At 36.0% G+C, this 72,089-nt stretch overlaps 1 protein-coding gene across 1 annotated transcript; it reads left to right on the top strand.

Moving 5' to 3' along the window:
- The first annotated feature begins 51,718 nt into the window (after positions 1 to 51,718).
- LOC147394228 (auxin efflux carrier component 7-like) lies at positions 51,719 to 58,717 on the top strand. Its single transcript, XM_086454116.1, has 6 exons — positions 51,719 to 53,133; positions 53,229 to 53,529; positions 55,041 to 55,126; positions 56,245 to 56,402; positions 58,169 to 58,245; positions 58,351 to 58,717. The coding sequence occupies exons 1-6, from the start codon at positions 51,924 to 51,926 to the stop codon at positions 58,415 to 58,417; spliced, it is 1,899 nt and encodes a 632-aa protein (XP_086310242.1). The 5' UTR covers positions 51,719 to 51,923; the 3' UTR covers positions 58,418 to 58,717.
- The last annotated feature ends 13,372 nt before the right edge of the window (positions 58,718 to 72,089 follow it).

Below are 72,089 nucleotides of genomic sequence, written 5' to 3'. Positions count from 1 at the left end.
CAACCTCCAGCCCGGACTAATAACCAAACTCACCCAAGTCAACCTCGAACTTCTCATCAATTTACCAATCTAGGGATGACTCTTACCATGACTTTTTAGAAACTGTTAAAAAAAGGGCTTCTCACCCTGATTCACCCCGACCTTTACCAAATCCCCTGTCCGTCAGACACAATCTTAACCTGTTTTACGAATTTCATCAAAACTTTGGCTATCACACTGATCGATGTATCACTCTACGCCACGCCATTAAAAACCTTATTGCCATAATCCCTAATTTAGCATCACCAAATGTCACCACTAATCCACTACCTACTTATCAACCTCCACCAACCCTGAACATAGTTTCCCACATCCCATTATCGTTCGACCCCGTCTCTCTCATCCATCCAATCCAAGTCAAACTACCCAGCTACCTCGTTGTTGGAATAGCTTTCACTGACGAGGTCTTCACCACAAGCTATGAACCATTTAATCTAGCCTCAGATGAAGCGTATTGTTTATCCCCACCTCATTACAATAGCCTGGAAATTCACTAGTTACCTTTTAGCTCAAATGAACCTAGAAAGCCCTGTCTCTTTGACAAATGAAGATCCTTACTTGTTGACTGAAGATGATGAGTCTGTTTTCCTCTTTTGTGATGAAGTCAGGCATATGACTCGAGGAGGAAAAGTCTTTAAGCTGTTAGAACTCCGTGTTGAAAATCCTGTAGCCTTGGCGAGAAAAGAAAAAAAAAGATCCCATTAAAGAAAACATCGAAGAAGATGACTCCGTAATTAAGTAGCTGAAGAGATCTAGGGTCAATATTTCAGTTTGGACTTTACTTATGGCTTCTATTGCCCATAGGGAGGCCGTTCTCAAAGTACTAAATACAACCCAAGTCTCCCTTGATACTTCTCTACATCAGCTGGCTAGTATAGTAGGGGCAACTTATGTAGAAAACATTCTGTCTTTCTCAGACTCAGATCTCCTAAAAGAGGAAGCAAGCCATACTAAGCCGCTACACATTGCAGTCAACTGCAACATAATGAGATTACCTTAGGTTGTAATTGATAATGAAAGTACACAGAATGTTTACCTTTTGAAGATCGCTACTTGCCTTAGGTTTAAAGTTGAGGATCTTAAGCCAACTAATTAGGGTGTCAGGGCATATGATAACACCAAGAGAGACGTACTAGGAATTTTACATCTTCGATTATCCACAAGTATACCTGACTTCCCTGTTGAATTCCAAGTCATAGACATCCAGTCCTCTTTTAATTTTTTGTTAGGAAGGTCATGGCTATACCAGGTCAAAGCCATACCTTCCACATTACATCAGAAAGTAAAATTTATCAAAGATGGACTAGTAATTACTCTTCATAAGGATGTTAAGATTGTAGGGATTATAAATAGTATCAAAGCCAAGAGTGAACTGTTATTTGAGATTCAGCTAGAATAACAGGGGATAGAGCTCAGCGGGTTCAAATTTGAAAAGATATGCTTAGTCCAATGAGACTATACCATAAAAGAATATTTTCCTATTGAAAATACCTCTAATTGCTATATGGCTAATATGTTAAAAAACATGATGCTTTTTCTTAATATGGGCCTAGGTTGCAGGTAACAAGGTATTAAAAAAATATTAGTAATCAAAGAAGTCATCGGCACATTCGGGTTGGGATATGAACCTTCTAAGGAAGATTGGACCTGATATTGGAAGACGAAGCGAGACAAGGCAATTGCAAAAAGGCAAGCACGTACCACGGATCTGATTAAAATAAAACTTTATCATAAGACCCTTAATGGATACTTCGTGAAAGTAGGAAAGGATTTCTTCCATTATGGTTTCCCAAAGCCGTTTATTGATTTCATCACGGATACTCATCTGCCAGGATTTGAAATCTTATTTGGTATGGATTGGCCTTAAAAGGAAGTAAGCACATAAATTGAAGAAAGAGAAGCTGAAGACTGGCAAGTCAACATAGACTCCTTCAGTATCGATCAATTATTTATTGAAGATCACAGCATCTTAGTGGTGTCAGTTGGGAAGGGGATCCTGAATCCTCAATCTGTAATCAAACCCGCGATTGGGTTTCTTTCTAATTATCATGTAATAAGTCATGTGCTTCAAGTTGAGATTGGTTCTGTCAGTCCTGTTTAGTCAGATGTGTTTGATAAGCCTATTATTTCTACTGAGTCAAGTGAGTTAGTTATTTCTGCTAAGTCAAGTGAGTCTGTTAAGTCTGCAGTGAGTCCTGTTACCCCATCTCTTTTTAATGAAATGAAAGAAAATTTTGATTACCCTAAGCACAATAATAATTTAACTAATAATCAGGTTTCGGAGGGAGAATTTTTGATATAGAACCTCCCCCCCAAATAATCAAATTACTTGAACAAGAAAATGAACATCAGACTCAACCACTAATGGAAGAAGTAGAGGTTATCAACCTCGGAACAAAAGAAAATCCTCAAAAGATTCAGATTGGGGTAACTTATCTTTCGATGAACATAAAGGGATAGTAAATTTTCTCAAAAAATTTAAAGACGTGTTCGTGTGGTCTTACGAGGACATGCCGGGAATAAGTACAGATATTGTTCAACATCAAATTCTATTATATCCTGATACTCGACCAGTTAAGCAGAAATTTCGATATATGAAACCAGAATAGACTCTGAAAATCAAAGAGGAAGTTAAAAAGCAAATTAACACTGGATTTTTAAAAGTAGTTTAAAGCGCCCTCTATCCGCGGGGTGCGCGAATCCACTTTTGACCCTTGAGGTTTGGGAGTCGCCACCTAGTTGTTATGGTCTAGGAACCAAACTGACCCTAAAATGGATAAAAAAACTAATCTACTACAGAAAATCTGAATCCGGGGATCATGTTACGGGGTTGGAAGGTGTTAGGCACCAACCCCGCCCGGCCATTACCGGTCTCTACTTATCCCAAATAAATCTATATCTCTAATGACAAATCTAGATTAAAAAATAATGAAAAAAACTTACCTTCGATCTGCAAAAGTGCTATTCCCTCAAATCTGGTGAAAATAACTTCATATATCGTATTCCTTACTTCGTTTTATCTCCGAATCTAATTTCTGATTTCTGAGGTAGGTATCTTCTTCTTGGATTTGGATGCTTTGAATTTGTTGTGAATTTTTGGAGTATTTTTGAAAGATTTCTATGTACTTTTTAGGCTAAAATCGAAGTAGGGGTGTTAGGGAAGGAGTTGGGACTCCAAAATTAGGGTTTTGGGGAGGTTGTGGAGGCTTCTTCACCTACTTTTTCTAGGATTTTTTCTTTGATACGAAAATAGGGTGTGGAGGCTCCTATTTATAAAGTTTTTTAGGAGAATTAGGGTTTGATTAGGGTTTCAATTAAATTTTTAATTAGGATTTTGACTTTGGTCTTATGAGATGTACTTAGTCTTTAGGGTTTTAATTTAGGATTTCGACTTTTAGTCTTATGAGATTGATTTGATTAGTTTAAATTAAGGTTTTGACTTTAGTCTTATGAGATTGACTTGATTAGTTTAGATTAGGATTTTGATTTAGGGTTTTGACTTTAGTCTTATAGATTGACTTTAATATTTTGACTTTAGTTTTTCTTGGTTGGCTTTTAATATCTTGACTTTAGTCTTTCTTGGTTGGCTTTTAATATCTTGACTTTAATCTTACTTGATTGACTTTAATGTTTCAATTTATGTTATTTAATGATTTATTTATTAATTTCGAAATTTTTAATTACTAAAGTTGTAAAATTACTGTTTTGCCCTCGAAGAGGATTTTTTACGTTTTAAGTCGTTTTTCAATAGTCCAGGATGTTTTGGAATCAGTTTTTCATAAGAAATTCAATGGGAATGTCGGTTTTTTTCATTTATAAAATTTTTGTGTGAAATGATCGTGAATTTTATGAGGGATATTTTGGTAATTTGATAATTTTTAGTGATTTTTATCGTGAAACTTCTTTTTGGTCTGGAAAATGATGATTTCTATGTTCCTGGGGTCGTATTTTCCTAGCGTAGCGTGGTTTCTAAGTTTTGTTAGTTCGAGATGCCTCATCCGGATTTCTGAAACATATCTGGTAACAAAATAAAGCATTGGAATAAACATCCATCATTGGGAACCATTGCGATCGGGTTGACGAGTTGATTAATCAGGCGAGTGCAAAAATGGAGTGTCTACAGATGCCCCTCTTTGGTAGAGGGTTGAAGCAAACTAGATAGCAAATCTATTTCGGTAGATAGTGCGATATCCGAATGCCAAAGCTAGTGACAGTTCATTTTTGCAACCTGATTTGGTGGTTCGTCAGGGCGTCTAGATCCTTGAAGGTAAGTTCTCCCTGGACTAAAAATGTCAAATCCTCGAATTTTGAAAAATTCTCCTTGATTTATGCTAACATGCACGTGTGTGCAATGGTGTGATGCTCACGAAATAATCTATCGGATCATTGAGATTAATCCCTCATCGATAACAACAAATGTCAAGTCTTGGAGATCTTCTCTCGCTGACAATGATGATTCAAACTGAAATGTATATATGCAATGAAATCAATCATACGATATTTGAATTATGACAAGTTTGAAAAAATGAGATAATCATAACACAATCAGAATCAGGTGATGTAGGAACTTCATTAAATCATATCAAAATTCTTTATTTTTTTTAGAGTAAGAAAAAGTTTGAGTCTTGTTCATCGGACTCGCGTTAAGGTTGATAGGAACTTAAAAATCCTGTTAAAAATTGGAGTCTCATTTCTCGGACTCGAACTGAGATTTATAGGAACTTAAACAATCTTATTTCAAATGGTTGGAGTTTCGTTTTTCGGACTCGAACTGAGGTTTACAGGAACTTAAACAATCCCGTTAATTCATTCTATGATTTAAACGAAGCTGGGGTCTCGTTTCTCAGACTCTGGCTAAGGTTTATAGGAACTTAAAAAATCCTGTTAATTCACAGTTGGAGTCTCACTTGTCGGACTCGAACTTGTTGGAGCCACGTTTCTCGGGCTAAGGTTTGCAGGAACTTAAACAATCATGTTAACTCATTTTATGATTTAAAAACGGTTAGAGTTTCGTTTCTCGGACTCGAACTTGCTGGAGCCACGTTTCTCGGGCTTGGGTTCGCAGGAACTTAAACAATCCTATTAACTCATTTTATGATTCAAAGGAGCTGGAGTCTTGTTTCTCGGACTCGAACTCAATGGAGCCACGCTTCTCGGGCTTGGATCAATTAAAGATTCAGTATTATCGAACTCAACGATTAAGAAATTGATCTTTTATTGGCTTATCATGCATCTGGATTCATAATTATGATTGGGCTTCGCCGGACTTTTAAGCTTTTGAATAAGATTTTTCCTTTTGATCATGGGATCAAGAATGCAAATTTCAGAATCGAAGTTAATATAAAAAATGCCCCTAGTTTCAAGGTTGACTTACATCTGAAACTTGACTGTGAAACTGATGGGCTGGATTACATTTGAAAAGTATGAAAAAGGGACTACGGACTCCAATAAATGAAAGACAAAAGAATTGACATTCCTTTAAATTCAAGACTCTTGAGATTATCATATGTGCAATAAGGAAATGATTATTCTCTTTCGAATTTCTTTTTGAAAAATGCTTGAGTTGGACTTTGATAAATATTGAAATATAAGATCTTCCTTTTTAAAGTGGTCAATGAATCTACATTTCCCATTAGCAGACGTTACTAAAGATCTTGTAATGTTCAAGATAAAGGCTTCTGAGTTTCTTCAACTTCAACATTGTTTTGAAAATTTTTCTACATTCTCCAACTTCTGTGTAAACTTTTATTCTAAATTTTTTTTCTTGATGGGATCTTTCCTTCGATTTGATGATGCCCTAATTTTTGCCTAGATTGCCTCTTCAGGTTTTCAATCTAGCGGGCTTTGTTTTTTTTTTTTAAGATGCCTTGATTTTTGCCTAAATCGCCTTTTCAGGTTTTCAACCTAGCAGTCTTGTTTTTTTTTTTTTTTTGTTATGCCCTAACTTTTGCCTAAGTCGTCCTTTCGGATTTTCAATTTAGCGGGCTTATTTGTTTTTGATGATCTTGGATACTCAACTTGACAACCTTTGGTTCTCTGGACCTTAACCAAATCAATTAACATTCAGGAGGACTTAGTAGGTGGGCTTAGGATATGGTTTAGAAAGAAAATGTATAAAGCTCAACTTTCCAAAATGCCCCTAGTATGACATTCTATTTTTTAGACAACTCTCTTAAGTCTCTTTCTTTCTAATGGCCCTAGTTAGGCATTTTTGTCATCATTTTTTTATTCTTTTTTTTCAATGCCCCTAGTTTGGGTTTATTTTCTTTTCCTTCAATTCTTTTGATTCTCTTCTTCTAATACCCCTTTTTTGGTATTATTTTCTTTTACACATTTCAACAGGGGGTTTTCCCTTCCGATGACACTTTGCTTAAGAGAATGTATATTTTATTTTTTGTTGTGACCGGGCCTGAAATAACTTCTCAGGTTGCCTACGTACCCCAAATCATTTTTTTTCTTTTTGGGATCAGGTCAAAACGTAGTTCATACAAGATTTCCCTCCCAAGATTAGTTGGTATGGTTTAGAAAGAGAAAGACTATTGAATTTTTTTAGAGACTGCAAGGGGCTAAAGCGGGTCATTTTTCTTTCTTGGCAAGATAAGAGAATAGTTTGGCCAAAGAAGGCCTCCTTTAGTGAAAGTTACTTGATCTGGTCAAGGTTTTAGGAACTCAATGTCTTGATTACTTTGTCGAGCGAGATTTTCTTTTGAGAATAAACCGCTTTCAATCTTCTTTTGAGAATGAACTACTTTCAATTTTCTTTTGAGAATGAACTGCTTTTAATCTTCTTTTGTAAAATATGATTAAGTTTCCCGCATTCGATTGTTAACTTCTTCTATAACTCCGAGAAAATCTTTTATCCTTTATGAGGGATTCCTTCTTGCAAATCTTGGCATCTTTGTCGACGGTTTCAATTACATCATTCCTGATGATCTTTGGCTTTGATGTTCACTCTTGACAGTAAGTTCTGATCTATTTTGGTGCAATCCGAAAGGTAAGATAGTGTTCGCATTTACCATATCCTCATGAGATCATGCGAAAACACTACTGAATTTCTTAAATGAATTCATCATTTTCTCATGTTCTTTTAAGGATAATGTAGTACCAATATGCACTTCTTGAGTGTACTCTCCTATTCCAATATTTATCAAGTTCAATTAGTGAGCTCTGAGTCATTATTCATGTTAGATTTTATGTTCACATTATTATTGCACGCATGATAATCAAAAGCTTCTTTACTTTATTGGAATAAAAAGACATAGACCTACCAACTTGACTAAAAACTAAATCTTAACATAATGGAACTGACCGACTGAATTTAAAGACTAACGCAACTGACACTTAAGGAAAAAAAAATTGAAAATAGGGATATGATTCTGAATGGAAGGACACAACTCTAGGGTCTATGCCACTTTGGATATCTTCATGAGGGATGATTCAGGCTCGTCCGTTTTTATCATACCTTCATGTTCTGATTCAAGCTTGTTTGATGCTGAATAACCCATTACTTTCATATTGTCCTTGCTTTTCAGTTATATCATTGTCTCAGGGTAGATGAGCCCATTCTGACATGATAAAGATGCACTATCAAGACCAATAAAGCAGATAAAAGAAGCTGGGTCAACTGATTCAAGTTTGGACATGGATATTAGATTCAAAGTAGGAGGGGGTTGATTTTGAAAAGTAGGCAAAGGGTTAGTTTTAACATTAGGCGCGGTAGGAGGAGGTATGGTAACTTTCCCTTATTCGATAAGTCTTGGATAGCATGGTAGAGGGTAATGCACCTATCTAGAACATGGTCGGGCATTTGATGGAATTCACAGAATTGCCCATTGTCCAAGTTTGGAGGGAGAGGGTTAGGCAACGGCTTGGGTTGTAACGGTGTCAACAGTCCCCTTTTCATTAGTTTTTGGTAGGCAACACTAAGGGACATCCCGAGATTGGAGAATTGTCTCCTAGGCTTAGCTTGTGAGGATTGAGTGGCTTGAGGAGCTAGGGCAAAAGAGGTGTGGGCCACTTACAAGGAATTTGTACTAGGTTTGAAGTGTTTGGGTTTTGACTCAGATGAGTTGCCAAAAAGTCCCGAAGAGTAGGCATCCTCGACTTGGTTTCCGACTTCAAGAAGAGATTGAAATGTAGGCAAGTATTGAGGCATCAAGTACTTGGCATAATTGGGAGTAAGATTCCTGAGGATGATCTTAACTTGCTCTTTTTCTTGAGGTCGGTCCCATAACTGAGCGGCTTTAGCTCTCTATTCAGCAATGAATTCTGTAAAGGTTTCCCCGGACTTCTGCTTAGTTGTTTCTAGATCTCTTCTTATGAATTCAATGTCCGTTTTAAAGGAGTATCGACCAATGAACTCTTTCATCAATTCATGCCATGTTCTTACTCGAGATGAGTCTAGTGACATTAACCAGTGTAAGGCAGGACCTGTAAGGGTTCTCTGAAAAAGTTGGGCCATTTGTTCTTCACTCAGACCCTGCGACTGCATGATGCCGACATATATTTTCAAGTGAGTCCTAGGGCATCCAATCCCATCAAATTTATCAACATCTGGCATTGTGAACTTTTCTGGCAGACGGACTGTAGGAAATAATGTCATTGCCCCTAATCCAAGGATGAGATCGTCAGGATCCTTGATATTCTTCAATGCAGTTTCTACCTGAGTTATTCGATGAACTAATACAGGGTCAAAGGACACTTGATCATCTTCAAAATCTTCAACCAGATTAAATATAGCCTGAGGTTCTACAACTTTATCTTTTTTCTTTTCAGTCTTCAAGACCTCAATTTGTGTCTAGACAGAAGTAATAATCTGCGCTTGAAAGGAGTCCAAAATCTGACGGTGTGTTGCTTCATCCATTGTACTTGTTTCTTCTTGTGGAAAGTGTTGACTACTTGGGCTTGACAAAGGTACTCTGGTGAGACGACTCTTTTCACGGACCCAAAGTGGTACGGTTGGTTTAGAACGCCGAGAAGAAATTATTACCTAATTAGAAGTAAATCAGGATCAACTATTGACTCGGAAGGTTGGATTCTTAACCACATGATAAAAAGAAATTTGACATGATTTAGCCCAAGTCCGGTTGTAAACATTAAGTCCAAATGCATTATAAGTCTATAAAGACCACAAGGGTGAAAGAAGTTAATTACGGGTCTACCCCTGGTTGGGGTTGAACCTTGGGTCAGACTAACTAGTTTGACTTCTTGATTGCATCTTTTCGGTATGAGCTAGGTTGAATCTTTGAACCTAAAAACCAATTGGTCTAACCGATTTGATGTTGTTTAGTTAGATCCATTTGTCAATTGGGCCCACTGGTTTAATTGGTTCAAATTGATTGGAGCATTTTACCAGTTGGGTCGGACCGATATTGCGGGTTTAATTTGAACGGTGTGGATCGGCCCGCCCACTTACCTTTTGGTTAGATTAAATGGAGCAACCCGGGAATACCCACGATAAGTTCGAGTCGTGGCCTACAGGGAAGGTTTCTAGACTCTAAGCTTACTACGTGCAATGCATTTTATCTGGCCACCCTTACCCAAGCACACATATATACCTTTCGATACGTGACTTGGTTTGATATACCGCATAGGTGATAATCTAAAACCTCAATTCACTTCTTTGAAGTAAAAAACAGCCAGTTTGATCTCCAGTTGAGAGGTGACACACAATGCTGAGTAAGGGCCCACTTAAATACCTCTCGTCTAGAATAGATGTAGTCTATCCCCCTCGTACAGTAGGGTACAGCGGGGCAAGATCTCGCCTAGGCACCGATTTTGACCAAGAAGTGCAATTGATATACTTAGATTATTTTTTATACCTACGGGTACGAGTCAAGAGTTGTAGCTTTCATAAATGGTTTGGCATCCTACAAGGGGACCGACCACGTACTAGTACTACGTTGACAATCGGGACATGTGACTGTGTGGCTTACAATAGGTCAAAGGCACAGGTCGCTCCAGCCTAGGTGCATCAATATACTTCTCAGAATCACCTGATCAGACAGTATTGATGCCCCCAGTTTGATATACCCTAAAGTACGTGACTGGAGTTGTGATTTTCATGAATGACGTCGCATCTCCGAAAAGATCGGGCCACGCACTAGTGGCACGTTGGCTATATAAGACGTGTAAGTGGGTAAAACAGTAAACGTGCATGTGGTGTGTGCAACACATGGTGGGGTGTGCCCGGGGCCTTTTTCAAACACATGGGCCCATGGGCCAGATTATGTTATCACATATGGATATCAAATGAATATTGATCAAGAAAATAATACAAAACCCATCACATCGAAATTAAGATGAAAGCAAACACATCAAAAATATATCTGTCAAGATCATGGCAAATCAATTAATGAGAATGACATATAATAATTGATCAAACAAACATTGCAATAGGCATAATTTTTATAATTTTTAAGGTCCAATCAATGATCACTTTTGGGTGATCCAAAATAAATCGAGATTCCAATAGATGTCACATTGATGATAGAATGACAATGATTGAGATGAGCTCACTCTTAGGAACATTAATTGTGCTAACATTAGATAAATTCGGATTTTCTGTGAATTAGGAAAATATAATTCGAACTTGCATCGATGATATCTAAGGCTTCCGATAACGAAATCGAGTGAACTCAGGTTCTAAATTAATCTACTCGATGAGATCTACATTTTATTAAAGATGCCTAGACTTAATTCTTACTAGAATATTCTGTAAAACCGTTTTAACATTGCTGTCCCAACCTTCATTCAGAAACAATTCTAGATTTATAGATTGAATTTGCATCGATGATATCTAAGGCTTCCGATAATGAAATTGAGTGAACTCAGATTCTAAATTAATCTACTTGATGAGATCTACATTTTATTAAGAGGTTCCCAGACTTAATTCTCACTAGAATATTCTGTAAAAACGTTTTAATCTTACTGTCCCAACCTTCATTCAGCAACAATTCCAGATTTATAGATTGAACTTGCATCGATGATATCTAAGGCTTCCGATAACGAAATCGAGTAAACTCAGATTCTAAATTAATCTACTCGATGAGATCTATGTTTTATTAAAGGCTCCCAAACTTAATTCTCACTAAAATATTCTGTAAAAATATTTTAACATTGCTGTCACAACCTTCATCATTCCATCATTTTCATATGTCAATTTGAATCTTTCATTATTTAGGGGTCATCAAAAAAGTGATCCTTAATTGAAAAAAAAATACAATACCCAAAATCATATACAATCAAGTCACAAAAATAAATAAATAGAAAAAATAAATAAAATAAATCGAACTGAATAATAAAAAAAACTAGGTCATCTTGGCAATGCTCCCATACTTGGGGTTTTTCAAGTTTGATCCTCAATAGTCCCCAGTGGAGTCGCCACTGAAAGCGCCCTCCATTCGCGGGGGGTGTGCGGATCCACTTTTAACCCTTGAGGTTTGGGAGTCACCACCTAGTTGTTATGGTCTAGGAACCAAACTGACTCTAAAATGGATAAAAAAACTAATCTAATACAGAAAATCTGAATCCGGGGATCATCTTACGGGGTTGGAAGGTGTTAGACACCAACCCCGCCCGGCCATTGCCAGTCTCTACTTATCCCAAATAAATCTACATCGCTAATGACAAATCTAGATTAAAAAATAATGAAAAAAACTTACCTTCGATCTGCAAAAGTGCTATTCCCTCAGATCTGGTGAAAATAACTTCTTATATCGTATTCCTTACTTCGTTCTATCTCCGGATCTAATTTCTGATTTCTGAGGTTAGGTATCTTCTTTTTAAATTTAGATATTTTGAATTTTTTGTGGATTTTTGGAGTATTTTTGAAAGATTTCTATGTATTTTTTAGGCTAAAATCGAAGTAGGGGTGTTAGGGAAGGAGTTGGGACTCCAAAATTAGGATTTTGGGGAGGTTGTAGAGGCTTCTTCACCTACTTTTTCTAAGATTTTTTCTTTGATACGAAAATAGGGTGTGGAGACTCCTATTTATAAAGTTTTTTAGGAGAATTAGGATTTGATTAGGGTTTCAATTAAAGTTTTAATTAGGATTTTGACTTTGGTCTTATGAAATGTACTTAGTCTTTAAGGTTTTAATTTAGGATTTTGACTTTTAGTCTTATGAGATTGACTTGATTAGTTTAAATTAGGGTTTTGACTTTAGTCTTATGAGATTGACTTGATTAGTTTAGATTAGGATTTTGATTTAGGGTTTTGACTTTAGTCTTATAGATTGACTTTAATATTTTGACTTTAGTCTTTTTTGGTTGGCTTTTAATATCTTGACTTTAGTCTTTCTTGGTTGGCTTTTAATATCTTGACTTTAATCTTACTTGATTGACTTTAATGTTTCAATTTACGTTATTTAATGATTTATTTATTAATTTCAAAATTTTTAATTACTAAAGTTGTAAAATTACCGTTTTGCCCTCGGAGAAGATTTTTTACGTTTTAAGTCGTTTTTCAATAGTCCAGGATGTTTTGGAATCAGTTTTTCATAAGAAATTCAATGGGAATGTTGGTTTTTTTCATTTATAAAATTTTTGTGTGAAATGATCGTGAATTTTATGAGGGATATTTTGGTAATTTGATAATTTTTAGTGATTTTTATCGTGAAACTTCTTTTTGGTTTGGAAAATGATAATTTCTATGTTCCTGGGGTCGTATTTTCCTAGCGTAGCGTGGTTTCTAAGTTTTGTCAGTTCGAGATGCCTCATCCGGATTTTTGAAATATATCTGGTAACAAAATAAAGCATTGGAATAAACATCAATCATTGGGAACCATTGCGATCGGGTTGACGAGTTGATTAATCAGGCGAGTGCAAAAATGGGGTGTCTACAGTAGTAGGGTACCCTGAATGGATTGTTCATGTAGTTCCAGTACCTAAAAAAAGATTAAAAAGTCAAAATGTGCGTAGATTTTAGAGATCTGAACAAGACAAGCCCAAAAGATAATTTCCCTTTACTACACATAGATATTTTAATAGATAGTATGGCAGGGCATGCTTTGCTTTTTTTTCGTGGATGGTTTTTCAGTGTACAATCAGATAAAAATGGACTCACAAGATATGCAAAGAACGTCTTTATTGCATGTTGAAGAACGTTGCTACAAAGTTATGCCTTTTAGTGGGGAACTTTTTGTTACAAAGTTATGCCTTTTTATTTGAAGAACGTTGAAACTACTTATCAAAGAGCAGCTACGACTTTATTGCACGATATGATATACAAGGAAGTCGAGATTTATGTAGATGATATGATAGTCAAATCTATGGAATGACTAAGATACGTCGCTGCATTGAAAAAGTTTCTCACAAGAATTCAAAAGTATCAACTGCGTCTCAACTTGTAGAAATATGTATTTGGAGTGACTTCTGAAAAGTTATTGGGATTTGTGGTTAGTCAAAGAGGGATCGAAGTAGATCTTGGAAAAATTAAAGCTATCTCTAGTTTGAGTTACTTAGAGACTTCACCACTACATACTCTCTTATTCTATTATCCTATTATCTCGGATAGATCCTTTTAAATATCTTTTCAAAAAATCGACATTGACAGGAAGAATCGCATGATGGCTGTTGTTGTTATTAGAATTTGACATCACACATGTTACACAAAAATCTATCAAGGGAAGAGCTGTGTCAGAATACTTGGCAGATCATCCAGTGGTAGAAGGAATAAAGCCTGTTGATCAGTTCCCAGATGAGAACATGCATGTTGAAGAAAAGCTTTAGAATCAAACATGGTAATTATATTTTGATGAAGCCGCCAATCAGAATTGGTATGGAATATGGGCAGTTTTATTTTCTCCTGAAGGATGCCATATTCTAATCGTTATTAAGTTAGTCTTTTCCAACACCAATAATACAGCTGAATATGAGGCGTGCATCGCTGGGCTTGATGCGGCTTTGAATCTGGGCATCACAAATATTGAAGTATTTGGGGATTCAACTTTGGTTATACATCAGCCGTTAGAAGAATGGAAAACTAGGGATGAGAAGTTGAAGCCCTATCATGAGTATCTATTAAACTTGGTGAGAAAGTTCAAAGCCATCCTGTTCCAACACCTATCTAGGGAAGATAACAGATTCCCTGATACATTGGCCATTTTCTTTTCAATGATCCATTTGCCTCCTAGCATGGAGTTGAGGCCTATCATTGTCGAAGTCAAAGATAAATCTGTATATTGCTACCAGATTGACATTGCTGCTCGACTCCTTGATGGAAAGCCATGGTATACAGATATCAAGAGAGTATTGGAAAAATAAGAGTTTCTGGAAGAAGCGTCAAGGAAAGAACGACAAACCCTACTAAAATTGACATCTCAGTTCATCCTGTGTGTAGGAAGTTTATACAAAAGGTCTTATGATGGGATTCATTTATCATGTATGGATGAAGATCGAGCTGAACAGATAATGGTTGAATTACATTTAGTAGACTGTGACCTTCACATGAGCTGAAAGATGTTAGCCAAAAGAATTATGAGACAAGGATATTACTGGCTCACGATGGAAATAGGCTATCATCATATAGTCAAAACCTGTCATAAATGTTAATACATGCAAATCTCATACACGTGCTACCTTCCCAATTAGTTGGTCTGACATCACCGATGCCGTTTTTTATTTGGGGAATTGATATTATTGGTAAAGTCTCACTTAAGGCATCAAATGGGCATGAGTACACTTTAGTTGCCATTCATTACTTCATTAAGTGGGTTGAAACCGCGTCTTATGATGTCTGCACTACATCTCAAGTTGCAAAGTTCATTCAAACAAATATCATTAGTCGATATGCGGTACCTTCGAAATTGATCTCTGATAACGGATTACACTTCAAAGTTGAAGTTACCACGCTTTGTTCAAATTTCAAGATCACCCATCATAAATAATCTCCTTACCGTCCTCAGACCAATGGAGCAGTTGAAATAGCCAATAAGAATCTTAAAATAATCATCAGGAAAATGTGTCAATCATATCGGGATTGGTCAGAAAAATTATCATTTGCATTATGGGCATAACGTACCTCAATACGATCTTCCACTAGAGTTACTCCTTATTCCTTAGTGTATGATATGGAAGTAGTCTTGCTAGTTGAAATGGAGATCCCATCTCTCAGGGTCTTGTTAGAAAATCAGTTGTCAAAAGTAGAATGGGTTCGTCAATGGTATGAAGAACTAAATTTGATCGAAAAAATGATTAAGAGCTCCGTACCACGTGCAGGTTTATCAAAGAAGAGTTGCCCATGTCTTTGATAAGAAGATCAAGGCCCATCACTTACAAGTCATGGATTTAGTACTCAAAGAGAATCAGGCAGCTATTTTTGACCCTAAAGGGAAGTTCAAACCAAATTAGGAGGGGTCCTTTTATCATCCAAGAAATATTATCTGGAAAAACTATCAGACTTTAAAACCATGATGGAATTGAATTATCAGAACCAACCAACCTTGACCAAATGAAAATGTACTACATCTAAGAAGGCCATTTTTGGCTGAATCAATTTCCTATTACCTAGTTCAATATCTCCTTTCTCAATCCTTTGCAGTTTTTTTCAAAAAAATAAAATAAAATAAAGTACATTTTTCTTGCTCAGCCTGATCGCCGAACCTAGGGGAGGGAAAATTTAAACTATGTTTTGGTTTGATCCCAAAATTTTGGGGTATGTAGGAAACTTGAAAAGTTACTTCAAGCCCGACCATATCAAAATAAAAGAAAATATATTCTCCCACAAATAAACAAATAAAAAATTCAAAAGAAAAAGAAATATTGTCAAAATAGGGAAGAAAATTCAAAAAAAAAAAGAAAATAATTTAAAAGAAATGCCACACAAGGGGTACTCGGGTTTTTGAGCCTCAAAATTCTTTTTTTTTATGTCCAGTCCTAAGCTTACCTATGAAAGTCCTCCTAAGTACCGTGCGAAAAAGTCAAGGAAAGTAGTAAAACATGATCAGACAATAACTCTAGAAGTTCAAAAGGGGAGAAAAAGAAAAATGGGGCTTGCTAGGTTGAAAATCGAAAGGGCTACTCAGGCAAAAATTAAGGTAAGCTCACAAGGTTGAAAATCGGAAAGAACGGTCTTGACAACAATTAGAGTAAAAGAAAAAAACATGTTATGTTGAAAACCTGAAAAGACGGTTTAGGCAAAAATTAAATTAAACTCACAAGATTAAAAATTCGAAAGGACGGTCTTGGCACCAATCAAAGAAAAAAAAGAAAACATGCTAGATAAAAAATCTAAAAAGGTGATTTTGGCAAAAGTTAGAGCATGCTCGCTAGATTGAAAACCTGAAAAGACATTTTAGGCAAAAATTAGAGCAATCAAAAAAAAAAAAAAATATCAGTTGAGTTGAAAAGCTAAAAGATAGTCCAAACTGAAACATCAAAAGTCTGAATGACCAAGTCTCACTAATCAGCTTAAACTAGGCAAAGACTCAGAAGTCACGAGTATCTTGTCTACGATTGATCTAAAAATGTTTGTGTAGACACCCCATTTTTGCACTCGCCTGATTAATCAACTCGTCCACCCGATAGCAACGGTTCCCAATGATGGATGTTTATTCCAGTACTTTATTTTGTTGCCAGATGTGTTTCAGAAATCCGGATGAGGTATCTCGAACTGAGAAAATCTTAGAAACCACGCTATGCTAGGAAAATACTATCCAAGAAACGTAGAAATCATCATATTGTAGACCAAAAAATAGCTTCACGATAAAAATCACCAAATTATCAAAATACCCCTAACATCAAAACAACCCTAGAACTTACGTTACGCTTAGGAAGACCCATTCAAACACATAAAACCACAAATCGAAACCAAATAAACCACTTCACCAATTTTCACTAAAAATGACAAAATTACGAAAATACCCCTCATAAAATTCATAACCATTTCACACAAAAATTTCATAAATGATAAAACTAACATTCTCATTGAATTCCCTACGAAAAACTGATTCCAAAACATCCTAGAACATTGAAAAACGACTTAAAACGTAAAAAATCCTCTCCGAGGGTAAAACAGTAATTTTATAATTTTAATAATTAAAAATTTCGAAATTAATAAACAAATCATTAAAAAATGTAAAGTGAAACATTAAAGTCAATCAAGTAAGACCAAAGTCAAGTAAGGCTAAAGTCAAAACATTAAAGTCAATCAAGAAAGACTAAAGTCAAAGTGTTAAAGTCAATCTCATAAGACTAAAGTCAAAACCCTAAATCAAAATACTAATCAAGTCAATCTCATAAGACTAAAAGTCAAAACCCTAAATCAAAACCCTAATGTAAACTAATCAAGTCAATCTCATAAGACTAAAAGTCAAAACCCTAAATTAAAACCCTAAAGACTAAGTCCATCTCATGAGACCAAAGTCTAAACCTTAATTGAAACCTTAATTAAAACTCTAAAAGAAACCCTAATCAAACCCTAATGCTTCTAAAAAACTTTATAAAAAGGAGCCTCCACACTTTATTTTCGTATCAAAGAAAAAACCCTAGGAAAAGTAGGTGAAGAAGCCTTCATAACCTCTCCAAAATCCTAATTTTGGAACCCCAACTCCTTACCTAACACTCCTACTTCGATTTCATCCTGAAAAATACCTAGGAACTTCTCAAAAACACCACAAAAATCCATAACAAATTCGAAGTACTCAGATCTAAGAAGGAGATACCTTACCTCGAAGATCAGAAATCAGATCCGGAGATAGAACGAAGTAAGGAGTACGGTACAAGGAGCCGTTTTCACCAGATCTGAGGGAATAGCACTTTTGCAGATCGAAGGTAAGATTTTTCGTTAGTTTTTTTAATCTACGTTTGTCATTAGCGATGTAGTTTTATTTGGGATAAGTAGAGACCGGCATTGGCCGGGCAGGGTTGGTGCCTAACACCTTCCAACCCCGTAACATGATCCCCGAATTCAGATTTTCTATAGTAGATTAGTTTATTATCCGTTTTAGAGTCAGTTTGATTCCTAGACCATAATAACTAGGTGGCGACTCTCAAACCTCAAGTGTCAAAAGCGGATCCGCACACCCCCCGAATCGAGGGCGCTTTCAGTGGTAACTCCACTGGGGACTATTGAGGATCAAACTTGAAAAACCCCAAGTATGGGAGCATTGCCAAGATGACATAGTTTTTTTTATTATTTAGTTCGATTCATTTTATTTATTTTTCCTATTTTTTTTAATGACTTAATTGTAGATGATTTTGGGCATTGCATTTTTTTTTCCAATTAAGGATCACTTTTTGATGACCCCTAAATAATTAAAGATTCAAATTGACATATGAAAATGATGGAATGATGAAGGTTGAGACAATAATGTTAAAACGTTTTTACAAAATATTCTAGTGACAATTAAGTCTTAGAACCTTTAATAAAACGTAAATCTTATCGAGTAGATTAATTTAGAATCTGAGTTCGCTCAATTTCGCTATCGGGAGCCTTAGATATCATCGATGCAAGTTCAATCTGTAAATCTGGAATTGTTGCTGAATGAAGGTTGGGACAATAATGTTAAAACGTTTTTACAAAACATTCCAGTGAGAATTAAGTCTGGGAACCTCTTAATAAAACGTAGATCTCATCGAGTAGATTAATTTGGATCTGAGTTCACTCAATTTCGTTATCGGAAGCCTTAGATATCATCGATACAAGTTCAATCTGTAAATCTGGAATTGTTTATGAATGAAGGTTGGGATAGCAATGTTAAAACGTTTTTACAGAATATTCTAGTGAGAACTAAGTCTGGGCACCTGTTAATAAAATGTAGATCTCATCGAGTAGATTAATTTAGAACTTGAGTCCACTCGATTTCGTTATCGGGAGCCTTAGATATCATCGATGCAAGTTCGGATTCTATTTTCCTAATTCACAAAAAATCCGAATTTATCTAATGTTGGCACAATTAATGTTCCTGAGAGTGAGCTCATCTCAACCATTGTCATTCTATCATCAATGTAACATCTATTGGAATCTCTATTTATTTTGGATCACCCAAAAGTGATCATTGATTGGACCTTAAAAATTATAAAAATTATGCCTATTGCAATGTTTGTTTGATCAATTATTATATGTCATGCTCATTAATTGATTTGCCATGATCTTGACAAATATATTTGTGATGTGTTTGCTTTCATCTTAATTTCGATGTAATGGGTTTTATATTATTTTCTTGATCAATATTCATTTGATATCCATATGTGATAACATAATCTGGCCCATGGGCCCATGTGTTTGAAAAAGGCCCCGGGCACACCCCACCCTGTTTTGCACATACCACATGCACGTTTACTGTTTTGCACACTTACACGTCCTATATAGTCAACGTGGCACTAGTGCGTAGCCCGATCTCTTCGGAGATGCGACGTCATTCATTAAAACCACAACTCCAGTCACGTACCTTAGGGTATATCAAACTGGGGCATCAATATCGTCTGATCAGGTGATTCTGAGAGATGTATTGATGCACCCAGGCTGGAGCGACCTGAGCCTTTTACCTATTATGAGCCATACAGTCACATGTCTTAATTGCCAACGTAGTATTAGTACGTGGTCAGTCCCCTCGTGGGATGCCAAACCATTTATGAAAGCTACAACTCTTGACTCGTACCCGTAGGTATGTAAAAGATAATCTAAGTATATCAACTGCACTTCTTGGTCAAAACCAGTGCCTAAGCGAGATCTTACCCCGCTGTACCCTACTGTACGAGGGGGATAGACTACGTCTATTCTAGACGAGAGGTATTTAAGTGGGCCCTTGCTCAGCATCGTGCGCCACCTCTCAACTGGAGATCAAACTGGCTATTTTTGGCTTCAGAGAAGTGGGTTGAGGTTTTAAATTATTACCTATACGGTATATCAAACCAAGTCACCACGTATCGAAAGGTATATAGGTGTGCTTGGGCAAGGGTGGCCAGATAAAAATGCATTGCACGTAGTAAGCTTAGAGTCTAGAAACCTTTCCTATAGGTCACGACTCGAACTTATCGTGGGTGTTCCCAGGTTGTTTATTGAATGGAACCTTTGGATTAATGAATGTATGTGAATGATGAGATCAGAGTGTATGATTGTCCCCAAGGATCAAAAATGTTGTTTTTGGAAATTAAAATGAGTGCACCAACTCAATAAAAAATCCATTTTAAACTTGACCCAGTCCATCTCGATCCAACGATCATTATGGGCCGAGCCATTTGAATCAAAATGAAATTCAAACTTTTTTCTAATTCGGATTTTAAACCCATTTTAAAAGAAGAAAAATGTTTTCCAGAAGAAAAATGTTTTCCAAAAGAGAAATGCTTTTCAAAAGTAAAATATTTTCCGGAAGAATAAGATTTTCCAAAAGGAAATGCTTTCCCAAAAAGTTTTCTAAAAGAAAATATTTTCAAAAAAAAATAAAAGAAAGAAAAATATTTTCAGAAAAAAATGGTTTACAAAAAATCTATTTTTGCATGAAAAATTATTAAAATATGTTTGTGGAAGTTGTTATTCAATGAAAACATTATTTGTCAATATTTTTCAAGAGTGCAATAAAATTATTTTTCTGAATAATCATTACATTAATGAATTGTTTAATGGATTAGTGCACAAAATTCAATAAAATCTCAGGGTTCATTTAAAATGTTATCAAGGGGGTGACACTGAAATTGGTTAAATTCACCTTCAAAGAGGTTTAAGGGTTATCATTGTGTCTAAGCTCAATTGTCCATCGTCTAGCTAGGGTTGTAAATCCGGTCAGTTAGAGTAAACGTCAATATCAAGTCCACAGTCAGAAATGACCTCAAAATTTCTCAACATCGTCCAGTTATTTTTTAAAGATCATAGTGCTTTAATCATACCGGTTATAAGCAATATCTCAGTCCTCAGTCCTAATCAAACTCGTGTGGGTACTTGTCTTGAGTTTTCATGAGTCATTTGGGTTAGCTCGAGTCCTTTTTTCCATCAAGGTCATGTCTTCCTTAGATTGAGTTTACTCTTTCCTATTGAGTCAAGTTAGTTCATCTAGTCTATAGAGGTGTTTGTTGCCCCATCTGAAATTGATCAGATAAAAGAAATTTTTGAATACCTCGAGCGCATTAACGAATTAACTAATAATTTGATAAATTTAGTTTCTGAACAAGAAGATAAGAGTCGGGCTCAACCTTTAATCGAGAAAGGAAAGGTCTTTGACCTCGAAACAAAAAATAATTCCTAAAGAGATTCAAATAAAAATCATCTTATCCCTAAAGGAACACGAGGGGATAATGAATTTACTCAGAAATTTCAAAAGACTTGTTCGTGTGATCATGTGAGGGTATGTTAGGTACAAGCTTGGGTGTTGTTCAACACGGAATAGATACTCGTCTATATCGATGGAATCAAAGAAGATGTTATAAAATGTATCAGCACTATCCTTACTACATCTTGAGTTTCAAATCACATATTATCAGTCGATATGGGGGTACCTTTTGAACTGATCTCTGATAATTGGTCGTACTTCAAAGCATAAATCATTACTCTATGTTTAAAATTGAAGATCCGGAAGCACAAATCTTCCACCTACCGTCCTCAGATCAATGGAACGGTTGAAGTAACTAGTAAGAGTCTCAAGACTATCATCAGGAAAATGTGTCAATCACATCGAGATTGGTCAGAAAAATTATCATTCACGCTATGGACATATCAAACTTCAATTCGATCCTCTACTGGAGCTACTCCCCACTCCTTAGTGTATGACATGGAAGCAGTCTCGCCAGTTGAAATGAAAATTTCGTCTCTCAGGGTCTTGTTGGAAAATCATTTGTTAGAAATAGATTGGGTTCGTCAACAGTATGAAGAATTAAACTTGATTGAAGAAAACGAGTTAAAGCCTTGTACCATGTGCAAGCTTATCTAAGAAGAGTCACCCGTGCATTTGACAAGAAGGTCAAAGCTCATGATTTACAAGTCAAGGATTTAACTATCAGATTTCAAAGAAAATTGAACACTCCTTCTTGACTATATGAGAAAGTTTGAATCCAATTGGAGAAATTCATTCATTAAGGAAATACTGTCTGGAAAAGTCGTCTGACTTCAAGATCATGATGGAATATAATTACCAGAACCAACCAACCTTGACCAAATCAAACGGTACTACATTTAATGAGGCCATCTTTGGTCGAATCAATTCTCCTGTTACCCAATTCAATATATCCTTTCTCAACCCCTTTGCAGCCTTTTCAAGAAGAAAAATTATGCTTTTATTTTTCTCAGCCCGATCACCTAACCTAGGGGAGGGAAGATTCGAACTACGTCTTGGTCTGATCCCAAAATTCTAGGGTACGTAGGCAACCTAAGAAGTTACTTCAGGCCCGACCACATAAAAATAAAAAAAAATTGATTCCCCAAAAAAAAAAATTCTAAAAAGAAAAAAATTCAAAAGAAAAAGAAATATTATCTAAAATGGGGAAGAAAATTCAAGAAAAAAATCTTAAATGAAATGCCACACAAGGGGCATTTGGGTTTTTGAGCCTCAAAATTCCTTTCTTTTTATACCCAGTCCTAAGCCCACCTATAAAAGTCCTCCTAAGTACCATACGAAAAGCCAATGAAGATAGCAAAGCATGATCAGACAGTAACTCTAGAAGATAAAAAAAAATGATGAAGCCTGCTAAGTTGAAAAGCCAAAAAGGCCAGCTTAGGCAAAAATTAAGGCAAGCTCGCAAAGTTGAAAATCTTAAAGGACAATTTTGACAACAATCAGAGTAGAGAAAAAAAGAAGAAAAAGCTCGCTAGATCGAAAACCTGAAAAAGCTATCTAGGCAAAAGTTAGAGCAAGCTCGCTAGATTGAAAACCTGAAAAGGCGATCTAGGCAAAAGTTAGAGCGACAAAGAAAAATAAAAGAAAATCCCAACTGAGAACGGTCCGATCTGAAACATTAGAAGTTCGAATAATCAAGGTCAATACTTAGCTTAAACCAGGCATAGACTCGGAAGTCACAAGTATCTTGTCTACGATTGATCTAAAAATCCTTACTTCCCCAAGTGAACCAAGGGAGAGAAGGATGAATTCTATGATGAGTCTCAAAAGGAAATATTTTGTTATCTTGAGCCTGACTCAAAATCTTCAATAAAATTAATCAAAATAAAAAAGTTGGATCTTTATTGCGCTTGTGGTAATCAAATATGTTAAACCTTCATACAAGGGGCATTTTCTTTTTCTTCTAAATATGTAATTTCCCCCCTTATGCTAGGGGCATTTTTTAATGATGCGTTCAATTATCTTCAATGCCATGCTTATTGTCAAACCAGGGGCATTTTTTTTTTTAGCAATGTTAATCCTAAAAGATAATGGGAACCCCAAATTTAAGGTTACCCTCTTGATAACAGTTTTTTGAAGAACCCTTGAGGTTCAAAATAAATAAAAACTCAGGTTTTAAATTCATAAAACTTTTGGATAAAACCTTGAGGTTCAAACAAATGCATTTTGAATCTCACATAGGAGATAGGGCATTCATTCGGTCCCAGATCTATTCATTCCCAGATTCAACCCCTTTTTTCCAGATTTCATTTTCAATCATTTATTTCCAGATCTGTTCCTTCACTCTTAGTTTTACTCAGTCAATTACCACCGAAAGTTTTCTCAGAATTATGCTCAGATGCCGCCAAGGGTTTTCTTGGAACTATGCTCAGATACCGCCAAGGGTTTTCTTGGAATTATGCTCAGATGCCGCCGAGGGTTTTCTCGGAACTATGCTCAGATGCCACCAAGTGTTTTCTTGGAATTATGCTCAGATGCCGCCGAGGGTTTTATCAGAATTATGCTCAGATGCCGCCAAGGGTTTTCTTGGAACTATGCTCAGATACCTCCAAGGGTTTTCTTGGAATTATGCTCAGATGCCGCCGAGGGTTTTCTCGGAATTATGCTCAGATGCCGCTAAGGGTTTCTTGGAACAATGCTCAGATACCGCCAAGGGTTTTCTTGAAATTATGCTCAGATGCCGCCGAGGGTTTTCTCGGAACTATGCTCAGATGCCACCGAGGGTTTTCTCGGAATTATGCTCAGATACCGCCAAGGGTTTTCTTGGAACTATGCTCAGATACCGCCAAGGGTTTTCTTGGAATTATGCTCAGATGCCGCCGAGGGTTTTCTCGGAACTATGCTCAGATACCGCCAAGGGTTTTCTTGGAACTATGCTCAGATACTACCGAGGGTTTTCTCGGAACTATGCTCAGATACCGCCAAGGGTTTTCTTGGAATTATGCTCAGATACTACCGAGGGTTTTCTCGGAACTATGCTCAGATACCGCCAAGGGTTTTCTTGGAATTATGCTCAGATGCCGCCGAGGGTTTTCTCGGAACTATGCTCAGATGCCGCCAAGGGTTTTCTTGGAATTATGCTCAGATACCGCCAAGGGTTTTCTTGGAACTATGCTCAGATGCTGTCGAGGGTTTCTCGGAATTATGCTCAGATGCCGCCAAGGGTTTTCTTTGAATTATGCTCAGATGCCGTCGAGGGTTTTCTCGAAATTATGCTCAGATACCGCCAAGGGTTTTCTTGGAATTATGCTCAGATGCCGCCGAGGGTTTTCTTGAAATTATGCTCAGATGCTGCTAAGATGACACCGATGGTTTTCTCAGAATTATGCTCAGATGCCGCCAAGGGTTTTCTCTGAATTATGCTCAGTTACCGCCGAGGGTTTTCTTGGAACTATGCTCAGATGCCACCAAGGGTTTTCTTGGAATTATGCTCAGTTACCGTCGAGGGTTTTCTCGGAACTATGCTCAGATGCCGCCGAGGGTTTTCTCGAAATTATGCTCAGACGCCGCCAAGGGTTTTCTTGGAATTATGCTCAGTTTAAGCTCAGTTCATATTTACTTCATGCTCAGATTTGACTCATTTCCAACTCAAACTCTTTGAAACCTATCTCATATTTTGAGTCCACACACTTGCACAGTGGTTACATCAGTCAAAGAGAATTTTCTAAAATTCAAGGATCATACACTGCCAGTGAGAGCTCGCAGTCAAGGACCTGACATTTTTCTAGTTTGGGGAGAGTTTTACCCTCAAGGATCTGAATACCCCGACGAATTGCTAAATCAGGCTGCAAAATGAACTGTCATTAGCTTTCGCATTCGGATATCACACTATCTACCAAAATAGATTTGCTATCTAGTTTGCTTCAACCCTCTGCCAAAGAGGGGCATCTGTAGACACCCCATTTTTGCACTAGCCTGATTAATCAATTCGTCCACCCGATCGCAACGGTTCCCAATGATGGATGTTTATTCTAGTACTTTATTTTGTTGCTAGATGTGTTTTAGAAATCCGGATGAGGTATCTCGAACTGAGAAAATCTTAGAAATCACGTTATGCTAGGAAAATACGATCCCAGAAACGTAGAAATCATCATATTGCAGACCAAAAAGAAGCTTCACGATAAAAATCACCAAATTACCAAAATACCCCTAACATCAAAACAACCCTAGAACCTACGTTACGCTTAGGAAGACCCATTCAAACACATAAAACCACAAATCGAAACCAAATAAATCACTTCGCCAATTTTCACTAACAATGATAAAATTACGAAAATACCCCTCATAAAATTCATAACCATTTCACACAAAAATTTCATAAATGACAAAAATTAACATTTTCATTGAATTCCTTATGAAAAACTGCTTCCAAAACATCCTAGAACATTGAAAAACGACTTAAAACGTAAAAAATCATCTCCGAGGGTAAAACAATAATTTTACAACTTTAATAATTAAAATTTTCGAAATTAATAAATAAATCATTAAAAAATGTAAGGTGAAACATTAAAGTCAATCAAGTAAGACCAAAGTCAAGTAAGGCTAAAGTCAAAACATTAAAGTCAACCAAGAAAGACTAAAGTCAAAGTGTTAAAGTCAATCTCATAAGACTAAAGTCAAAACCCTAATGTAAACTAATCAAGTCAATCTCATAAGACTAAAAGTCAAAACCCTAAAGACTAAGTCCATCTCATGAGACCAAAGTCTAAACCCTAATTGAAACCCTAATTAAAACTCTAAAAGAAATCCTAATCAAACCCTAATGCTTCTAAAAATTTTTATAAAAAGGAGCCTCCACACTCTATTTTCGTATCAAAGAAAAAATCCTAGGAAAAGTAGGTGAAGAAGCCTCCATAACCTCTCCAAAACCCTAATTTTGGAGCCCCAACTCCTTACCTAACACCCCTACTTCGATTTCATCCTGAAAAACACCTAGGAACCTCTAAAAAACACCCCAAAAATCCACAACAAATTCGAAACACTCAGATCTAAGAAGGAGATACCTTACCTCGGAGATCAGAAATCAGAGTCGGAGATAGAACGAAGTAAGGAGTACGGTACAAGGAGCCGTTTTCACCAGATCTGAAGGAATAGCATTTTTGGAGATCGAAGGTAAGATTTTTCGTTATTTTTTTTAATCTAGGTTTGTCATTAGTGATGTAGTTTTATTTGGGATAAGTAAAGACCGGCATTGGCCGGGCGGGGTTGGTGCCTAACACCTTCCAACCCCGTAACATGATCCCCGGATTCAGATTTTCTATAGTAGATTAGTTTATTATCCATTTTAGAGTCAGTTTGGTTCTTAGACCATAATAACTAGGTGGCGACTCCCAAACCTCAAGGGTCAAAAGCGGATCCGCACACCCCGCGGATCGAGGGCGCTTTCAGTTTGCTTCCCCTAGTGAACCAAAAGGAAGAAGGGTAGATTCTACGATGAATTTAAAAAAAAAATATTTTGTTCTCTTAAGCCTGACTTAACATCTTCAATATAAAAAAGTTAAATCTTTATTGCGTTTGTGATAATCAAATATTTCACACCTTCAAAATAAGGGGTACTTTTTTTTTATAGCATATGGTTTTCTCATTTACACTAGGGGCATTTTTTTTTTTATAAATTGTGTTCAATTATCTCTAGTACAGTGTTTCCTATAAAACTAGGGGCATTTTGTTCTCAAGCCTGATCAATGTTAATCCTAAAGGATAATGGGAACCCCGAATTTAAGGTTACCCTCTTGATAGCAAAACCCCTGAGGTACAAAGAAGTTAAAAAATTCATAAAAGTTTTGAAAAACCTTAAAGTTTAAACAAAAGCGTTTCTGATATCATATTTGATTTTGTCCAGAGAATAACTCATTACCCTTTCACCTAGAATAAAAAATAGGGCATTCTTTCTTTCCCAGATTCATTAATTACTTCCCAGATTTATTTATTCTTTCTCAGATTTATTAATTCCTTCCTAGATTTATTTATTATATCTTAGATTCATTAGTTCCCAGATTTATTCATTCTTTCTCAGATTCACTTCGCTGAGGGTTTTCTTAAATTTTGTTTAGATGTCGTCGAGGGTTTTCTTGATTTTGCTCAGATATTGTAGAGATTTTTCTCAGATTTTGCTCAAATACCATCGAGGGTTTTCTCAGATTTTGCTCATATATTGCTGAGGATTTTCTTGAATTTTGCTCAGACGTTGTCAGGGGTTTTATTGGATTTTGCTCAAATACCACCAAGGGTTTTATCGAATTTTGCTCAGATGCCATCGAGGGTTTTCTCAAATTTTGCTTAGACGCCACTGAGTGTTTTCCCAGATTTTTGCTCAGACGCTACCGAGGGTTTTCTCGAATTTTGCTTAAATACCGCTGAGGATTTTCTCAGATTTTGCTCAGATACCACCGAGAGTTTTCTCGAATTTTGCTTAGATACCGTCGAGAATTTTTCCTAGATTTTGCTAGATACCACTGAGGGTTTCTTGGATTTTGCTCAGATACTGCCGAGGATTTTCTCGAATTTTGTTCAAACGCCGCCCAAGATTTTCTAGAATTTTGCTCAGTTTATGCTCAAATTATGCTCAGTTTTTAGTCAATTTTTACTCAGACTCTTTGAAATTTATCTCAGATTTCAAGTGCATACACTGCACATTTGTTCCATTAGTTAGAGAAAATTTTCTAAAGTTCAAGGCTCTGACACCGTTAGTGAGAGCTCACATTCAAGGACCTGATAACATTTTAGTTCGAGGAGACTTTTATCTTAAAGGATCCGAACATCTTGACGAATTGCTAAATTAGGTTACAAACTGAACTGTCACTAGCTTTGACATTCGGATATCGCACTATCTACTAAAATAGATTTGCTATCTGGTTTGCTTCAATTCTCTGCCAAAGAGGGGTATCTATAGACACCTCATTTTCGTACTCGCCTAATTAATCAATTCCTTAACTTGATTGTGACGGTTCCCAATGATGGTTGAATATTCCAATGTTTTTATTTCTAATTAGATATATTTCAGAAATTCAGATGAGGTATTTCAAGCAAACAAAATTTAGAAACCACACTACGCTAGGAAAATATGACCCAAAAATATAGAAATCATCATTTTTAGACAAAAAGAAGCTTTACGAGAAAAATCACTAAAAAATGATCAAATTACTAAAATACCCCTAATATCAAAACATCCCTATAGCCCACATTACGCTTAGGAAAATCCTTGAGAACACACAAAATAATGAATGAAAATCAAATAAATCATTTTGCCAATTTTTACCAAATTTTAAAAAATTACGAAAATATTCTTCATAGGGTCATGATCATTTCACACCAAAAATTCATAAATGACACAAATTGATACTCCCATTGAATTCCTTATGAAAAATCAATTTCAAAACATCCAAAAACATAAAAAAAATGACATCTCAATGTAAAAGTATTCTTCGGGGGTAAAACGATAATTTTTCAATCCTAAAAATTTAAAATTTAAAATTTAAAATTTAATAATTAAAATATTAATTAACGTAAAGTGAAATCTTAATGAATTAAATTAAAATTTTTAAATAACTAAAACCAATTAATTAAGTCGATGGGCCAAATTTTAAGTAGTAGCCCATTTATTTAAGTGGGAGCCCACCTGACATTTATTAAAAGACCCCTTCATCTGGGGTCCCAAAGAATTAAATATATAATTAGGGGGGTTCTCTAGGAAAAATTAAAAAATATTCTTTCATTGTACGTAAGAATGAAAACCCTAATTCAAAATCCTAATTAAATCCTAATTCACCTTATCTAAAAGAGACTTAGTCAAATTAAAAATTTTCCAAAAAACTCTATAAATATGAGCCTCCATGACCCAATCTTGCAGGTCAAAATAAATCTTAGGAAAAAAGGTCAGAGATACCCCCTAGCCTTCCTAAAACCTAAATCCAAAGTCCAAACTCCCTACCTAACATCAAAATCTTGGTTTTTGCTCAAAAAACACCTAGAAACCCTCCAAAAACACCTAGAAATCCTAAAAAAACATTCAAGAAAGCTAGAAAATATTTAGATTTAGGAAGAGGATACCTCTGTAGACACCTCAATTTGAACGGGCCACTTCTCGAAAAGGCCCAAAAATACAGATTTTCTAAATAAATGTGTCAACGGGCCTTAAGGGCCCAAGTCGTTGAAAAATAACATTTTGACCAAACCGAGGCCCCTAAGACCTCTCAATGGTTTAGGAGGCCACCAAAAGGACTCGGCCAACCTTACGCTTTCCCACATCACCGCTCCGCTTCCAAAATAAAAAACGTCAAATTTTCGATAAATTTCACCAACGGGTCTAAAAAGCCCGATTCGCCAACACGTGGCATCTTTGATCAAATTAATGATTGTAAAAATCTAAAAAAATTAAAAATTAAAAAGGTGAGACTTGAGATGCCTACTCCTCCTCTACTACACCACCGCTCCGCCTCCGAATCCGCAAAAAACCATAGGCCCACCTAAGGCCCATGAGCCCTCAACACTTTCCTAAATCGATTTCTCATCTTACCCTTAGCCTAAAATCAATCCCACATCACCTAAAATCTAAAACCAACCTATACCCTCAAAACCCATTCTAAAATAACCCTCAACCAAACCCTAAAACCCAAAACCATTTCTAAAACTCAAGCCCAACACTACAAAGCCCACAAATCATAACCATATCCAATTCATTATCCAACCCACAACCCTAACCCATAAACCATAACCCACATCAACCAATCACTCTTTTATCATTAAAAGATGACACATGTCATCACCCCACCCCCATCTCACCTCCCTCACCCAACTACCTACCCCATTATTTGCTTTAAATCCCATCTACCCACACATCAACCCATCACCTTTTCTCTCAAATCAAACACATCTACCCACACCCCTAACCTATACCTCCCCTAATCTACCCTCATCATTCCCTACAAAACCTACATCTACAACCTAAACCTACACCCATCCTCAAGTCAAACACTCAACCTCTCCCATCAACTTATCCCAACCCTTCATTTCCACCCACTTTAACACATGGCATCATCTCTTCACCCTCCCAAAATATCATCAACCACCTCTTTAAATCCTCCATTCTCTTAAATCAAATACCATTTAATCACAACCACCATCTTAACTCACCTCACCAAACACTCCACCCAAATGGGTTGGGTATGATCCAAACCATTTGGGTCAAAACTCACCCATTTAACCCCCCTTCCTTAAATACCCTCCAATCTCCTCTAAATTACACCTTTCTCTCTCAAACTCATAACCATTCTACCCTTTTTCTTCACTTCACCCCATTATATCCCTAAAATAACTCCTCAACATCTATAAATACCCTCATCCTCTTCCCAAAATGGCCCCCAACCTTCACTACAAAATTCTCTCCAACTCTCTCTCTAACAACTATCACCCCTCTCACTAAGAAAAAATCTCATCAATTCCCTCACACTAACCCTCCCCAAGTCTCATAAAAAAAAATTCACACACTACACTCATCTCCATTATCATCTCTTCTCTACTCCTTCAATAAAAAAAAAAGAGTTGTATTTGTTTAAAATACTAAGGACTCAAGAAGACTCAAGCAAGAAGAAGAAAGAAGAACAAGATACAAGGTGGGTTCAAGGCAACCCCCCCTCTCTCTTCTACATCCTCTCCTCCTCCCTCTTCTATCACCCCTCTCCCCTTCATTTTATTTTTTAGGATGAATGGACCCCAAGGCTAAAGGTCTATAAGGGTCATTTCCATCAATGGAATGACCTTATGATCAAGCCGAAAATGAACCCCTATCTAGGGTACAAATGCACAACACGTGGCACATCATTTTTCGTATTTTTTTAATCAAATGACCGAGTTGAGTTGAGGTTACCGCTATTTAGTGGGGAGAAAAGGGTGCCTAACACCTTCCCTTTTCTCCAACCAAGCCGCTTACCTCGGATCTTAAGGTTTGATCCGTACCTTATCCACGTGAGTCACTAAAATGCCAAAATGTCACTTTTTCAAAAATGCACATTGGGTGACCATTCACACCCACTTACAATATGAATGGTGGCGACTCCAAATCATAGTAGATGTGGCCGTCGTAATGACGAAATCACATGTCTACAACCTCAACTTGGGCATCAGAAGCAAATCCAAAGACGGAGAAAAAATAGGAAAACTTACACGAAGACGCTCGCCGCCAGCTCTGAGGGAACCCGTTGTAGCAATCACTCAGGTAAAAAGTAAATTTTATTTATTTATTGTATTTTTAGGTTATTTTTATCAATGTAATTTTTGAGAAAGTAGAAACTGGCGTTTGCCAAGTGGGGTTGGTGCCTAACATCTTCTAACTCCGTAACGTGATCCCTGGACCTATTCTTTTTGTAGACCAATATTTTCTTATTTATTTAGAGTTAATGTTTCTGTTCCTAGACCATAATAACTAGGTGGCGACTCCTAAACATAAAAAAAAGGATCTGCAACTCGCAGATTGATGGCGCTTTCACCAATCAATTTGATCGAAAATAAAAACCATTTCTTGTTCGAGTCAGGAAGCTCGAACAAAGACAACTGCCCTCTTTTTTTAGTTAAATAGAAGTACCCTTGCTTTTTAGGGAACCTTCTCAGAGAGAACTGGGTTATTATATCAAGAAGCCCTAGTTGAAGACCTTCTTCCAATTGAGTATTCATTTGTTTGATTGCATAAATAAGATGATAAAAATTACTACTCATCTGGTTGGGAGCCCTCTAGTAGAAATTCAAGACTTTCCGAGTTAACTTGCTCAAAAGAACTTGGAAGCCAGCCTTAAATTGTCTCTAGTATACCACTGTGACATCTTGGGGGAGGCCTTGAGAAGACGAGGGCTCATCCGTGAAAGATATACCCACATCATCAGGGATAGCAAAAGTACGCCTGATCTCAGACAATAGAGGACGTATGGGGGAATAGGTCTTCCCCCTAGCCATGAAAGAAGAAGAAGATTTGAGAAAAGGGATAAGGTTTTTTTCTTTAACTTTGTAGCTGAAGGAGGATCTTGGAAATGAAGATATTGGTAATGAGTATTCTATTGAGGAAGACTTGTTGGTGCCAAGCTAACGAGAGCGAGAAGACAAGAACAAAATAAAAGACGTAGAACTAGAAGAGAAGAAAACGAAGAGTTAAAATGAAGAATGAGAGGAAATGGGGTATTTATAGACTTCAAAATCCTTGAGATACACAACAAATTAAAAAACCTAGATACATTCAAAAAATGAGGCAATAATGAGTGAGGTGACACATTGATGGGCACAGGAAACGAAACGAATGGTACGAACAAGCGTGCACAACCAACCACTGGCAAAATGGCACATGTATACGACACATAAATGCACTACAAAGTAAAGTAGTCAACAATACGTCTTATGAAAAAATCATTTAGTGTGCGACCTTGGAAATTTGAATGGTCGAACTTCAAATTTAATGCCATAAGTGGGAATCTACTAATCGACTATCCAACAGAAAGTTGCCATGAGTTCACTATTAATTATGTTGTCTCAAGGCCTTGGGTCAAGATCCTAAACCCCAAGAGGGGGTATTGTGGATGATATTTTTTGGAAAAACCAACATGTGGTAATCTCGAGGAAACTTTGTCGAACGCCCGGATTATAGGACAAAGTTGTACTAGCTGAAAGCGCAACATAACATAAAAGGATAGGAAAGGTTGGATTCGATTGTAACCAAGTTCCGAGGGAAAGTACTTGATGTACGAGAGTTATGAATCCCTTAAAATAAGGAGTATAACTGTAACCATGAAAATCAAGGCAAATCCCTAAATGGATGCAATTGGTCAAATGAAAATCAAGGAGAAAATCTAGGAAGATCTAAGGGAGTGAATCTCTATAAATGCATGGGTGCAAGGTATTGAAAGGTATGCAATTTTCTTGTTGAAAATATACTACACTACTTATACCGAAAATCTTGACTTGGGCGTCGGAGTGGAGTTGTTGCAAGCACACCTAGGAGCACAGGGAAAGGAAAATTCTTTTATCTGTGAGAATCAAGAGGTAGAGCAAGTTTTTTGCATCTAAAGGGGAAAAATTGAAACCGAATGAAACATAATTTTACAAATTTGGTATCAAAACCAAACCAATTATCACATAGAACTGATCCAACCCAACCCGATCTTAGTTCGATTCAGTTCTTGATTCTTTGCACATCGTTTCAAACCTTGCTCATGTGAATGTGTCTATGGAACCATAGATGTGTTCATCGAGATACGAATGAGAATCATCTATGGTTCTGTCATCACTCATTTGTACACATTTTGAATGGAACAAGTGGGCTCAAAAGTGAAAACTTTGATGCATTTTCAGGGAGACGACATGAAGCTTCTTATATTAAAGAGTACAACAAATCAATGTTTATAAAAGATTTTGCATACCTAAACTGAAACACTTGCCCAAGAGTACTGAGCCACCACATATGCGTCAGGTTCACCACATATTTCCTCAAAAGCCCAGCCCAACCATATCCTAAAACCTACTCCACATGTGCACATTAGCATCCATCACTTTGAAACGATGCATTTTAGCAAAAACATAAAAATAAAGGAAGAAGAAAAAACATGAGTTGTAACGATAAGAATCCAACAAATAAAGAAGGATATATTTCTGTGATAAAATGCCTTAATAATGTTAACGATTACAACTACATAAGCAAATCCGCTCCCAAAATCGCTTTCAATATTAGCAAATATAGAGATTAAAACATGTTCCTTCATGTTAAACGAATCTGTATTCAAAGAGAAACTTTTTGAGAGAAAGATCTTACCTCTTCATTTTTTTGATGAGGTGGCGACAACAACTCGCCTGATGAGGGATGACGATGCTATGGTTTGTTACACACTTGAAGAAAAAGAAGAGATAAAAGATGGAAGGTTTTTTGATTTGATATATATTGGCTCGATTTTTGGTTTGGTTCGGTTGTATGATACCCTGGAACTGAACCGAATCAATCATTTTTTTAAAAACCCAGAACTGAATTGAAGTATGTTAAAACCAAACCAACCCAATCTGAAATGTTTTGGTTCGATTCGGTTCTCGGTTTGATGTGATCCAATGTGCACCCCTAGCAAAACATACGAGATTGGTATGCTAATCAAGTTCGGAGACTCTATTCCGATGGATAGGATTTGAGAAGAAAGAAGAAGATATTTTCAATGGGTTTTTCAAATATTAAAAAAAATGTATGTAAAAAAGTTAGGATTTTTCCAATTTTTTGCTTTGTGTTTTTTTGAAAAACGATCAAGGATGATTCTTTTGGTTTCAAATCATCTACACAAGTTGTTATGTCAGGTTTTTATTCAACCATTACATATATTTTAGTCGAAAAAACTCGAAAAACAAAAATTGGTGGATTTTTCCAACATTGAGCTTCCACTTTTTATTTTCAGGTTTAACGTTTTTATTGTCGAGTTCAACTATTTTTTAAAATCTATCGAACTCAACAATAAAAATTGGTGAGCTCAACAATAAATAAAAAGTGATGAGCTCAACACTAAAAAGTGGTGAGCTTGACATTGTATAATTTTTTTTTGAATATCAGTTTCATTATTCATTTCTTGTTATAAATCATTGAAAAAAAATACATCTAAATGTTCACAATTACAAATATATCATTTTCATTTGTCATTCACAATAAAAAATAAAAAATAAAATCATCGAAAGTTATTGAAATCACCGTTGGAAAACCTAAGTACGTGAAAAAGATGAAAATGGGGTATTTTGGGTAATGAAAAAATATTATAACCTGAGATAGGGTTGAGGGACCATTAAGAAATAAAAAACTTACTAAATGGACTACCCAGCAACTGCCCAAAATTCAAGGACTAATTAGAAAAAAATATTCCTACATTAGGGTTCTTTAAGTAATTTCTTTTTTTTTTTTCTTTTTTAGGGGCGTTCACCTTAACAAAAGTTTTTGAATTATCAAAAATACCTCTTTATCACATCTTTTAACATAAGCATTTCAATAGGGCTGTAAATGAATACTAATCAAATCGGATATGGCCATATCAGAATTCGAATTCGAATTTTTTTTACAGGATCTGAAATCTAATGGATTTTATGAATCAAGATTCGAATTCGAATCCAAAAAATCTATCGGATATCCAATTCGATAAAAATCCTCCACAAAATTGATTCGATCTATCATCATTTTAAATTTATACAAAAGAAATCTGATTTTCCTTTTCTTTTCAACTTGAAAAGTTGTCATCTTCAACCTACTTCAACCTTAACTTCAAATAAAATTTGATTTTTGGAAAAGAAAATAAATGATGAAAATTCCGAGCAGAACATCAAGTGTTTTTTACAGATCAATGTTGAAGATGAGATCTAAGATATGGATTTTCAAAACAACAAAAAAATCAAGATTTTTTTGGTTTGAGGTTAAAGATGATGGATTTTGAAGGAAAAAAATAGGGCTTTACTTTGAGATTGAAGAGAGAGGGGGGGAGTACTTACTTGGATGCTCGTTGACCAGAGAAAATAGGGGTGATCGGAAGTTGTAGTTGGCACACCTAAAACCTACCTCTTTACTAGTTTAGTGATTCTTGCCTTTTAGGTTGAGAGAGAAGATAAAGTAGGGAATGGAAATTAAGTTTTGTTGTGTAACATGAATTCATAACATATATATGTAAATCAAATCGTGTATTATCGAATCAGATTTTGCAACATTCGAATCTATATCCCAAATTCATTTGAATCTTAAAACAAGATTTGAATTCGAATCCGATATCCAAATTTTTTGGATAATATCCTATTTTTTCAATTCGAATTCAAATTCAGATTTTTGAATATCCATTGACAAGCCTACTTTTCAATGGTAATTGAGATTTATTTTTACAATTTTTATGATGGTGAATGATGAATGAAGAATATTATATTTATATTCTTCGAAGATTTAGATGTAACTTTTTATATATTTTGATAATTTGTGACAATGAATAACGAGTGGAAAATGACATACTCATAATGTTGAATATTTAATTTTACGTTTGATCCAAATATTCCTTTCGTCAAGTGTACATGTGCATTTCAAGTATTTCAAGAAGATTTGTCCAATGGCAAACTCGCCACTTCATGGAGCTTGATGCCTCCTCAAATGGCCATTATTTAATTTCTTTAGGAGGAATCCACCATCGCTCCAATAGTAGTAGTCTTAGAACATTGAGCATCTCCCTTGAAAGCCATGAACGCAATTTTGTTAATGATGACAGATTGAAACAATCATGAATTCATGACATTCATATGAATAAAAGTCTTATATTCATTATAATTCATATTGTGACAAAGACAATAAAATACACTATCAACCTAAAAACCTTTATATTTCAAAATTCAAAAATTTGAGGTATTTATCACTGTCTCACTCATGAGTTTTTATTATCATACTAGTTAGGGCCTACATGTGCCAGACACATGTAGGCATTGGAACTATGTTTTAAGAAGCATAGTAACAAAGTTCAGATTCAGTAAGTATTAGGTAGAGCTTTGAACCAACATAGGGTAACTTTGATAAGTGATAGTTGCGTGTGTAAGTTGGTAACATGCGCAAGTTGCTAAATTTTTTATGTTTGAAGGCACAACCCGTGGCTAGGCCAAGACTTTGCTTGATCCATGCGTTAGGCATGAACCAGGTAAAATTTGGGATCTCACTTTATAGGCTTACTTTTGAGGTGCTTTTAAAATATTCGAGCTGGATTCTCGCATTGCAGGCTTCTGTACTACTTCTGAGATTGACAAAGAATTTTGTAGTGTTTACATGATATATATAGCGCTCTATAATGATCCGTTGTTGGCCTTTTTTTTATGGAGAAAACAATATTTGTCACCTTTAACTCTCTTTACTACTTATCATTTCTTCCTGAAATGGCGGCCAACAGCATTAATGCCTCATACCTCTTTTCTTCTGAAATCTCTAGTTGCTCGAAAATATCTTTGAAAAGGATCGTCCCTTGTATCTTGGCAAAAACCGAGTTGACCACTTTTGTTGTACATGCTTTCTCACGAATATTGTGAGTTATCATCAACATTCTATGCTAATGGTCTAGCAAAGGGTTGGTCAGTGTTAGTTTATTGGTGTTGAAACTATAACTCCTCGTTGGCGCATCTTTCAATAAAGATCTTTTTAAATTTCTACAACTTCTGGTTGGATGGCTACCCATCCGGTGAAAGAAAATAGTAATAATGGATAGCTTGCTCCTTCAGTGTCTTCTCCTGCTTAACATGCAATATTCGAATAACATTTTTCTTCATCCAAGCATTGAGTATCTAGTTCCTTTTTCTATGTTGCATGGGAAGTGGGACACTTTTTCATCTTTTTTCGCCCATATGTTTAGGGTTTCTCATCCCCTAGTTACTTACTTTTTGGTTCAAGCCTCTGAGGTACAAATATAGTTCCCTGACTTCTTCTATGATCAATTTATCTATGATGACTTCTAGAACCTTTATGGGAGTGCCCTTTCAAGTAGGGATGGCACCAACGCAAGAGTTCATTTGGCAACCTCATGAAAGGTTGAGAAACTTGTTATCAATAAGTTCTCCAAGAAGGCTCGATGTGAGAACAACAACCTACTAATACACATCTAGTAGATGAGCTTTCTCAATCTATTCGTAATAGTCCATCGCTTCATCGTGAAATTTCCATACATATGCGTTTAGGTGCTCATTGTCATTCTACCAAATGCGTTTTAGATCAGTTAGTGTCACCTTCTCCTATAGAAAAGTTTCTTGTAAAACAAGTTCGCCATTTGTTTCTAGGTCCAAACTGATTCCGCTAGCATACAATTGTACTAGGTGGATACCTTGTCTATTAGCAATTTTGAAAATTCCCTTAGCTTGAGCTCATGATTCTCCTAAGGCCTCTAAAAATCATGACACATGCTCTCTTTCATTGTCTCTTTAGTTGTAAAGTGAGAATGTAGGTGTGTGTATCCTTTTGAATAAGGCTTCTATTGAAGCGTACTAGGACATGGATGGTAGTATTCGTAGAGGCATCCTTTTTTTTTTTGCAACTGCTTTATTTTCATGAAGCGGGTAAACTCTATGACAATTACAAACCCATATGTATGTGGAGGTTGGCTTATAGGGGATTTAAGACAAACAAGATCATCGAGGGGTTGTGTTATAGTTGAGATAAAAGCCTCCTACTACTTTTCCAACTCATCTTCAATAAGCAATTGCTAAAGATTACTTGCAACGCCCTGTGTTACCTTATGAAAAATTTTTCCTTAGTTAGATGCCACATGGGCCTGAGGTTTTTTCTTTGGGTTTTCACCCAAAATGCCTCATTACAAGTTTTACCGTAGTTTGCCACTTAAGAGGCAAACACAACTTTTATACCTGGGTAATGTGGGACTAAACCTCTCATCCCGAGTCTGTGCATTTCTATTAGGCTAGGTCTTACCACCCTTTAACACCACACATCCTCGTGTGAGTTGACAATCCCCCCACCATGTAGGGGTCAAAGCTCTGATACCATTTGTGACGCCCCGCGTTACCTTGTGACAATGTTATATTTAGTTAAACGCCACGTGGGCCTGAGGTTTTGTCTTTGGGCTTTTATCCAAAAGGCTTCATCACAAGTTTTACCGCAATTTGCCACTTAAGAGGCAAACACAACTCTTATACTTGGACTATCGTCGACTCATATGAGGACGTGTGGTCTTGATGGGGGTGAGTTCAAACTAATTGAGATGCATAGACTTGAGGTGAAAGTTTTTGTCCCACATCATCCAAGTATAAAAGTTGTGTTTGTCTCTTAAGTGGCAAGACAAGGTCTTTTGAGTGAAAACCCAAAGAAAAAACCTCAAGCCCACATGGCATCTAACTGAAGACAAAATTATCACATGGTAACACAGGGTGTTACATTACTAGAAGCTTGTGAGTACCTTTTTAGATGCTAAAGTTTTTCAATGTTGGCCTTAGACACTTCTTGCACTACTCCCCAAATAACCCCAAGATTACCAACAACATCTCCACATACAATGGGCTCTTTCCACTTATGAACTAGAGTAGTCGTAGTATTAGTCATTTTGTTCTCTATTTGCTTTGGTTTTTCATCTTTGTTTGTCATGCTCTTTACACATCTCACCTTGGAGATCCACGTCCTTAGAGAAGTTTCCAAATGCTTTTTGTGAGATGAAAATGTGGATAAGAACTTTTAAACGTATTTTGATTATAGTATGACGAGGATCTGATGCCTACCTAACTAGGTTAGGTGGTTGTGTGATCATTGTTTGGTTTAAGGAAGAGATTGATTGGATTGATGGGACTTGAACCTAGAAACTAGGGTAGGGTGTGTGTGTGTCTAAGTGTGAGTTTCTTGAGGGGTATCTTGTTGTCCCATTTCAAGGAGCCACAATTAGTGTTTATGTTGGCCTCTCTCCCTTCCCTTTGTCTAAGACAAATGGTGTTATCTGAGGTAGTAGGTGGATAGCAAAGATAAGTCACTGTCTTAGTTTTACTCTTTCTATTTGTTATCTATCTTATGTTAATAGAAAAGTCAAGTAAAGTGTTGGGTTCTAACTGACATGGTTGTCAACTAAGTTGATACTCCTGAATCATTAGTACGAGGTCAGGGCTTCTTCGAGGTTGCCCAACCTCAATCCATCCTTGGATCTCTATCAAAGGGCCCACCAATCCTTGGCCTTATAATGTTCCTCCTGGATTAGTTTAGGTCCTACAATAATTTGGTTATGGGGCCATAGACATCATACGCAAGCTGAGTCATTGCTATCAATATGGGTGCCATTTTGATGTTGCGCCGATGTGGTGATGGCATGTTGTGACGTAGATGCCAACTTAGCACTTTGAGGTCTGTTAGTGACAAAGTAAGGTGCCACATAAGCCTCCATAGGTCTTAGCTGGTGTCATGAGAATTCGTGCTACTGTATGTGCAAAACGCCTATGAACATAAATGCAAAAACTTAACAATATCTTGAGACCTCTAAATTTAATTTCAAATCGTTCACATCTCGTGCTCCTAGGTGTGCCTACAACACAACCTCTTTGACGCCCGCCCAAGTCAGGATCTTGGTTAGAGAAATAAAATAGTATTGAATGTTTTAGAGAGTTGAAAAAAATTACCCCTTTTTGTGTCTCTGTTTTCCTATTTATAGATGTGGAACCTTAGGATCTTCCTTGATCCTCTTTCCTCATTTTTTTCTCTTTCTATTTTAGTCGTTCCTTTAAATTAGGAATTTTCCTCAGTATCTATTATTATGGTTGAATCCTAGATTCTTAGGGATTCAAATTAATTGACTTCTTCTCTTGTGTAGTTAAATGATCAAATCTTTTGGTGGTTTTTCTATGTGTGACACGTGTTGCGCTGGAAAATATCCTCCACAAACTCCTTACTTTAAGGGATTGGATATTCTAGAATTTGAGTTATAGGTCCTAAGAACTCGGTTGAAGGCAATGATCGACCTTTCTTCTTTTATGCTAGTTTGGGCACTTTGATAAATTACCCCATAGAGTTCAGACTCTCAGGGTTTTAGATCTTGATCTAAGGCCCCGAGACAACCTAATTAATGTTAAATACATGGAAACTTTCTGTTGGACGGTTGGTTGGTAGCCTCCCACTTATGACATTAAATTTGAAGTCCAATCGTTCGAACTTCCAAGGGGACACTCTGAATAACTTTTTCGTAAGACACGTTGCCAACTATTTTGTATTGCGATGCATTTATGCACTGTACACACGTGTCACCTCGCTAGTAGTTAATGGTGCACGCATATTCGTACTATTTTCATCATTTCAAGTACCCATTAATACGTCGCCTTGCTCATTATTACCTCATTTTTCAAGTGTATCATAGCCTTTCATTGTTGCGTATCTCAAGGATTTTGAGGACTAATACCTCATTTCATCCCATTCTTCTAAAATACTGAGTATGGGCAGCTGCCCCAAGTATTTCTTCAAGTTATGTAGGGTTGTCTTGCATTCCTAGTTCCATTCGAACCCTGTTTCTTTCTTCAATAAACTGAATAGTTGTCGGTATCCATTTGAAACTCTTGAGATGAACCTGTTTAGGCCTGTTATCTTCTCAGTTAAGGTCTGCACCTGTTTGAGATTTTCAAACTCGGCATCTTGATCAAAAAGCGTATTTGATCGGGGTTGGCCTCGATTCCTCTTTTCGTAACTATATACCCGAGGAATTTCCTAGATGATACTTCGAAAGTGTACTTATTAGGGTTTAATTTCATTAGATATTCTCTCAATCGTATAAACGTTTCCTCGAGGTCCCTTAAGTGATTTTTTACCCATTTTTTTTACAAGAATATCGTCGATGTAAACTTCTACCGTTCTCCCGATCATGTCTTCTAACATTTTGGTGATCAGCTTCTGATAGGTTTCTCTGACGTTCTTTAGCCCAAAGGACATCGCTTTGTAGTAAAACAACCCCCTGCTTTATTGTAAACGACGTTTTCTCTTGATCTTCTAGAGCCAAAGGGATTTAGTTATACCTCAAATATCGACATCCTTTCATGCCCAGAGGTTGAATTGACCAATCTGTCTATCCTCGGTAAATGAAAGCTATCTTTTGAACAGACTTTGTTTAGGTTGGTAAAGTCAATACATACTCTGATCCTTCTATCCTACTTTGGCACAAACACTACGTTAGCTATCTATTCAGGATATTCGACTTTTCTGATGAATCCTACCTTTAATAGTTTGTTGATTTTCTCGTTTACCCCTTGCCTTAAGTGTAAAGACAATTTCCTTATTTCTATCAAACAGGTCTGGCTGTTTCGTCTACGTTAAATTGGTGATATGCAACAAGAGGATCTATCCATGATGTTTTCAAAGGAACATGCAAAAATATCTTTGTTGGCTTTTAGGAGCTGTACCAATTTATCCCATTCTTCCTTTAGTAGTGATGTCCCAACATTAGTCATTTGTTGTCCGTTGGTTTCGAGGTCCATCTGTTCCACCTCTTCAATTGAGGCTACCCGTTCTTTCAACAATTCTTTCTGTAATGGCTATAATTACTTGATTTCGTTGGATGGTTCTTTCTTTTTCTTCTATGACTCAATTTCATTATGCTTCCCGACTTTGAGTACTATTGTAAAGAATTGTTGTGACATTTCTTGATATCCTCAGATTTTCATTATCCCTTCTTTACTTGGGAATCATATTACTTGGTAGTAAGTTGAAGGGATTGCTTTCATCTGGTGTATCCATCTCTTTCCGAGTATGGCATTGTATGCCGAATCCGGATCGATTATAACGAACTTTGTCATAACAACTTAGGGCCTATCCCTGACTAAAATAGTTGGAGCTCCATAGAATCCGAACATGGTTGACTGATTTGGTTCAAGACTTTCTGACACACCCATCTTCTTTGTTGCTCCTAAGAAAAAGATGTCCACTACGCTTCCTACGTCGACCAAGATTCTTCGGAGGTCTACATTCCCAACTAGCAATGCTATTACTAGGGCATCTTGATGGGGTGTAGCTATACCTCAGAGGTCGTCTTCAGCAAATATTATTATTTGTTCTCCTGAGACAAACTCTAATCCTCGTGCCTCACTTACCTCCAGGTATACCTCGTTAAAATCGACCTTGTGACGTATCTTTTTTTATCATTGCCCTAGCCATTCGTCTAGTTTGCTTATTTGAGTCATACCTATTGGTGATCGTGTGCACTATCATTCACTCTTCAGGCTTATGGTACCTTTCTTCCCTATGGTTGAGGAGGTGGCATCCACTTTTCAATTCTTCTATCTTTTCGTCTCTCCTTGGTAGTTATCGTTACATACCTTCTAAGTTTCCCATCTTCAATCATGTTCTAGATGATATGTCATAACCTATAACAATTTTTGGTCAGATGATTTTCTACTCTCTGATATTTGCAATACGACTTCCTCAGTTTCCCTCGGTAATCTCAAGGCGATTGCACGAAACTCGGGTCATTTCAAATATGCCTCAATATCTCAGACATCTTCTCATTAAGAGGCATGTACACCAGTCATCATTTCTACCTCGATCACACTTTCAGTTCTCGATGTAGTTTCCTACCATCTGTATTCCTCGATCCACCCGATACTTTGGGGGCTTCGAGGTCCACCGCATTAACAACGACAGTCTGTGCTACTTGCCCTCTACTTTTCAATGATTCCTCTACTAGGATATGTTTCTCTACCTTGGTGTAAAGATCTTCAAGTCGTGACAGGTCAGACTTGATCAATGATTCATGTAATCGAGTTCCTAGGATGATTGTTGCTACATAAGCTGCACATGTAGTCGCCTCGTCTAAATTTTCCACAGCTAGTGTCTTCATCCTGAAACGAGTCATGAAATATTGGATACTCTCTCTAACTTCCTGTAATAGATGGAAGAGTTTGTTTACTCCAACTTTCCTTTTTCGTAGGTGCACAAACTGCCCGACGAAGGCTTCTTCAAGCTCGTTATCGATCCTGTAGGCAGCCTATGAAACCAAGACATAGCTTCATGCCTTAGAGTTATTGGAAAGACTTTGCAAAGTAACAAATCATCGTTTTAGTATAACATCATTTGACTCTTGTAGTGGAGGACATGATCCATAGGGTCTTTTGTTCCGTCATATGCCTTGAACTTTGGGGAATGGAATGCCTTCGGTAGGTTGGATCCCATTATTGTTGGTAAAAATGGCTTCTTCTTGAGTTCCCGAATTACATTTCGAACTCATTGTCCCGGATCTCTTCCTTGTATCTCCTCTGCAGCATTTCTTCGACCTCACCTCTCTTTATAGGATTCCAAGCTTCGAAGCTTCCTTGTTGTGTTTTGATATCTTTCGAGTTTACAGTAGGCTTACCTTCGATTTGTTCTATTGTAAGGGGTGGAGGTCCTTGTCCGCCTTTCCCTACCAGATTTCCCCCTATTTCAGTCCCCTTACCCAACCTTTGTCTGAGTTCTTCGTTTTCCCTTCTTATTGCCATGATCTCATCCTTTCGTTTTCCCTTCGTTTTCCCTGACGTATTTTTGCCTTTATCTTCGTTAACAAATGGTGTAACGTCAATATTTGGTCTTGCAATGCTGGTGGTGGGTCCATTGGCAAGGGATTCGTCGGCTCTCTAAGTTCTTCACATGTTGTCCTCACCATGTTGGTCATTTTTCTCTTTGTAATGATTTCCACGAACGGTGCCAAATTGTAGATGCAAAAAACTTGCAATACCTCTAGACCTTTAACTTTCGTTTCAAATCGTTTATATCTCGAGCTCCTAGGTTGGCCTGCAACACACAACCTTTATGAAGCCCAAGTCAAAATCTTGGTCAGAAAAATAAAATACTATTGAGTATTTTAGAGAGTCGAAAAAATTAACCCTTTTTATGTCTCTGTCTTCCTATTTATAAAGGCGGAACCTTAAGATTTTCATCGATCATCTTTGTTCCTTTTTCGCTCTTTCTATTTTAGTTGTTTCTTTAAATTAGGAAATTTTTTCAGTATCCTTTCTTATGGTCAAATCTCGGATTCTCAAGGATTCGAATTAATCAACTTCCTCTCTTGTGTAGTTAAATGATCAAATTTTTTTGTGGTTTTTCTCGGTGTGACACATGTTGCATTGGAAAATATCTTCCACAAACTCCTTACTTTAAGGGATTGGATATTCTTGAATTTGAGTTATAGGTCCTCGGAACTCGGTTAAAGGCAATGATTGACCTTTCTTCCTTTATGTTGGTTTGGACACTTGGATAAATTACCCCATGGAGTTTGAACTCTCGGGATTTTGGATCTTGATCCAAGGCCTTGAGACATTATTTCCTCAAGACTACCACATGTTTAGGGGTGCCAATGGGTACTGAAAGCGCCCTCGATCCGCGAAGTGCGCGGATCCGCTTTTGACTCTTGAGGTTTGGGAGTCGCCACCTAGTTATTGTGGTTTAGGAACCAAACTGACTCTAACATGGATAAAAAGAACTAATCTACCACAAAAAATCTGAATTCGGGGATCATGTTACGGGGTTGGAAGGTGTTAGGCACCAACCCCGCCCGGCCAAAGCCGGTCTCTACTAACTTCCCAAATATATCACATTGCTAAAAACCTAGATAAAAATAAAAAAATTACATACCTTTCCGATAGCAAGGATTTTGTTCCCTCAGATCTGACAAAAAGAGCTCCTTGTACTGTACTCTCTTGCTTCGTTCTGTCTCCGGATTTGACTTCGGATCTCCTAGATCAAGGTATCTCCTTGTTTTTGGATCTGAACTCTTCAAGTTTGTTGCGGATTTAGGAGTGTTTTTGGAGGGATTTTAAGTGTTTTCCAGACTAAAATTGAAGGAGGGATGTTAGGTAAGGAGTTGGGGCTCCAAAACTAGGGTTTATGGGGGGCTAGGGGAGCTTCTAGACCTACTTCTCTTAGGGTTTATGATTTGATACGAAAATAGGGTGTGAGCACCTCTATTTATAGAATTTTTTTAAGGTTGATTTGGATAGAGTTAGTGTTTAATTAGAGATCTTTTAATTAGAGTTGTGTTTTAGTTAAAATTGTTTTAGGTAGAATTGTGTTTTAATTAGAATTGTTTTAGGTAGAATTGTTTTTAAGTTAGAATTCTATTAGATAGAGTTATTATTTAATTAGAATTCTATTATGACTTTTGGTCTTATTTGATTGACTTTTAATGTTTTGACTTTAGTCTTAATTGATTGACTTTTAATATTTTGACTTCAGTCTTGCTTAATTGACTTTAATTTTGACTTTAGTCTCACTTGATTGACTTTAATACTTTGACTACAGTCTTGCTTGATTGACTTTAAATTTTGGAGAACCCCCTTCCATTATTTCTTTAATTGTTTGGACCCCCAAATGGAGGGGTCCTTAAAGAAATATCCCACGAACCCTCAACAATTTTACCCGAAAGTCCGATTGATCGATTTTTTAGGTTCAAATTTTTAAATTAATTTCATCAATGTTTCACTTTAATTATTTAATATTTTATTTATTAATTTCGAATTTTTTAATTATGAAAATTGTGAAATTATCGTTTTGCCCCCGGAGAGGACTTTTCACGTTTCAAGTCGGTTTTTAATGTTCTAGGATGTTTTAGAATCGGTTTTTCATAAGGAATTCAATGAGAATGTTGGTTTGTGTCATTTATGAAAATTTTTATGTGAAATGATTGTGAACTTTATGAGGGGCATTTTCGTAATTTTATCAAATTCTGTTAAAATTGGTGAAATGATTTATTTGGTTCTGATTTGTTATTTTATGTGTTCGAGAGAGTTTTCCTAAGCGTAACGTAGGCTCTAGGGTTGTTTTGAAGTTAGGGGTATTTTGATAATTTGGTAATTTTTTAGTGATTTTTATCGTGAAGTTTCTTTTTGGTCTGCAAGATGATGATTTCTATGTTTCTGGGGTTGTATTTTCCTAGCGTAGCGTGGTTTCTAAGATTTTGTCAATTCGAGATACCTCATCCGGATTTCTGAAACACATCTGGTAACAAAATAAAGCAATAGAATACACATCCATCATTGGGAATCATTGCAATCAGATTGACGAGTTGATTAATCAGGCGAGTGCAAAAATGGGGTGTCTACAGGTACCCATTTTCCCGAAACCGAAATCGAAACCGAAAATGCTAGTTCTAGTTCCCTTTTTATTGGAACCGATTAGAATCGGGTCTAATATGGAACCAAACCGATAGGAACCGGAACCATTAGGTTTTGTCCAATGGGTACCCGTGGGTACTTGGAACCGATTTATTTTGTCAATTATTTTTGTATTATACATGATTCAAGGAAATCCTATATTTTAAAATTAACATATATGATATAGAATTCTTCAAATTTCATATAAACTAAATATTTGAGTTTAATATGTGTCATTTCTTTTTAAATTTGTTACTTGTAAAGGAAATACATTGTGGCACCCTGTCAAATGCTAACACAAATCCCCATGTTAGATATCGAGGTATTAGGTGGCACCTCAAAATTTCGGCATGGTTTCCTCTGTTTATGTTAGCATTCCAAGGCGATTCAACCTGCACCTAATAAACAACATACAATCCTGCATATATACATACCAAATATAATACTAGCGGAAGCCTATATACATCTAATAACATACGAAAGATCAGAATACGGAAGAATAACCGAAATCAGGATTATACAAATATTTCTCACTCTAACAAAAGTTCTAACGCTTAGAACAAAATCTATTACTTTTGGACAATCAACACCACTAGGAGCTATAACCCCAATACTCACCAAGTGATGAACTCTGACTGTCTATTTGACCCACCAGATGATTGTCACTCGTGCTTTCTACCTGTCTCGCCAAGCTTCGGATCTAAAACTAAAAAAATGGAGAAAGAAAGGGTGAGTAATAGTGGTTACCCAGTAGGAAATCAAACAATTTTTGCCAATAACCTCTCCTAAAATGAATGAATAAACATATTGAATCATTTTAAAATATGCAAAATTTTACAGAAGAAACTACAATTAACTAGTACATATAGTCAGGGATGAGCAACTAAACATTTTAAAACTCAAATTACATCAATCATCATTACTCACTAGAACATTCTCTTATACAAATCTAACTGATCAAATGGATACATTAAACATGCATTTCATTTTATATATCAAAATAAGACAACAGAAACATAATATACAATGGTGGAGTATTGGAATTAGAGAGTTGGGATTCAAGACTGTATTTCTCCCAGTCGGGACATAATGTTACAATTCTTCTTTGGCTTTTAGTTCCTGGCTTTGTGGCCGGTCGCTACACTTACCATGTTTGATTGACCATTTATCTGGCTCAGGTTGGCCGTTTGACGTGATCATAAGCAATGGGTCTCTTTTCGATGTGTCAGAACGTTGATTACTATAGATTGTTAGTGATCACTAACTAATCATCTTCGTCTATGCCTATTAGGCGTACATGTGATTCCCAAATATACAAACTATTCATATACGACCACCTTTACATTACAAGTTTACTAGTAAAGATAGAGAGGAATAAATTCGAATTCCAGTTGTGACTCCACTCTCATACGCGTTCCATACTACGTATGAGCTTGGTGGTCCCTATCGTACATCCTAGGATAGTACACCACTTCTGATGATATGACGCACTATCCCTTCAGGTATTTACAAACTCTTTAATAGTTCACAAAAATAACTACATATATATATATATATATATATTATATATATATATATATTATTTTCATTTGAAAACAAAAGAGAAATTAACTGTACAAAGTTGATAATGGATATCCAATTTCCTATCATGCAAGTGTGGCCAGTCGGCCTAAAATAAATAACAGAATGGAAACGTAAATAGCGCCTCGCGCTAAAAGAAAGTAAATAAACATGCAACCAGTAAAATTATCCCTAAATATCTGTTCACCAACCTACACACAACACAACAATGTAAAATGCAGACATCACCCTTCGGGGTGTGACTCTGACATTTTACCGTTTTATACCCTTTTTTTTCCTTTTTATGATTTTTACCATTTTCAATATTTCAAACAAAATATTCACTTTCTGATATTCATCAACTTAATTTGAGTTCATTGAATATTAAATCATTTTTTTTTCTAATTATGAAATTCATTTTCATCAATAATATTGAAAAAATACAACACTTAGATCAAAACGAGGTCTGAGTGGTGCACAGGACCCAACTGACAGAAATAGGCTGCTGAAATATCCTACCTACGTATAATTTGTAAAAAAATATATAATTAAACATATCAAATATGCAAGTTCTGGGGTGAATTTGAAATAACCGATTAAAGTCTATATTTTTGGAAACTTACCACAAATTTTTAATAAAATTCTAAATGCAATTTTCACAATCTACGATTACTAATAAAAATTTAGAGGTCATTACTATCTCTATGCGACGGAATTGAAACACGTGCGTGGAAATCGAGGTGATTAACACGAAAATTGAGATGGATCAAATTTCGAAGTGGTTGATTTTTGAATCTGATCCGGTGATTTTGAAGATCTCGATGTCGTCGTCATTTCTCCTTTCTGCGACGGAAGACGGTTTGACCCCGATATAGACGAAATCTAAGGTCGAAGTTTCAAAATCCCTGTATATATATACGACTATTTTTTTTCTTTTACGATACGGGATGAAAAAGACGAGAAAATGGAAGGAATTTAGGTGGGTTTTGTAGAGAACACGGCTGCGGACGTTTCTTCATTCTACGTTGGTCGATGACGGCGAACCGTTTGTCGTGGATCTGATGTTGACCTTTAAAAAAAAAATTTAAATAAATTTCATTGGCTGTTGGATGGGTTGGAGAAGACGAAGTAAAAAAAAAATTAAAATTTTATTTATATAAAATTTGGGACGAAATCGATATTTCGCCTATTATTTTGATCGAAAATAACTTGACCGTCCGGACTCCAAAAGTGACAAATGAATACTCTATTTCGCCTACTTTTTTGTTTTGGATCTAATGGTTTGATAAATTTCTATAAATTCTATCTCTAACAAAAATTTACATTTTTGACTTGAGGTGACCCCTAAAATTGACGTCATTTTCGTTTTTGATGATGATTTGACTTTCTGATATCCAAAAATGACAAATAAATAGTCCATGTTCAATAATTTTTCGTTACAAATTCAATGATATAATCGAATCTTAATAATTCTTATTCTAGCAAAAAGTCACTATTTTAGCCTAGTCCGACTTGGTAATCGGGGATTTTGTAACGTTTATATTCGGACTCGCATTTGAACGTGCTTACAGACTAAAATATATTTTTCGATCATTTTAAATCCAATGGTGAGGTCAGATTTCATTAAAAATAATCAGAAATAGCCTAAAGTTTTACCCATAAGTCACACTTTCAAGATTTTCTCAAAAGTCCATTATTTATTATTTTTCTCGAGATACGAATCGAAAACTCGGGGTTTTACATACATTTTAATATTTGAAAATAAAAGTCATTAAATCATCATTTTGGTGGAACAAATTATTATTAAGTGGATACTTTACAAATAATATGTTACTTTTTAGAAAGAATTTTTTATTATAATGATTTTGAAATAATTTTCTCATTCAATTATTGAGAACCGGACCCGACAGGTACCCGTGATTTTTTATGGCTCTGGTTCTGGTTCCACTTATTTTAAAATCGGAACCAGAATCGACAAGAACCGAAACTGATAAAATATAAAGGTTATGGTTCCAAATATCATAAGAATTGAACCGGAACCGACCCATTGACACCCCTACACATGTCACCTTTTTCGAAGAATATCCTCCACAAACACTATACTTATGAAAGATTAAAAACTTTAGGACTTTCTTTGTCAAAAGATTTGACTTGGTCAAACTTGATTGATTTGTCTAAGATGAGTTTATCCAGTGTCCGAGAATTAGACTGAAACCATGGTTTGTAGCAGTCCTTATGACAATGGAAAAAACAAATATTTTTACCACCAATATAATTTTGAATTTTAAATATTACAAGTAAGTGGTGGTACTTAAGGACATGTCAATGATAAATGCAAATATTTTTACCACAAATAGAATTTTGAATTTTAAATATTAAAAATAATTCTAACATATTTTATTTGTTTCTCCTAATCTAATCTCTAATAATCAAGTTGACAACTGAATCGAGTGGAGTCTTTAAGTTTTTGAATTTTAAAATAAAACATGCCATATTAAGGAACCTTATTTACAAGGGACTAACAAGTTGCACATCACCTATTTCCTTTGCATTCCAACTTAAAAGAGATACTTAGTTTTTATTTTTAAAAATTCTCATTATTTACCTACTTATTTCACTCCATTAGAATTTACATCGAGACAATGAAAACGTCATGGTAGAACTTCTTACAAAATTTTACCCTGTTCATAGATCATAAAGTTTTGAAAGTTAAATCTAGAATATATGAAATTTTGTGGGGGTGATTATTCTCTCATCAATTTTCAAGAATACGAAGGAAAGGTAGAACAACTGTTCTTGGGAGGACAAAAATACATGAGTGCAAGTTGTTTTTCAAGTGATGGAGTGTGACCCTTAATGGATGATCTGCAACTAATCTGTCTCAATGACAATTTCGAATCAATAAGTGGTGAAAGTTTGTAGGTCTTGAGTTTGATATTCAATATGAGCATTAATTCCTCAAGGACACCCGCAAGAATGCACCCTCACTTATTTGGTGCATGTGATATGCAGGTGTTGCACCTGCCCAGGGGGAGGGACCACATTTCTTGGCCAAAGCTTTCTGGGTCTGGCTCGCTCTTCCGGTCCCACTAGTCTGATGTAAGTTCCATACCCCCATCATAAAAAAAAAAGATCTGTCCCTGTTCACAATTATAGCTCAAGTCGAGTTAAATTAACCTTTGTAGGCGGTTAATTTCTAACCAACATTCCCCAAATTAATCGATGCCCCCCTCCTATAGTCCTATATATATATCATATTCAAGTAAGTCACACAGTTCTTAGAACACACTCTTCTCAGCTTTGGCAGCAGAGCAGCGGCAGCAGACATACTCGCATACATCCCTTTTAGTTAGTTAACAAACGGTTTTTTTGTCTCTCCCCACCCTACCCTTACCCCTCAGCCTAATTTACTTAAATTGCCGCCAGCTCACTCTTCATTTACAAACTAAGATCTCTTAACATTTCAAAGATGATTTCATGGAATGATCTCTACGTTGTGTTAACAGCAGTTGTTCCTCTCTACGTGGCGATGATCTTAGCATACGGTTCGGTTCGTTGGTGGAAGATTTTCTCTCCAGATCAATGTTCAGGAATCAATCGATTCGTAGCGATCTTCGCTGTCCCTCTTCTTTCCTTCCATTTCATCTCACAGAACAATCCTTACGCCATGAACTTCAGATTCATCGCTGCCGATACATTACAGAAGATTATCATGCTTGTAGCTCTTGGAATCTGGACAAAATTCACAAAAAATGGAAATATTGAATGGATGATCACAGTCTTCTCTTTAACTACACTTCCAAATACTTTAGTTATGGGGATTCCTCTATTAATCGCTATGTACGGAGACTTCTCTGGTAGTTTAATGGTTCAGGTTGTTGTTCTACAATGTATAATATGGTACACTCTTTTACTTTTCTTGTTCGAGTATCGTGCAGCGAAGATTTTGATTATGGAACAATTTCCCGAAACCGCAGGGTCTATTGTATCATTCAAGATCGACTCTGATGTCGTCTCATTAGACGGTCGAGAATTCTTGGAGACCGATGCAGAGATTGGAGATGATGGAAAGATTCATGTCACAGTGAGGAAGTCGAACGCGTCGAGGCGTTCATTTGGGCCATGTTCTCTCCCAGCATTGACGCCTCGACCTTCGAATCTCACTGGAGCTGAGATTTATAGCTTGAGTTCGTCGAGGAATCCTACTCCGAGAGGATCAAATTTTAATAATCCTGATTTTTATTCATTGATTGGGAGCCAAGGGTTTCCAGGACGGCAATCGAATTTCGGTCAGACTGATATGTATTCAGTACAATCTTCGAGAGGCCCTACACCTCGGCCATCGAATTTTGAGGAGAATTGCACTTCGGGTGCACTGGGTATGAATTCGTCAAGGTACGGATCCTATCCCACACCTAATCCAGAAATCTCGAATGTAGGAACGAAGACAGTAAAGAATCATCAACAACATCAACAGAGTAAAGCGAACTATGATGCTAAAGAGCTCCACATGTTCGTGTGGAGCTCGAGTGCATCACCTGTTTCTGAAAGTGGTGGTGGCCTCCACGTATTTGGTGGGACGGACTTAGAACCATCCAATCAATCAGGACGGTCCGATCTTGGGGCGAAGGAAATCCGAATGTTAGTCGGTGATCAACCCCGAAATGGGGGAATCAAAGGTAAAAAATAAAAATAAAAGGCAGAAATTAAATATATATATATATATATTTTTTTTTCCTTTAATTTATTTCATTATTTTATTTTTAAATTTCAGAAGGTGAGCCGAAAAGTGAGGAATTTGGGGGAGAGGAAGACTTTAGTTTTGTGAGGAAAAAAGGAATAGATCAGGGGAGAGAGAAGGAAGAACTCGAAGGTCTTTCTAAGTTGGGTTCAAGTTCGACAGCGGAGTTACAACCGAAGGACGGTGGATTATCAGATTCCGGTGCCGGAAAAAAGATGCCTCCGGCGAGTGTCATGTCTCGTTTGATCTTGATCATGGTCTGGCGAAAGCTTATCCGAAACCCCAACACGTATTCTAGCCTTATTGGTCTCATTTGGTCTCTCGTTTCTTTTCGGTAAGTATCCATTATCCAACCAAAACAAAGGCAATCTTATTAAACTCTCCGAGACGACTCGAAATTCACCCCCCACAAGACTCAGTAGAGTTTTTTTGAGTAAAATTTTCCCAATTTTTCTGAGGCTTGTGGGATCACATTAACTGTCACACTAGTCAAATATGAGTCCTCTAAGAGTTCATGGTCATAGATTAGAAAAATAATAATTTATATTTACCTGAAAAGGTTTTGAGATTCATGGCTACTGAAATCCAAAATATTATAATTTAATGATGAAAAATTATCTTTCTTTTTAAATTTTGGGCTCTATATGTCCTCGTAACATGCAATCATGTTTTTGGATGTTAAAGGAGGGAACTTTCTAAACTACGTTAGTCAAGCAAGATATATTTTTTTTAACTAAAGTTTGATTATGTTTTGTACTCGTCTTTTAAAATGAGCTAAATGAGTGGTCCAATTGGGTCCAACAAGATTTTCTAATAAATGCTGTTCGGTTAGTGACCATTCAGATTATTAAATGTATTATCTTTTTATATAATTGACTAAAGGTTGTTTAGGAAAAGATATGAATATTTTTCAAACTTTCAATAAACATAAATGGGGAACCAATTCACCTCTGTTTCCACGGATTTAATGCATTTTTGGTTCAGTCTTCTTAAACATCTTGGAGCCAACTCCCTGGTAATTTTTCGAAAAAAAAGAATTAATAAGTTTTTTCTTTTAAAATTTTCAAAAAAACACCATATTTATATGTTTTTTTTTCACATCTTGAGTTGAATCACTGAGTTATGGAGTTGTCTTAATTTTTCTTTTTTACATCCTTATATTCTATAACTATAAAATACTTATTTTGGATCGTGTTGAAAATACTCAAAAACAGGTGAGGTGAGTTGATTCAATGGAATTTTGAGTTAATTTAGAATTAATGATCTCATATCTAAATTAGTGAGCCAACTCAGTAAAATGAACTAATCAAATCTTAAAATAAGTACATTAAACATCCCCAGGGTAATGGGGGTTATAAAATTAATTTTTTCTCAGGTTTGCCTATCCTCGTTGGGGTTAGAGGAGGAGAGAGGGTGGGTAAAAAAAGAAAATATAATAAAATTAAAGAGGGCATTAAAGAGATGAGAATAGAAAAAATAATAAAATTATCGTCAAAATTTATAATGAAATTAAATCTTAATCATTCTTCATGATATGAGAAATAAATAGAGAGACAATCGTTATATTTTATTATATAAATTTATAAGATATTAAATAATTCATCTGAGTCAAATCATGAATACTCAAGTTGATTTGAGCTGGATATTCCAATTGAACTTTAAAACACAGGTCGGAAGTTAGATCACATTAGATGATATTCTCAAAGAACTCATCTCTAGGAAATAGTAAATCTCTATAATATTTCTTTCAATCTCAGCCGGACACTACAAAGTTGGAAAAATTTTTGATAATAAAATAATATTAATATTAATTATTATTTATCTGATAATTTTCTTTTATTGCAGGTGGAATGTCGCCATGCCCAAAATAATGGTGGAGTCGATTTCTATACTCTCTAAAGCAGGTTTGGGAATGGCTATGTTCAGTTTAGGTGAGTGGTGTTTATGAGTCTTACTAACGTGAGCCGGTAGACTTGATAACCAATCTCATGTGTCTCTCTCCCTGTCTGAGTTCCAGCTGTTTTCATAATAACTGCGACGGCACGTGCAGTGGTCCTGACAATACAAGGACCACTCTAAAAGTCTAAAAACGTACCCTTTTTTTCCTTTACGTTAGGTTGATTTAGAGGTACCTCTCCATAGTTTGGTCAATATTACAGATAACTCTTTGTTTTCAAACTGACTACATGCCCTCTTTGACTGATTAATATAAAATGACATAAATACCCTTTAAAAAAAAATTCTAACTAAATTCTCTTCTTAGAAAATCTATCATACTCAAATTTTCCACCAAAGACATTTGATTTTTCTCCTAAAAATCCTCTCTCATTCTTGAACTGTGATTGAGGAATTTGGAATTTTAAAGTTGAAGATGTGAGGAATTGAAAAGTGCTTAGGTAAAATGAATGAATTTAATAAAATCACTTTATTTCTTTAAAAATCTTATATTATTCTTAAGTCCTTACTTGAAAGAAAAACGAATTTTAGGATTAAAGATGATTGGTTTGCAAAGCAAATCAAAGTGATTATTGACATGAGGTGAGGACATTTAGATAATTTATATTAGTATCTTAGAGATTAACTAGGTCAAAGGGGCCATATCATCAGCTTTTGAACACAAGCATTTATTGCTTGAAGGGGCATATCTAAATCACCGCTTAGGTTAGGAAAACTCTAGTTGAAGTTTTCCACCAAATAGAGGGTTGAGATGTTAATTATTTCTGTGAGAAAATATCTAGTTTCTAAATAATCAGTACTGATCCTTAGAAAATTAGAGTTTTTTCTCTGATTTTAATCATATGGGATGAATATATTTAAATGATAAAATATGAATTTTTTTCAAGGTTATTTCTGATAATTCACTACATCCATTGGGAGACCAAATAGCCCTACTTTGAAATTGGGGGTCGACCACCCGACACATGGGCCCTGTCAGAAGCGTCAGTTGCGAAAGCAATCCTTAGTCCTTACCGACGTAAATTTAGCAAAAATATGGTTTCCTAATAAATTCTAATTTTATTTATTTATTTTTTTTTTTCAATTTTGAAAGGGCTGTTTATGGCTCTACAACCAAAGATAATAGCATGCGGAAATTCTGTTGCCACATTCGCAATGGCGGTAAGGTTCCTCACTGGCCCAGCAGTAATGGCCGCAGCTTCTATTGCAGTTGGTTTACGTGGTGTCCTTCTCCACGTGGCAATCGTACAGGTAATTATCACAAATTATATATATATATATATCAAAGTTTTTAGGTAACCTTGCTAGTTTTGTTCAAAATTAAATACTACTCTTTGATTTTGGTCTTTCATTAGAGACTAATAACTTTGAAGGGTAATTAAATGTTCTCCAGTTCTTTATTTAAACAAAAAAAAGAAAAGAAAAGAAAATGATAGAGAAAGGCTATTATTACTTAGTAAGATTTTAAATGTTATTAAGGGTCATTAAGCTCCAACATGAGGCATCGGTAAACATGATCCATGCCATAGGGTTGTAAAGGACAAAATACCTTGGATCAAGACAAAAAAAATTATTTATATAGATTTGGTTTTTCCATGAAATCTAGGGGTCTCATGGTAATCCAATTGAGTTCAATGACCTAGTAAGATTTAAAAACTTACTAAATTAGCAGGGAAAGTGTTTTTCAAAATTATATCATCTTCAATCTCAAGAATTTCAAACTTCAGATCTCTGGAGGGGATTCACTAGTGTTTTCCTTCCATGTAGTTTCCTATAGTATTCTTGACGGTTGAGAGTGTGCTAAGTAGACAAGATAGTAAAACCAATTCTTTTAAATTTGGTTATTCATTGGCCATCTCTTTTCAAAGCCTTTGATTAGGTCAATATTTAAGAAAAAAAAAATTATTACTTTCTAATATAATCTAGGCCATAAACCTTAGAGGGTTGGCATATAATTTTTTTTTAACGTAATGTTCCCTCGACTATGGAGAAAATATTACAAGATGTTACAAGAAGAACACGATAAAGATGATTCCCTCCCTCAAATCTTATGAACAAAAGATGATTTTTGGATATGTAAAAGATGATGGATACTTTAAAGATCAATTAAGTACTTTGACAAGTAGTTGAAGATGATAGATTAAAACATGTTAGAAAAGTATTTGTAGATCGAGATGACTCACCCATGTCATCATGGTATCATTTGTGAACGTCAAGTCAAAATCAAAATTAAATTTATTCTCCAATCATTGTCTTTCTCCTGCATCTCAATTATATCTATCGGTTCACAAATCTAAAATGGGTGAGTCATCTTGGTTATCATTTGTGAATGCTTGGTGCCATGAAATTAGGATTTAAAACCAAGAATTAGATACAAGGCTCAATAGCTTTAAAAAATTGCAACCTAATAGTTTAAATAACAGTTTATTGGAAAATTTTACCATTCAAAAAAGGTCATTGGAAAAAATTCAAAGAGTTGTCGTAAGAAGTTGCGAGAACAATGACAACATGGTCATTACATATTATTTAATGGTAGAAGACTGAAGTCAACATTTGATGAGTCTTAAAATCCTGAAATATCTGTAACTTTCACATGGATAAATGTTTTGTTCATGGAAGGTCAGTAAAGGATTTAAGGGATCCCCAATTGACCAATCCAATGTTGCCCATCGTGTGTAGTTCTATAATTTTTTTTTGTGTGATTGGTCGATTCAAGAGTCTGTAAAATTAATCTCGGGTTAATTTTCTTATGAGTCAAATTATTATTATTTTTTTTTCTTTCACCAAAATCTCAGATAACTACTTAAAAGAGTCAAAGTCATCTAAAATAAAAGAATAATGACTCCCTCAAATTCTCTTGACGTGACTGGGCATAGAACCATAGATTTTTTCCCTCAAAATACACAACTGCACATATTAATAGAGATGTGAAATATGTATCCCGAGGAAAAATATAAAATCACAATCAAAATAAAATTTTATTCTCATTTATTGTTTATCTTTTGTCCAAACAACAGGCAGCTCTTCCTCAAGGGATCGTCCCCTTTGTGTTTGCAAAGGAATACAACGTTCACCCAGCCATTCTTAGCACTGCGTAAGCAAAAATTAAAATAATAATAATAATAATTTACAATATAAAGAATAATTTTAATTTTAATTGATGTATTAAATTTTTATTATTATTTTTTTAAAATTTCAGGGTTATTTTTGGAATGTTGATAGCATTACCAATCACACTGGTGTACTACATTATTCTCCAGCTGTAAACTTGTGGAGAATTCGATGGAAAAAAGAGAAGAAAATAAAGATGGAAAATGCGAGAAAGGAGGATTCTAATTCCCTTGTTGGCTTGGAATTTTTGTGAAGCTTTTTGACTGAAAAATACTTGAATTTCTAGGATCAGGGAAAACAATGGTCCACCATTGGAGATACTTTTTCAAAAAAAGAAAAGAAAAAAAGGCTGTAATCTATGATTGCAGTTAAGAAGCACTGGTAATCTTGAATGATTTCTGGAAGAAAGAAGAATGATTGTATTTTTAATATTTAGAACCTCTTTTTTCCCTTAATTTTTATGGTCTAGGAATTATCTTAATGGCATTGATTATTAAGAAGTGTATAAGAGGTTTTGCCTTGTAATTTTGTGTTTTACTTTCTATTGCCTTAAAGTGTGGATCTTGTCAACCCAAAGGGATGGCAAGATTGCCAAGACCATGCCTCACGAAGTAGAGGTCTTGAATTCGAATCACCGCTTTGGAGCCACCCTCAAGGATTTATCCTAGAAATTACAAGATGTGTGTCATTCAAGACCGATGAGTGACTCATTGCAATTTTGAAAATATTTGATGCTTAGCTTACGAAAATTTGGCTGAATTTAAAAAAAAAAGACCCAAGTCAATCAGGTAATTTTATTTGAAATAATAATTTAAATATTATTGAAAACCTGATACTGATTTCTGTGAAAAGAGAGAGAAGTTTGAGAAAGTTCCTGATTTCGCCTCTACAACAGTATCACAGTTCTGTAGGTTATCATTCTCCACGATACAACAACTCACGTTCCAAGGGGGTACTCCAATCGTAACTATAGAGGCAAAATCTCGGATGACCGTCGGTTCCTCGAGATTTACCCCTAACAATCAATTTTCATGGTTCTTGATATACTAAATAATGATAAAAAATCATACAGAAAAATGATAAAGAGAAGGGAAAGAGAGAGGGAAGACAAGAAGCAATATTTGTTTACAGGGTTCGTCCCAAAATCAGACTACATCCCTGGGCTCTTAAGAGCCATTCCACTACTCTTCAAGCCATTACAAGATTTAGAAGCCCTAGCCTCCTCTTATCTTCTTTTCTCATTTGAGCCCCCCCTTTTCTTTTACCTATTCACTTCTTATATAGATAGAGAAACAAACCCTAAATGAAAAGTCAAATTAAATCAGGATCTTCTCCTAAATCTCTCCTTATCTAGAAATAGATATTCTCTAGTCAATGAAGAGACTTTTTATTTCTAGGTAAGATCACAATCTTAACCAAAAATCTACAAAAGGATATAGCAATGCCTCGAGATATGCATTAATTATCATGTGGTCGATCATCGATATTCATCTTATTTACGCAATGTGTTTAATACCAGTTTTAACCTATACAGTTAGCCTTTTTCTCATCAATGGAGATTGGTGAGACCGAGATTCACTTATAATAATATTATATTATTCTCGTGTCTTCACTTTGCTTTATGAAAATATTGCTCCTGCTCTTTCTCTAAGGAAACGATGATCCCTTGGAACCTTGTGGTTACTAAGGATGTCTTGGTTATTCATCATTCATTCTCTCATTATAGAGTTGTCACTAAGGACATTAGTCATTCAAGACCTTTAAGCTATTCAAGGCTATTTTTTCACGCAATATAACTTTGTCTACCCTATTTTGTTCTACCTGCACAATCTATCTCCTCTACCTACACAGTCCTGCTTTGATTTGCTTACACAGTCTTGCTTTGCTCTGCACATTCCTGCTCTGCTCTACCTGTATAGTCCTACTTGCATAGTCTGTTTTTCTCTACCTATGCAGTCTTGCTCTACTCTGCTTGCATAGTTCTACTCTGCTCTACCTGCACAGTCCTACTCTGCCCTACTGCATAGGATAGAGCAAGGTCACGCCCAACTCTATACTTTGCCTATCAGATTGGAGTAGAGTCGCGAAGAATTTGCAATCCCAATGGAAATAAGTATAGTCGCAAAGACTTTGCAACCCCAAAGGAGCTAAGTGGTCGCACCTAACTCTGTGTTTTGTCCATTAAGTTAGAGTAGAGTTGCGAAGACCTTGCAACCAATTGTTTATTTTATACCTTTTTACCTTCTATATTTAGTTTTTTTCTTTTAATGTTGATGCAATATCATATTTAGAGTTTTGCAATTTGTAGAGGCGAAATCTTGGATGACTGTCAGTTCCTCGAGATTTACCCCTAATAATTGATCTTTATGGTTCTTGATGTACTAAATAATGATAAAAAATCACATAGAAAATGATCAAAGAGAATGGAAAGAAAGAGAGAGAAGACAAGAAGTAAGGTTTGTTTACGAGATTCGTCTTAAAATCAGATTGTGTCCCCAGGCTCCAAAAAGTTACTCCACTATTCTTCAAGCCATTACAAAATTTACAAGCCCTAGCCTCTTTTCCTCTTCTTTTCTCCCCTGAACCCCCCTTTTTCCTCTACCTATTTACTCCTTATATAGATAGAGAAACAAAACCTAAAAGAAAAGTCAAATCAAATCAGGATCTTCTCCCAAATCTTTCCTTATCTAGAAATAGATATTCTCTAGTCAATGAGGAGACTTTCTATTTTTGGGTCAAATTACAATTTTAACAAAAAATCTACTCAAGGATATATAAATGCCTCGAGATATGTACTAATTATAATGTGATCGGTCATTGATATTCGTCTTATTTACGCCATGTGTCTAATACCAATTTTACCCTTTACAAGAACATAACTACAAACTTGACTAACTTGTGTGCTTTCGTAGTGCAGTAATATAGGTATAGTAATGACGATTAAACATTGAGTAAATGGAGAGAGACAGAGATTAGAGAATTGCATTTTTAATCCAACTAAGCAAGAATGTTTAAATAAAAGAGGTAGTGACTGTTCAGATAATCATAAACCTCTTCGTTTTGTACAATTCAGAATAGACATGAAAAAAATTAGAAGAAGTTGTAGACACCCCATTTTTGCCTAGGCCGAGCTCGAGAGTATTAAAAACCTTTCGAAAATGGATTTGACACAAATAATTTTTCAAGAAGTTTTAAAACCCACCTTATGAGAAATCAAATGGTCCGAAGACTATTTTGAAAGAAAATTTTAAGCTTACTGAACCTTACCTTTGGCTAGGTCATATTTAATCCTAGAATGACCTTACCCACGTCAAAGGAAATTTTTAGTATGGTTGAATTGGTTAAAGTTTTTCTTGGTTGAACCTTAACTAAGACAATTAAAATAGTTAAAACCCATGTGCACTTGAATTTTCTTAGAAAAAAATGACTCCCTAACCTTTTCTTTTAGTGGCTTATTCTCTAAAAAATCCCTTCTTAATTCCATTTTTACCCAAGTTAAAACCCTCATAATTTCTTCTACCTAGGGTCTTTAATAAATCACTCACCCTCCTAATCTTGACCCAAGGTCTTGCTTGGTCCCTACTTAAGGATAATTACTTTCCTAATCCAAATTTGTTAGAACTCATTAGAGTGGATTTCCACTTCTACCTTCCCATATTCTTTAAAATTCAAAGAGTTTCCATGACATTCAATGTGATTTTATTATGTTTAAGGACTCATGACACTTTTGTCTATCCTAGAGAACTCTCTAAAACTTCTACCCAATGACCAACCTATCCTTAGTTTGTTAGAGACTATCTTAAGGAAAATGACTAAAGAGGCCAAAAACTTATCATCTAAATACATGCCATTTGACTTGGTTATTTCACAATTGATCCAAATCATAAGGTCTAAGGATTATTCTACCCCCACTAAGAATTATTTAGAACTTTTAGTGCAAAAACTATTCTATCCTTTAATTGTTAAGCTTGGTATGACTCTACAAGAAGTTAAAGACCATCAAGGCCAATGTTAGAAGGTGGAATTGATGTTTTTCAAGAAAGATTTTCTTAGAATATTTAGGTAATCAAGGTTTATGACAAATTTACCCCCATGGGTCTCCCAAAGTCCTATAAACCCTTCTAAGGCAAATAGAGGGGTTCATTTTGACGATCTAAACTTCTATCCAAATCCCTTCCTATTATCTCAAACCTCTCCCAAAATTCAAAGATGACAAACCCAAAAAGAAGAGGAAGAAGAAAACTAAGGTGGGGTTAAATCCTCCATTTCCCCCTCTAATCTCTCCCTTCTTAATACCCCATTTTTCTTTATTTTAAACACATTTCCTATTTGAAAGTTTTATTTCATGTTGTCTAATATATTCTTAAATCTTTAGCCTAGAGGCTTGGGGGGAGAAAGAGTAATCCCTTCTAGTGGTTATATCATCAAATAAGTCCTTAAAAGTTCCTTGAGAGCATTAGATTATGATAGATGCTTTACTTTTATTTACTTTCATACAATTTAAATTCCACAATATAGTTGCTTTATATTTCATTTAGTTTTCTTGCAAATTTAATTTCCTAGACTATATGTGTATTTCTTCTTTTCTTTGATGGCAATAAAGCTAGAGAGTAAACCTTCTTAGGAGGTAATCTTCTTTTGATGAGTCCATCACATGCATACACTTTGCACACACTCATTTCTAAAATGGCTACAAGAACAAGTATAGGTCCCTATGGACCTAAATTCAACCTTTAGAACTAATAAAAATAGTCTAAAAATGAACAAAAATTTCTTTCATAATGTTTGGTTTCAATATGATTTTGTTCAATCTATAAACATCACTTAAAGACCAAAATAACAAATAAAGTCACTCAAGAGCACATAAACTTGTTTTGAAGCTTTGAGACCCCAAATGATAAAATCCATGTGGATTTCCATCAAAGTCTTAAGTTCACAAAAAAATTCAGCAAACACCTACTTCTAGTAGAAGATTGCTCCTCATCTTCTTTTGTTTATTTTCTAAAATAAAATTATAGTTAATTTATCCTAAATTTTTTCTACAATTCCTTTTATTTTCAATATCTAAAAAATGAGTTTCTTAGTTCACCTTTGGTCAATAATTGGTAACCATTTTTGAATGGGAGGGACAAGGTGCTCAACACCTTCCTTGTCCCTCAACTAAACCTTTTTACCTTAGTTCTCTAGGTATATTTTTTTCCCTTTATCCTTTGGATATGTGAGTCACGACTTGTAAGGAAAAAGAGATTATAAAATATTTTTATGGAGCCCATTTAGACCTTAATGGAATGGTGGTGAATCCTAAACCCATGAAGATGAACTCAAACCTTGAAAGGTTTCGAAGCTCGCGTATTATTGCTTGGCGACTATGCTAGGGATATCCGAGGGTTCAAACTAGATTTTTAATTGATCATTGGTGAAATTTGAAACATTTAGCTTGTAGTTGTTTTAGACTAACTTTGTCTTTTATTTTTATTTTGTGGTGAATGATGTAATAACTTAGGGCTGTTTTGCTTATGTTGGAACTAATTTACTTGTAAAGTTGGCATGCATTTGTTTTTAAAATTGTACGTGTGCACTCTGGATCATATCCAATGCACAAATCACATGTCCTATAAAAATTATCTAGCACTATCTTATGTCTCATAGGTCGTTCACATTGAGAAATAGAAACAAAAACATCCAACTCGATCGCCAACCAATGAAATGCTTTCTTCGACTTGTGTAGAGGTTTGAAGATTTGAGAACCTTCAACCTACCTATCGTCAATCATGCATAATCTTCGATTAGATGTTTTAAGACACATATTTTGAAAACAAATCCCAATAAATTGTGTGTCAAATTATTTTAAATCTTTGTAACTTCGAGTCGATTAAATGTTTTAGGACATATATTTTGAGAACAAATCCCAATAAATTGTGTGTCAAATTGTTTTAAATCTTTGTAACTTCGAGTCAACCTTTGAAGGTCAAATTGTAAGCTTCTTCCAATTATTCATGTAATAAAATAGGATGCCCCTCATTTTGTAAGGGTGGGGCTTTACTTTATCATTTGTTTAAGTCTTACAATTTTCATTTTAATAGGCTAAACCTCCCAAAGTCGGTTTCCAACTCAGAAGTGTTCAAAATCCACTAATGCAAGTTGAAAACAAGTGTTGGGAAGTTGCTGGAGAGCAGATATGGGCAAAATTTTGTTTTGGTCGAACTTTAAGGTTCAACCATATCAAAATTCTAGCCTAACTGAACTTCAGGGCTAGCCAAACCAAAATTTTGTCTGGCTGAACCTCAAGTTCAGCTTGGACAAAATTTTAGCCTAGCCAATTCCACCCTTTTAGCTTTTTGTGGTGAGCCTAGATTGCAAATCAAGTAAGTTTCCCATTCATACTTTTCTTCCACTTAGTACCGATTCATAAGGTTCATTAGGTTTAAGAGTCATCTTGATTTTAGGTCAAAGCTTAGGCACCCTCAAGGTCATCCCAATCTTTCTAAGTATAGGGTTAGTGCTTGATGTAATCACCCATATCACAATAGGTTAATTCTTACGTGTTCAAGTGGTAAATTCTCACATAAGGTTTCAAATTAACCCAATGTGATGATCTAAGTTACGAAGAATCTAAGGGAAGTTAGGAACCTCATTTCATATCTTGATCGAGCCAACTTCCAAATTTTGTGCTGTCTCCTCCAATTTACACCTAAAGTTACTCGATTCTCTAAATCTAGGTGTGTTCATAGGTCTAGGAGGTTTTTGCTACCCTCAAATCAATCCAGATCCCTATGATACATCTCATTGGGTTTTATCCTTGATAAAACCTTGACCTAAGGGATGTGAAAAGTTTTTAATCCCAATTCTTTGGGTACACATCCAACTCCTTTCCCTATAATTCATAGGATTCTTAGGAAACCTAGTGCGATTAAGCTATATTTATTTTAGATTTGTTGGAAGCTTTCAAACTCGATCCCACTCGTGGGCCACTTCAACATTCCTAGTTAGCAAGAGCCGTGCATGTAATCAATTCTCATCAATTTTAGGTTTGTTAGAATATCCAAAGATCGACTACTCGTGGGTCACTTCATTATTTCTTACCAGCAAGGGGTCATACATGCAATTGATTCTCATCAATTTTAGGTTTATTGAAACCTTTGAGCTTGACCTTACCTGTGAGTCACCCCAATCATCCTCGTTGGCAAGTGTCATGCAAACAAAAAATCCATATATGTTGCAGGTTTGTTAGAACCTCAAAGTTCAATCCCGCTTGTAGGTTAATCATTCCTGGCTAGCAAAGGCTATGTGAACCTAATTCAAAATTTTATGGATTCAAATCTCATACATCCGAGATACCCACTTTTAAGTTTCAAGGGCAAATCGACCTTATACAACGAACCTCATTCAAAACTTTTCAAGTTTAAATCTCATACACTTGAGATACATACTTCCAAGGTTCAACAAACCTCTTTTAAGACCTTTTGGGTTTAAATCTCATATACTGGAGATACCCACTCTAAGGTTCAAGGGCAAGGCAAACCTATACAACGAACCTCGTTTAAGGTCTTCAGGGCTTTGTCTCATACACTTGAGACACCCAATCCAAAGATCTGGGCACAACACCTATTGATAAGAATGTAAAATACCATATTTTTTTCTTTTAATATTTAGTTCTTTATACATATTTGGGGCCTAAATGTACTCATTATCTTTTTATTTTGATTTAGGATGCAAATGGAGGTGTTAAGTGCAAAACGAAGTTAATTGGGCAATTTTGGATAATTTTGATATCACTTCGTAATTTGGGTATAACTCCCTCATTCGATCTCCGATTGAGATGATTCAAAATACTATGGAATGCTAAGAAAAATATCTACAACTTTTATGTTTTGTATTTTGAGAGATATTAGCTGCATCAAGGTCTTAATTGGACTTAAAGTTTCTACACCTACACTATTGATGCCGATTTGACGCGTATTTGATGCGATTTATTTTCAGAAGTCTCTAGATTTGGTGCATGAAAATTTAGCTGAAAATACCTCTTTTCTAATTATATTAGGACTTTATTTTATTTTTAATATTTTTTCTTAATTAATCAGATTTGGATATTATTATTTTACGATCAGCTTTAGAATTTTTTTAGGAGATTTCTTAAGCTTCTAAGAAGGAAAAATAACATGTAGAAGAGAGAAAAAATCAAGAGACTTGAAGAAGACATCTCTCTCTCCCCTATTCTCTAGCTTTTCTTTTGAGTTTTCATCATGGTTTTGTGTGGCTAAACTTTTCTAATTGGTCGAAGGAAACGGAAGCCTAGGATTCAATAAAAGTTGTGAGATCTAATTGATTTTTATTGTTCAATTTATGCTTTGAGTATTGGATATTCTTCTATGCCTATTTTCATGATTTTCTTGTTTAATTACTAGGAGGTCTACTAGATTATTATTCATTGCAATCTACTGCTAGGTTAGATATCAAATCTGTAATTGTTTGATCATTCTAATTTGTGAAGCAACTAAGATTTAATGATTTGCTGCGTAAAAAATTATTAGATCTTAGGAAGAACGCTCAACTAAATTAAATACAACCGCTTGTGCTTGTATTGTTTAGCTTCATCGATATCTCTAATTCTTAAAGCTACTGCAAGATTAAACCTTTAGCGTTTGTCTTAGGTTGTTTAGTAGTTAAGATAGGAAAATAGGTCAAATGGTGAATGTAGACACATGGTTTTCGTCGTTACGACGGCCACATCTACGATGGTTTGGAGTCGCCACCATTCATATTGTAAGTGGGTGTGAATGGTCACCTGAGGTACATTTTCGCAAAATTGTTATTTTTGGCTCGTAGTGACTCACGATGGATAAGGATAAATCAAATCTTGAGATTCGGGGTAACCGGCTCGGTTGGAGAAAAGGGAAGGTGTTAGGCATCCCTTTCTCCCCGCCACGTGGCGGTAACCTCAAATAACTCGGTCATTTTGGTTTTTAAAAGAAAGTGAAAAGTGTGCCACGTGGGTGCATTTGTTCCCTAAGTAGGGATTTAATTTTGGCTTGATCATAGGGTCATTTCATTGATGGAAATGACCCTTATGAACCTTTAGCCTTGGGATCTAATCATTACAAAGGTAAAATAAAATAGAAGAGGGGGATGTTAGAAGAGGAAAGAGGAGAAGGTTAGAGAGAAAGAGGGGAGGGGGAAGTCTAGAACCCACCTTGAAGCTTCTTTCCTTTTCTTTCTTCTTCTTCTAGATCTTCTTAGGTCCTTAGTGAAGTATGTGAATGAAGTTACTTTTTAGAAGGTGGTATGAGAGAGTAGTAGAGTAGAAGAGAAAATATTTTTCTTGTAAGACTTGGTGAAAACTTGATAACCATTTTTGGAAGGAGGGGAGGGGTATTTATAGTGTTTGGAGAATGGTTTAAGGGATATAATGGGGTTAAAGGTTGAGAGAATAGGTAATGACATGGTTTTTAGAAGATGGGAGTATGAAATTTGGAGTGAATTTAGGGGTAGTTTTGTAAAGAATGGAAATGGATTGTATTTCAACCCAAATGGTTTGGATCCTACCCAAATCCATTTGGGTAGAGTGTTGGGTGGGATGAGATGAGTGATGGTTGATGGGAGGAGTGGGGGTGTAAGAGAGTTGTTTAGGGAAAGAGTGTTAGGTTGATGAAAAGGGTAAGGTGGAGGGATGGGTAGTGTAAGAGATTGGTTGGTTGGTTTTCGGGAGAATAAAGGAGATGATGCCATGTGACAATCATGATGAGAGGGTGAGGGAATGAGATTGGTTGATTGGTTGATGGGGTTGTTTGATTAGAGAGAAGGGTGTGGGTTAGTTGTGTTGATGATGAGGGAGGTATGGGTTGAGGTGATTTTTGTGGGAGTGTTTTAAGGAAAAGTGAGTTGTTGAGATGTAAGAGATATGGGTGGTGATGTGAGTAGTTGATGATGTTAGAGAATGGTGATGGATTAGGGTATGGGTTGAGGTGTGGGTTGTTGATGATGGGGATAGGTTAGGTTAGGGTAGGGTATGGGTTGAGGTGATTTTGGAGAGAGGAGTGATGTGGTTGGTTGATTTTTTAGAGAATGGTGATGGGGGTAGGTGATTAGATGAGGGAGGTGAAGGGTGGTGATGACATGTGTCATCTTTTGATGTTTGAGAAGATGATTGGTTGATGTGGGTAATGGGTAATGGGTTAAGGTTGTGGGTTGGATAGTTGGATATGGATAGTATGATGTCTTGTGGGCTTTTGGTGTTGGGCTTTGGGTTGTAGGTTATTTTAGGATTGGGTAGAGCTAGTTTTGGATTGGATTTTGATAAGGGAGGTTGGTTTTAGGGCTTAGATTAATTTTGGGTAAATTGGTAAGGTGGAAAATGAATTTAGGAAAGAGTTGAGGCATTGTGGGCCTTAGGTGGTTTAGGGTATTTGCGAATTTTGATGGTGAAGTGGCGGATGATGGATGAAGGGTAGGTTTGCCAAGTCTCACTTTTTTATTTTTTTGATTTTTTGAAATTTTTGAAATCATTGATTTGATCAAAATGCCGCGTGTTAGCGAATCGGGTTTTTTGGGCCCGTTTGAAGGATTTTATCGATTTTTGGATGTAAGCGTGGAGCAGTGATGTTGAACACGTGTGGGATGGGTCACAACCCTTTTTGTGGGTCCCTTAGACCATTGGGTGGTCTTAGGGACCTCGGTTCAATTCAAAATGTCATTTTTAGCGTTTTGGGCCTTCGAGGCCCGTTGGCCTTTTTGTTGGAAAATCGGTATTTTAAATGGAACGGGGTAGATGTGAGCTTGCCGGGTGAAAGCGCCCTCCATCCGCGGGGTGCGCGGATCCGCTTTTGACCCTTGAGGTTTGGGAGTCGCCACCTAGTTATTGTGGTCTAGGAACCTAACTGACTCTAATATGGATAAAAAGAACTAATCTACCGTAAAAAATCTGAATTCGGGGATCATGTTACGGGGTTGGAAGGTGTTAGGCACCAACCCCGCCCAGCCAAAGCCGGTCTCTACTAGCTTTCCAAGTAAATCACATTGCTAAAAAACCTAGATAGAAATAAAAAAAAAATCTGATCCCTTTCCGATTGCAAGGATTTTGCTCTCTCAGATCTGACAAAAAGAGCTCCTTGTACTGTACTCCCTTGCTTCGTTCTGTCTCCGAATTTGACTTCGGATCTCCTATATCAAGGTATCTCCTTGTTTTTGAATCTGAACTCTTCAAGTTTGTTGCGGATTTAGGGGTGTTTTTGGAGGGATTTTAGGGGTTTTTAGACTGAATTGAAGGGGGGGGGATGTAGGTAAGGAGTTGGGGCTCCAAAACTAGGGTTTATGGGGGGTTAGGGGAGCTTCTAGACTTACTTCTCTTAGGGTTTATGATTTGATACGAAAATAGGGTGTGAGCACCTCTATTATAGATGTTTTTTAGGGTTGATTTGGATAGAGTTAGTGTTTAATTAGAGATCTTTTAATTAGAGTTGTGTTTTAGTTTGACTTGTTTTAGGTAGAATTGTGTTTTAATTAGAATTATTTTAGGTAGAATTGTTTTCAGTTAGAACTCTATTAGATAGAGTTATTAATCAATTATAATTCTATTATGACTTTTGGTCTTATTTGATTGATTTTAATGTTTTGACTTTAGTCTTAATTGATTGACTTTTAATATCTTGACTTTAGTCTTGCTTAATTGATTTTAATTTTGACTTCAGTCTCACTTGATTGACTTTAATACCTTGACTTCAGTCTGCTTGATTTACTCTTAATTTTTGGAGAACCCCCTCGAAAATATCTTTAATTCTTGGATCCCCAAATGGAGGGGTCCTTAAAGAAATATCCCACGAACCCTCAAACAATTTTACCCGAAAGTCCGATTGATCGATTTTTAGTTTAAAATTTTAAATTAATTCCATTAATGTTTTACTTTAATTATTTAATGTTTTATTTATTAATTTGAATTTTTTAATTATGAAATTGTGAAATGAAATTACCGTTTTGCCCCCGGAGAGGACTTTTCACGTTTCAAGTCGGTTTTTAATGTTCTACGATGTTTTAGAATCGATTTTTCGTAAGAATTCAATGAGAATGTTGGTTTGTGTCATTTATGAAAATTTTTATGTGAAATGATTGTGAACTTTATGAGGGGTATTTTCATAATTTTGTCAAATTCTGTTTAAAATTGGTGAAATGATTTATTTGGTTCCGATTTGTTATTTTATGTGTTCGAGAGAGTTTTCCTAAGCGTAATGTAGGCTCTAGGGTTGTTTTGAGGTTAGGGGTATTTTGGTAATTTGGTCAATTTTTAGTGATTTTTATCGTGAAGCTTCTTTTTGATCTACAAGATGATGATTTCTATGTTTCTGGGGTCGTATTTTCTTAGCGTAGCGTGGTTTCTAAAGTTTTGTCAGTTCGAGATACCTCATCCGGATTTCTGAAACACATCTGGTAACAAAATAAAGCAATGGAATACACATCCATCATTGGGAATCATTGCGATCGGGTTGACGAATTGATTAATCAGGCGGATGCAAAAATGGGGTGTCTACACCGGGTCCCCTTGGTGGACCTACTAACCCATTGAAAGGTGTTAGAGGATCAGATTTTGGGCTAGAACGTCACATTTTAATGCTTCGGGCCTTCGAGGCCCGCTGGCCAAATTTATCGGGAAATCACTGTTTTTGGGCCCTTTCGAGTGAGGGCCCGTTCAAATTGGGGTGTCTATAGCTGACCTTTTGTGCAGGAATTGCGTGCAAAGAACTGCAAAGAATAGACTAAATCCCTATTTGTACGGGCCAAAAACTTTGTAAAACATGACTTTTGAACTACCATTTGCATGGATGATTTTTGTAGAAAATGGCTACTCAAGCGCGGGGTCTGACAAAGTTTTGCCTTATTAATTCCTCGGTCTCGATGGCGCGGAGCTCATGTGAGACCTTGATTGGATGAAAATTTCGTGATTTTTGAAATTCGGCTATTTCTTCGATCGTGTTTTGACAAATCAGAGTTGAGTGCAACTCGAAAGGATTTTGAAGTTCTTTTGATCTTTTTGATTTTTTTTTTTTTTTTTGTATTTTGATGATTTTTTATTTTGATTTTTTGTTCTTTTTTTTTTTTTATTTTAAATTTTGTGAGAAAGATTCAATCGGGTTTGAACAAGCTAGTGTGCACACTCTCCTTGCCTAATGTTCCGATGCAATGAGATTTGATTGAGGCTATGTTGGGGTATTGGATTCTCGAGCTTAATCTTTTTCGGTTTGGAGTGCATGAAATGACTCCCACTATCGAGGAATTTGAAGTATTGTTAGGGCTTGAGATATCGGGTCCCGTTGTGATTCCACCATTGCGTGATGGATTCCGAAGTGAGGCTTCCAATTTTTTGTGGATAAATCGCAAATTTTTGAAGATTTCGGATGGCGGATCGGTTTTGAAGACAATGTCCAAGTCTTTTTTGATTGAACGCCTCACGGATCCCTCGAAGCCTTTAATTCATTTTAACGCTTTCACTTTGATAGTGGTGAGTCAACTCTTGTTCCCGGGTGGCGGAGACATCATAGATCTTTCTCTCACGTGGTGCAACAAGTCTGGGAGAGACGCCGGTTGGCCCCGATGCTTTTGAGCGGAATGTTTCAATCCCTTACGGCTTGTTCTTCTAGTCGTGATCAGACTTTTCGAGGATGTGCTCCCCTCCTACAGGTAAATTCCATCTTAGTTTGGATTTAAATTTGAATTTACTAGTTTCCCAAGTTTAGAATGCTCCTGTTATTGTAGCTCTGGTTCATGGATCATCTGGCTTCAACTGAAGTGGTTAATCGCCTATTTTGCGTTAACGCTGATCTCGTACTCATGATGTCGAGG

The sequence above is a fragment of the Akebia trifoliata genome, chromosome 9 (genome assembly GCF_017979445.1).
Source record: "Akebia trifoliata isolate Shusen 1 chromosome 9, ASM1797944v1, whole genome shotgun sequence".
In the NCBI taxonomy this organism is placed as follows: Eukaryota; Viridiplantae; Streptophyta; class Magnoliopsida; order Ranunculales; family Lardizabalaceae; genus Akebia; species Akebia trifoliata.
The sequence above is the reverse complement of the archived record's forward strand: the minus strand, read 5'-3'. Positions and strand labels throughout refer to the sequence as shown.

What these genes read in the sequence shown, in the direction of transcription:
- LOC147394228 (XM_086454116.1), top strand. Translation starts at nt 51,924, where the DNA reads ATGATTTCATGGAATGATCTCTACGTTGTGTTAACAGCAGTTGTTCCT. An exon ending in AATGGCTATGTTCAGTTTAG is followed by an intron (nt 55,127 to 56,244) that starts GTGAGTGGTGTT and finishes CAATTTTGAAAG; the next exon opens with GGCTGTTTATGGCTCTACAA. An exon ending in TCCACGTGGCAATCGTACAG is followed by an intron (nt 56,403 to 58,168) that starts GTAATTATCACA and finishes TCCAAACAACAG; the next exon opens with GCAGCTCTTCCTCAAGGGAT.